The sequence below is a fragment of the Zeus faber genome, assembly GCF_960531495.2.
Source record: "Zeus faber genome assembly, chromosome: 9".
Taxonomy (NCBI): Eukaryota; Metazoa; Chordata; class Actinopteri; order Zeiformes; family Zeidae; genus Zeus; species Zeus faber.
Window position 1 is genome coordinate 9892461 of NC_137197.1, and position 60145 is coordinate 9952605.

General features: G+C 45.7%; 2 protein-coding genes across 18 annotated transcripts; both read right to left on the reverse strand.

Moving 5' to 3' along the window:
• Nucleotides 1-23390: 23390 nt before the first annotated feature.
• Nucleotides 23391-41520, reverse strand: igsf5b (immunoglobulin superfamily, member 5b). 4 transcript variants are annotated; one of them, XM_080007294.1, is made up of 10 exons: nt 41353-41520; nt 40447-40541; nt 38041-38355; nt 34325-34452; nt 33335-33500; nt 29983-30123; nt 27361-27385; nt 26630-26719; nt 25782-25834; nt 23391-24550 (listed from the first exon to the last, which is right to left on the reverse strand). In XM_080007294.1, exons 2-10 carry the CDS (start codon nt 40493-40495, stop codon nt 24543-24545), a joined length of 975 nt encoding a protein of 324 aa, XP_079863420.1. In that variant the 5' UTR covers nt 40496-40541; nt 41353-41520; the 3' UTR covers nt 23391-24542. The 4 variants fall into 4 exon arrangements, with proteins under 4 accessions (XP_079863420.1, XP_079863419.1, XP_079863421.1 ...); XM_080007293.1 differs by having other exon boundaries at nt 26607-26719; XM_080007295.1 differs by lacking the exon at nt 25782-25834 and having other exon boundaries at nt 26607-26719.
• A 662-nt stretch (nt 41521-42182) lies between these two features.
• sh3bgr (SH3 domain binding glutamate-rich protein) lies at nt 42183-57449 on the reverse strand. Of its 14 annotated transcripts, none has more exons than XM_080006845.1 (13): nt 57296-57449; nt 56250-56435; nt 55182-55262; nt 54583-54675; nt 51936-52058; nt 51496-51525; nt 51382-51402; nt 49120-49146; nt 47716-47739; nt 47071-47097; nt 45487-45513; nt 43952-44012; nt 42183-43018 (listed from the first exon to the last, which is right to left on the reverse strand). In XM_080006845.1, exons 1-12 carry the CDS (start codon nt 57338-57340, stop codon nt 43995-43997), a joined length of 702 nt encoding a protein of 233 aa, XP_079862971.1. In that variant the 5' UTR covers nt 57341-57449; the 3' UTR covers nt 42183-43018; nt 43952-43994. The 14 variants fall into 14 exon arrangements, with proteins under 14 accessions (XP_079862971.1, XP_079862965.1, XP_079862978.1 ...); XM_080006839.1 differs by having other exon boundaries at nt 51496-51528; XM_080006852.1 differs by lacking the exon at nt 54583-54675 and having other exon boundaries at nt 51496-51528.
• Nucleotides 57450-60145: the final 2696 nt, after the last annotated feature.

Sequence of the window (60145 nt, forward strand, 5' to 3'; positions counted from 1 at the left end):
TATATTTGATTCCTTTATTAAATTCAGGGTGCAATGACTTCAATATTTAACATTAAAACCACCACTAATATAGTGTAGCTCCCCCTCATTCCGCCAAAACAGCTCTGACTCGTCGAGGCATGACCAGACAAGACCTCTGAATGTGTCCTGTGGTATCTGGCACCAGGACGTCAGCAGCAGATCCTTTAAGTCCTGTAAGTTGCAAGTTGAGCCCTCCATGGGTCTGGCTTGATGTTCCAGCACATCCCACAGATGCTCACAGAAGAAAATGTGATTCATCAGACCAGGCCACCATCTTCCATTGCTGCTTGGTCCAGTTCTGACTTTCATGTGTCCATTGTCGGCACTTTTGGTGGTGGACAGGGGTCAGCGTGGGCACTCTGACCGGCCTGCGGCTACGAGCCTCATAAGTTGTGATGCACTGTGTGTTCTGACACCTTTCTATCATAGCAGCATTAACTTTTCCAGCAATTTGTGCTACAGTAGCTCTCCTGTGGGATCGAACCAGACGGGCTAGACTCTCCACGCGCATCGATGAGCCCATAGGCGCTCATGACAGGGTCCTCCTAACCACTGCACACCGGGAACACCCCACAAGACCTGTTGTTTTGGAGATGCTCTGACCCAGTCGTCTAGCCATCACAATTTGTTCCTTGTCAAAGTCGCTCAGATCCTTACGTTTGCCCATTTTTCCTGCTTCCAACACATCAACTTCAAGAACTAACTGTTAATTTGCTGCCTCATATATCCCACCCCTTGACAGGTGCCATTGAAATGAGATGAGCGATGTTATTCACTTCACCCGTCAGTGATTTTAATGTTGTTGCTGATCGGTGTTTATTCCAGTGGAAACCTCTCATAGTGATCATGGTTACAGTGATCAATTGCTTATATGGATCAAAGAGCTTGGGACAGAACCATTCCTATACAAATGCTGTTTAAATAATTTGCATATAGTAATCAAGTAGCCCGCTTATAGTGTTCATTTTGGTCCTTTCATACTTGACAAAATATAGAGGATTTTTTTTCTCTATTTTAAATCATTTATAATTGAATAAATAATTTACAATTGGTGTTGCCTATTCATAGATCGGAACCTGCATGTCCCAGAGGAAGTCGTGGCCACTCAGAGAGTTCATGTTTTGGCATGGAGCTGATTAGAGACGCCCCCAGTACCTGAATTTAGTTCCAATAAGTAGTTCAATATTAAGTTCAATATTTTAATTTCAATTTCTCACATAGAATTAAGCGAGTTACCGTCAATTTTGTCTGCATCCCTCAATGCACATTGTCAAATCACCAACGTGGCATCTTTATCTATGGATGGGAGTGCTCTGAGTGCCATGTGCAGTGGCCAGCACAAACGTGAGGTTTGGGGGCGACCAGACCTGATGATGTCCCCTAAATCATCCATCCAGCCACAGTTTTACTTGCCGATAGGCGCCTACCTTCTCAGTTACTGTACGGTGTGTTCCATTTACCTCGGAAGTCAGGAAGTCGGAGCAGGGAATGACGTCACACCCGAGTTGACCATGTTTATGAGCGTGGCAGCCATCTTGGATTGTGAGGTCGGGGGTTGGTGAGGGTCTTTTGACTCTGAATCGGAGGTCCGACCTGGCGGGGCGTTCCAGTCCAAATTTCCGACCGGGAACTCGGAAAATTCCGACTTCCCGGTTCAAATGGAACTGTTGTTTTACTAGTTGGTGTTGTGATTTGCACCTCAGGGCCACTGTAACCATCCCTCCCTCCTACTCTCCCTCCCTCACTCTGGCTCTCTCTCCCTCCCTTCCTCTCCCAGGATCTCTCTCTCTCTCTCTCTCTCTCTCTCTCTCTCTCCCTTCCGCTGCATGTCTCCTATGCCTCCCTGCTGCTGTCTCCTCCCCCTCTCTCAATCTCTCCCCCTCTCTGGCTCTGTCTCCCTCTCTCCCATCCCCTCTCCCTGCAACACTCTTCACTCTTCTCCCCTTTCTTCTCTCTCTCTCTCTCTCTCTGCCTGCTGCCGTCTCCTCCCCCCTCCTTCAGCCTCTCCCACCCCCCCCTCTCTCTCCCCTCTCTACTCTCTCTCTCTCTCATCTCTCAGGGTCTCTCTCTCTCATTTCCTCCTCCTGCAACAGTCGTCACTCTTCTCCCCTTTCTTCTCGCTCTCTCTTATTCTCTCTCTCTCTCTCTCTCTCGCTCCCTCTCTCTCTCTCTGCATGTCTCCTCTACCTCCCTGCTGCTGTCTCCCTCCCCTCTCTTAATACACCCCCCCTCTCTCTCTCATCTCCTCTCCCTGCAACAGTCGTCACTCTTCTCCCCTTTCTCTCTCTCTCTCTCTCTCTCCCTCACTCTGCCTCCCTCCTCCTCTTCTCTCCTATCTCCTCCCCTTTCCCTGCTACAGTCTCCACTCCTTGTTCTCTCTCACCCACCTCCCTCCCTCCCTCCCTCCCTCCATCTTCCCACTCAGCCCTCCCTCCCTCCATCTTCCCACTCAGCCCTCCCTCCCTCCCTCCCTCCTTCCCTGCCTCATCGCTGTTTGTTCCTGTGATGTTCCCGTGCCTGGTGAAGCGTCGTCCGTTGCGGCCAGGTTGCTGCACGGCGAGGCGCGCTCGCCCTCGTCACAATGTGCAGAGCCATCACTTTAATAAGCGCTCGCTGCCGGCCCCTCGGAGCCGCCGAGCCGGTCGGCTTCCATTATCTCAAAGCCCGTTGAGGGGAAAGTAGGGTGCCTCTAATGAGATACGTGCTGCGTGTTTGCGTGAGGGAGCCAGTGACAGAAACAGCAGCTCGCCGTTCGGGGAAAAGGGGGAGGAAAGGAAAAAAATAAAATAAACGTGAAATCAAAGGGAGTCCCCCCGTATGAAGGACAAATTAGTGTGGGAGCCGCTGTTTTATCCTCTTTTTCCTTGCAGGGCTAACGACCGTGCCGGGAAACGAGGCGCTGGCTTGTTGTTATCTATCATCTCGGAATGTGTCGAAATGTCGTTTTAAAGGGGGTCTCCAATGAAATGAAAGCAAAAATAAAACAGGATCAATAAATTGAAAGGTATGAAAAAGTCAACTCTGAGGACGTTATCCGTGTTTTTTGTTTTTTGTTTTTTATCGTGATAAAAATGTTGGCAAGCGCACACACACACACACACACACACACACACACACACACACACACACACACACACACACACACAAACAAACCACCTTGTCCTTCCTCTGGGGATGTACTGTATTCTCCGCCGGTCGTCGTACGCACCAACGCGCCTGCAGCTCACGTCATGTTTCAGCTCTCACCCGCCGGCGTTTGCGACACTCTCTCAGTACACCGGGGCCACGGAGACGAGTGGTAGGAGCCGCGCTCCGGCCAGACGTCTGCCCCGGCGGCGGACGAACCGCGGCCTGCCTCGCGCTGCCGTTCCCAGGGCGGATCGAGCGCTCGTTGCCAAAGCGGTGAGGCCGGGATTCAATTTGTCTCGCCTTGTCTTCGGCGCCGATCGATACCAATTGTATTAGGGAAAGAGCCGCGGCGAGTCAACGCTCACTGTCAGCACTCGTGTGAGGAGCTGTCTGGGAGCATCGGCCTCGCCACTGTTTATTCATATCGTGCGGGAACACATTGATGGTAATTGAATCCATCTGGAGCTAATTCCCCCTCTTCCCGCGTGTCGATACCGAATCAGGGATGATTTTATTTTCAATTGACAGCAAAGTTAATTGGAGGTTCACTCACTGCCGTGAAATGTATTATCATGATATTACCCTGGCCGAAAAGACAAGCAGAGAAAAGAGTTCAGGCAGAACTGACTAATGACCGCATGTCAATAAGCAGAACGACGCATTTATTCAATCATTTATCTTGGAAAGAAAAATAAATTCCCAATAATAACTGCAAGTGTTAATTAAGGGTTGAAGCAATACGGTTATTTGGCCTTAGATCACGCACAACGAAATGCAATCTGATCGGACAATCCGATGAGGAGTAGTCCGTAGAGTGGTTTTCAAGATGTGCGCCACCTTGCTGCCAAACCGGGCAAACGGTAAGAACAATCAGCCTGCAGAGCCACACAGCACGCTTTGTGAGAATCGGGTGGAGGAGGAGTAGGGATGATACCACTGTGATATAAGATTGATTATATTGTGAGGAGCACCTCAACCATTAAATCATATTCTGTATTCTGTTTGATTTTAAGCCACGGACCACGGTCATGGTGAGCCCGTATTTTATGCCAAAGAAGTTTGGAGACTTGACATTGACTTTTATTTGTCCATGATCACAATGTTATTTTCTCTTCTGAACGCCACCTCTTGTGTTTACAAGACATTTAGAAGTTTACTCTATTATGATACTGACCGACTGACGCACACGTCCTCCCACCGCCGGTGGAAGTATTTGTTAAGATCTTGTTCGGTGTCTTTTCCATCTTTTTTCTTGATTGTGGAAACATGGTGTTACGACCTCATCAACCCAGTATGTTCAACTGAGGTCTCAACATATTTAAGAGTTGAATCATATCTAAGTCCAGATACGGCAAAAAGAAGAAGAAAAAAAAAAAAAAAAAAATGAAAAGCCTCAGTCTAAACCAAAACAACTCCAGACACTCACAGAGACGGAGATCTGGCAAAAGAATCATAAGCAGGCTCCTTTAAACTAACCAAAAACAAAATAAAGACTCAACATTTTAAAACTTGTCAGCATAGCGCGACTATGACTGTGGTTCAAAACGGCGTCACCATAAAAAAAAACAAGAACCTACAAACAATTCTATGGCTTGTCAGACTCCCATGGCATTATAATACAAATGACAAATCAATAATTATAGGAATACAAAAAAAACATACAACAAGACGAGGTCCCAGCCCTGGTATTCCCCTGACTTCCATTGTGAGTGAATGTGTTTGGACCTCTCTGCCAGATCCTAGAAGCAAACGTAGAATGTTGAATTAGAGTCTGTAGAGAGTACAGAAATCTGTCAATCTATACAAAAACATCAAATTAGTGATGGGTTCAAAGTAACTCCACGATTTCAAATGGGAATGATGTTTAGTAAGATTAGGTCCTAAACGTTACGCTTCAGACTATTGTGCTCAGTGCGCTGGCGTGCAGGTGTGAAATCCACGTCTCAGGATGCAGGGAGGGTTCGGCGGTTTTTCGCAATCTCGTCTCGTCACCCCGCCTTTGGCTCCGCCGGGGAAGGAGGGAAGGGGCCGCAGATTCCCCTCATCTGCTCTGCGGGGAAAACCAAGCGAGGAGCGCGGCCCCACCGAGAGAAGCGGCGAACAGCGTTTCCCCCGCTCAGAAACGGTGGCTTATTGACCTTATTGGTCACGTCTGCAGACGACGACATCCAAAGCTGCTTTCTTACTGCATGAAGGGAAATACCTCCAGAGCAGCCACGGGAAGAAGGCCCCGGCGTACTTTACCGGTGAACTCCCATGATTGGCGAAAGCGAGAAAATTTAGAGAAATAGAATGAAAGTTGCCAAATGAAATCAGAGACAGCAAGGAAATAATAAATCGTTGTAAATCCCCCTGAAAAGATTTGATAGGACTACTGACTGCTTTTTAACAAGTCGGGAAGACCTCATCTAAAAGAATAAACCCTGTTCTTCTACTGGTGGAGAGGTGTTGTAAAATGATCTCGTTCCCTTTCAAATTTTTAATTTCATTTTATTTCTTTTAGCCCTGAGGGTTTTTGTTTTTTTTGCAAGTTGCTTCACTGGTTCCCACCTCCTGTGAGAGGGCTGTTTGAGTTGATGTTGCCTCCAAATAAATATACATTCAAGATTAGGAGTCACAGTCATTAGGAATTTCAGGGAAAAAAACATTTGGGGCACTTTCCATCTTGATAACCCTCTTCAGTACATTATATTTTGGAAGTGTATATATTTTAGGATCTGAACTTCCAGGATTTGATGTCATAAAAGCCCCGTGATAGCCTAGTGAATAAAAAACTAAACGCCGGGTGCTCGTTCCCGCCCGTCCAGTTTGGGCTCACGGACGCTAAGTGACCATGAGCAAATAAGCGAGGTCACTAATAAACCGGAGCCATCTCGGCTGAAGGCGAGGCGCTCCGCAGTGTATCGCTTCCCTCCACGTTATCTACCCTTCCCTCCGAGTCGCCCGCTCTCTCCATCTCACCGGGCGCTGAGTATGTGCTGATGGTGCAATGATGAAGACGCAATGACGCCGGTGGAGGAAGCTCATTTGGCAGAAGCCCAGGGGGATGCGTGACCCCGCATTTAGAGAAAGAAGGGAGCCGCGGGTCTCTGAAAACACTGCGTCAATAATCGCACGCGTGCGAAATTCCATTTGCGCTAAATGATTGGATTCATGCGCTTATTTTTTGGAGAAATTACATCGCAGTTCAGCTCGAATAAAGATTTATTAAAAAGGGCTCCTCGTACCGTATTTGGCAAGATGTTGTGCGTCAAAAGCCGTTACAGGTGAAGAATTTGCTGACTCGAGCAAATCACTATGGCAATGTTCTCCAGCAGCCGTCAATGTATGGAACACATTTTGTCAGGGTACTGTCATTGATCGGTGTGTTTCAGTTAAACAGGCGGTACCGCTCAATTGGTTTCCAATCGCCTGGAGGCCTCGGTGAGTCAATATACCCTGTGACTCAGTTGGATAACTGAGAGCCACAATGGGCCATCAGTAGATTTAGCTATTTGAATAAAACACACTGCTTCACGATCTCTAGCTCGAGTTGTCCTAATGCTCTACGGTCGTCTGCATCTATCTGTCGTTGTTAAACTTGAGCCTTTATCCCCGAGCCCTGAGACTCCGAAAAGGTTATCACCGACTTGTCCTTGGGATAAAAATCGAAATTTGTCCACGGCAGGAAAATGAATGTGGTCATAAGTGATAACAGATGTCATCGTTAGAAATTAAAATGCCTTTTTTAAATTACAGAAATAAGTCTGATGTCTCTTCCGAAATTCGTTTTTTTTAACCGTTGGTGTCTGTTGGGGTCGGTCCTTCCCTCCCATTGGAAACAAAATTCTGGACGTGGTGTGTCCAGGAAGTGGGCACGGGGTGGGGGATGATCCAGCAGTGACAGCCGTGTCATTTGATAAGACTGCAGTGGACTAAGCTGCACAGGCATGGGATGATAAACTGGTAAATCCTATTTTAGGACAAACTACATTCTCTACTTGCACTTTATTCAAACGCCTGACGCTGCAGTTCGTCTGCCAAACAGTGCTGCAAAATGTCCTCGGCAAACTTCCGCCCCCTGCCCGTCAACTCGGCTGCTGATCTCTGTCATTGCTGGTGTGCTGGGGTGTTTAGTGTTTTGATAAATGTTCCTTTTATTTGTCTGACATACAAAAGACATATAACAATAAAAATCCAATCCTTACTCTACCCCCAGCCACTTGTCACACTCATCCTAATCTATTTGCATGTTGTAACACGCTGTGTCATTTGGACGGAAGGATAGATAGATGGATAGATAGATAGATAGATAGATAGATAGATAGATAGATAGATAGATAGATAGATAGATAGATAGATAGATAGATAGATAGATAGATAGATAGATAGATAGATAGATAGATAGATAGATAGATAGATAGATATTAATCGGTGTGAAGTCATAAAAACGTTGATGAAATGCTTATGGGCATGGACACATGAGACATGCTCAACGGGCCTTTATATTGTAACGTGTTGGGGAATAGAGGTGAGGCGGAGATTTCCCAGCAGTTTATTGTGTGTTTTGGGGTTGTCGGGGAAAGGGATTGTTTTATGTGTTCTTAGTTAGAGTAATGATAATTGTTATGCTGTTGTTAGTGTTAGTTAGCCATGTTACATGTGTTATGATAGACTGTTATTACTTTTACGTGTTGTGATTATGTTATGACTGTGGCACCAGGAGTGAGAGTGTGTGTGCCGTTAGTGACCTGCCTGCCGTGATGCATGTATGATGGTTTAATGCTGAGCTCTTTGGTGAGTAAAAAAATGTGCTTGGCTGTGAAATCAAATCTCTTGCTTGCTTGAGGAAGCCCTAGCTCACTGCAATATGTCATTTTAGTGTGTGGACGACAAATGCCCCGTTATTGTGATCTGATGATATGTGCCGGGTCCTCTTCTGATGTGTGATGCCATCATCGGTCAAGTCTGTCCAGTGTTTTTTTTTTTTTTTTTTTTTGTTTTGTTTTTCAGTTTAGGAACTTGCTGACTCTGCTCACAGTAAACTCACATCAACCATCGTCAGTCTGCAACGGGAAACAACATCAGACAGTTAATGACGAGCGCCGTCACGGTGCCAGAGAGGGTTCATTCCATGCACTTAAAAAAAATCAAAGTCTCTGTTTCCTTAGCGCTGCATTTGCACACGGCACACGATCGATTTCCTTCTACCTTTTGAAGCGCAGGGGCTGGCTCCAAGACTCCAGGCAGATGGTAAGTGGGCGGCTTCCCCTGCGCCGTGCCAGAGGTGGATTCTTTCATATGGCCAAACTTCACTTTAAAGCATCCCCAATCTTCCCCCTCCTTGGCCACGACCCCACCACATAACCAGCCCCGAAGTAGAAATGAAAGAAAGTGAAAGAAACTGAGAGAGGGAGAGAGAAAAGGAGAATGGTTTCCGAATGCAACACTCAAGGTGTGTTGCTGTTGACGTAAGAATAGCAGAGAAATTTTAGCTCTCACTCTGACCCGTGCATGTACATTGCCCTTTCTCATCGGGAGGTGTCCATATTCCGGTGCTTAATATTAGTGCGGCTACGTTTAGCACGCAACGACCACGAGAAGAAGCTCCTCTGTCATTCTGGGAACAATGTGATGCCATGCTACCGTGCAGGTTGTCGGGTCAGCCAACGAGGGGAGGGGCGGGGGCGTCTCTCTCCATGGCCAGAGGCTCTGGGTGTACCATAGGTCTTCCGGTGACAGCTGGAGACCGTTTATCGGGACAAGCGGTACCGGGGGACGCGGGTTGCAGAAGCGCTGACGTCCCGAACCACCTCTCCTCTCGCTGCCAAAGCCGCTGCCATCCCAGTTCGGGGGCCGTGACAGATGGGCAGCCCAGGACACACGTTAGAAAAAATAAAAACTATCAAAATAAGGGAGCATGCCGTGATCTCGCGAGAAGACAGAAGTGAGGCAGATCCTACATGGCTCTGCCCAGCTGCACAAACTGAAACAGCGACAATCTGCTCCAACTCTCCCAAAGTGGAGGACCTCAAGGATTATATTGATTATCATTATAAGTATGAGTATGTGATGGAAGAGGACTAGGACCAGAACAATTCGAGCAAAAAGGAAGAAGACAGACGCAGCAACGGGTTAGGGTTAGGGTCTAATATCCAGCACTGTAGAGGTGAGTGTTTTGAATGATTAACAAGAAGCTGGACATGCTTGGTTCTCCAAAACATGTCTGAGATTTAAGCCAGCCTTGATTTCCTGCAGCGCATGGTCGGCGAGATGCAAAAAGACAATGCAGATTTAAAAACCTCACCTCACGAGATGGAGGTTTAAAAATGAATAATAATAATAATTATAATAAAGAAAGAGACTATCTTGGATATCCAATCCAGAAGTATACAGGACAACGTTATCATTTCTGGGATCCCAGAAAACAACAGAGTCCCCAGAAAACATGGTGAAAGACTTCATTCTTTCCAGTGAAAGAAGCAGATCATCTTCCACTGGGTTCACCGACTGGGACACCGCATGCGGCACCCTCCCCCCTCCATCATTGCTACGTTTGAACACTTCAAGCACAAGGAGCTGGTTAAAAGCAAAGGACGAGAACTGAAAGAAACTATGCTTCGTATGAACGACCAATTCCCCCGGGAGATCAGCGACCGACAGAAGGTGCTGTACCCCATGCTGAAGGAGAACCGGCAGAAGGGGTAAAAAGGTATCGCTGGTTGTTGATAAACTATACATAGACGGTCTGTTATCCCAAGACTCCTCCACCACACCCTGATTATTCTGATAATTCTGATATACAAGATGTAGAAATGAGCATCCTATTTATGCCAGGATTGAAAATATTTCTCACTCTTATCATCTCACCTTCCTAATCCCTCCCTCCCTACTTCTATCATCATCTCACCTGCCCAATCCCTTCCTCCCTACTTCTCTCATAACTCTCACCCTCTATCCACTATCCTACGATAGTGGATGGAGGGTATATCTCTATATGTCTAACTCTGCAATGTTCTATGTTTATCTTTTGTCATTTGTTTGTGTAGATATGTATTCCTACAAACTTACTGCAATACTAGGACAGTAAAAAGGAATATAAAAGAGGAAAACTAAGACTTATCTATGGGAAAACACGGGCACAGTAGTATAGCTTTTGCCTTGGATGCAATGTGCTGGTGCATGGGAAAACTATATTTCCTCATCCATCACCCCCTGACTAACCTTAATCACACCATTAAGTTTGTTAGTTGGAATGTGAGAGGTTGGGGCTCACCTGCTAAACATAGAAAAATCCGAAGTCACCTCACCAGGATGAACCCCAGCTGCTGTCTACTGCAAGCAACTCACCTCAGAGGGTTCAAGTTGGGGTGGGAGAGTTGGGTTAATCAGATGTTTTCTGCATCATACAACCCAAAAAAAGAGGTGTTTCTATATTGATCACTAAAAGTATCCCATATCAGATAAAACCACATTATCGGACACAGAAGAGCGTTACGTTATGATTAACAGAATTTTAGGTAACATCAAATTAACGATAGCTAATATTTATGGCCCAGATGAGGACAACCCAAATTTCTTTCACAATATATTTTTAAAACTCTTAGAATTCTCTGACTCAATTTTTATATTGGGAGAGGACTTCAACACAGTACTCGATCCAAGTTTAGATCGTTCACAAACCAGAAATAATCACAAGCCCTGGCGTTTATCGTACACTATAAAACAACATATGAGTGCTCTTGCTCTTGGCAATTGTTGGCGATCAAATAATCCACCAATGCTTCTCTAGAATCTACTTTTTATTGACAAGTCACTCTGTAATGTCCAAAATCACTAATCCTGAAATCCACCCTATTGTAGTCTCTGATCACGGGCCAATTCGTTTCAACCTCATAAATTAAACAAACCCGAACCCTCCTGGTAGGTGGCGGTTTAATATCTCACTTTTGAGAGATAAAGAATTTAACCATTTATTTTACAGAGAATGGAGTTCCTTCATTGAACTGAATGACTCTCCAGAAATATCATCATCCTTTCTCTGGGAAACGGCAGTTCTGAGAGGTAGTATTATTTCATTCTCCACAAGAAAAAGAAAGGACAAAAATGCCAAAATAAACTTGAAAGACTTGCACTCCCAACAAGCCCAACCACCCACTGAGCAAATCCGAAATGAGATCCGGACAATTACACCTCAACTTGATAACATCATCCATCAAAAGACGATTCCTCATGAAACGAAAAAGGGTGAATTATTTGGAATTCAATGACAAATCAGGTAAATTTCTTGCCAATCAATTGAAACACGATAGAGAAAAAATACCTATTACAGCCATCAAAGATCCACAGGGTAGGATAACACACACCCTGACATCCATAAAATATTCAGAGACTTTTAAAATATAATATATAATATATATCACTCAGATAATGAATAAAATATATCAAACATCAACTCATTCCTCGATGATATCGACCTCCCTAAACTATCCACAAAGCAGGCTACCACATAAGATCAACCACTTACTCTAGAATAACTCAGGAAAGCTCTCTTCTCTATGTCCAACAATAAATCACCTGGATCAGACGGCTACCCAGTGGAATTCTATAAACACTACTGGCCACTTATATCCCCATTATTCATCAGAATGGTTACAGAGATTAAGGCAACCTCCACCATGCCACAGCACATGAATAGTGCTCTCATTTTGGTTTTGCCCTGACCCAATAAGGACCCAACCCAGACCTCCAGTTATAGACCCATAAGCCTAATTAATTGCAATTTAAAGATTATTAGTAAAACACTAACCAACACAATTGACAAAGTAATTCCATTTATAATTACCCCAGACCAAACAGGCTTTGTCAAGGGCAGACACTCGTCCAGCAATATGTGTCATATATTCAGTCTGATCTCATCTCAAAGGAACAACTTAAAAACTGTAATTGCTTCTTTAGATGTCGAAAAAGTATTTGACAGAGTTAATTGGACATATCTCTTTTCCACCCTCAACAAATTTGGCTTGGGAGAGTCACTCATTCAATGGATGGTGGCCTGTTGTTGTAGGTGTGGGTTGGGGTGCGGGGGGCGGGTGTCAGCCTCTGCTCCCGCTGCGCGGCTTTTCCGCAGCGAGTGTCCCAGGTGCCGGGGGTGGTGGGGGCTCCATATATCTGCCCGCCTGTCGTTATGGCCGGTGAAATTGCTGTGCTCAAATCAAAACAATATAGGCAATAATAATAAAATAATAATAATTGGGGTGGCTGCACCTGCGGCTACGTCTTGTGCCTGCTCATTGGATGGGTCGTATGTGTGCGCTTCAGGGGTGTGGCGTCTCCTCACGCTCCCTGGGACTGGGTTATGCTACTTATGCGCCAGGCATGGGGGTTGCTCCGCAACTTCTCTGGGGGACGCTCCGCGGCGTCTCTGGGGGCCGGGGGGTCTTCTGTGGTTGTAGGGCGGGGTGCTCGGGGGTTTCCTGCAGCCGTGGGGTGTCTGTACAGCCACGGGACTCAGGGGTGGCTTTGGGGCCTTTTCCGCGGATTGGAGGCGCCACGACATAATACTGACCTTATACACCAAAAATGTTTGGGATAAGTCCTGTTCACTCACTGTTGGACACGTCACACACACACACACACACACACACACGCATGCACGCACACACGCACGCTCGCACGCACACACACACAAACACACACAAACATACAGGTGGTCTCATCACAGGCACACACACACCACCAACACCTGCTTTGAACACAACCCAACACCCTTCTGGTTACATCCCTCACCTTTTCTCCCTCATTTACTGCCGTAACTATGACAGGAAGAGGTCACGTACCCAGTTAATGTCCGAGTTTTCCTGGACTTAATTAACTCTGTTTTTTTCGATACATATTGTCGTCCAATGTTTGTGTTTTTCTGTGTACATGTTGTTTCTATGTTGACGTTTTTCCATGTACATGTTGTTATTTGGTTCTATGTTTATTTGTCTCACTCGTGGTGATTCTCCGACTCTTGGAGTAGTGATCAGTTGTTTATAGACCCAAACTAAAACAATGAATAAAGGGTTGCATTGCAGGTTAAGAACATGAACTCTACTTGCAGACTAACTCTGTCCTAGATGCAATGGCACAAATACTCTGTGTTGTATGACCAGCATGCTGACAACACAGGTTAAAAAAAAAACTGAAAAAAATAAAACTATCAAATTAAAACGCCCTGCAAACTCCCAGTTTGGACAGTGTACTGAGCTACATCCTGCCACACTGGTATCAATGGAATTCCAGTAGAAGAAAATTGCTCAAGGTGGATAATATTTGCCTCCAAAATATAAGATTATTGATTCAATATTTGATAATTGATTGTTTTCTGAATATTTGTTTTTTGTTTTTTTTATTTCTTATTATTAACAGAGCATGGATTTTTGATGCAGATATTTATTTTTTTATTCTTAATTTTTAGGTTTACTGTATACTGCCAATTGTTCTATTTTTAGTTTATTTTTTGTTTTATTGTAAGTTGTAGTTTTTTTTACTTTATTCGATATTGCCATTTTTTCACATTTTTATTTTGAAGACACTTTTTTATTGTATATATTTATATGCATAAATATATTAACAATTAACAACTAACAATTTCCTATGTTCGAAAGAGATTTATTCTTTATTGTTAGTTTTAAGTTTATTTTGTTTTGGCAACTTACATTTTTTTTACAATATTTTTTAGGTTTATTGCATATTGATGCTTTTATACAATGTTTATTAAATTATTATTATTTTATTATTATTGCCGATTGTTTTGATGTGAGCACAGCAATTTCCCTCCTAGGATGAATAAAGGATGAATGTAGGATGAATATCCATCCATCTAATTTACAGTATTACATTTTTCCTGTATTGTGAAGGGTGCCCACCTCTGCTGATTAATTAACAACATCTCATCTAATCTCATCAACTGGAGGTCAGATAATGCTGCTTAAGCCACAGCAGGTAGAAAAGACCATGGACCATTTGGAAAAAGCAGCTTCCAGCAAGTGTCCTCCGCACCTCCAATTTTGTGTGATTGTGTTATCGTGAGGGCAGGAGAACACTCCCATCAATACCAAATAACTGTCTAATCTCCCTCGATATTGTGGAAAGTGTAATGCCCATAAATGAGAAACGGTGATTGTTAAAATCGGCAGCATTTTGCATTAGCACTAACAGGTTTTATTTTCCTCTGCTAGGGTTGTTCCAGACCTAAATTATTGACAGTGAGGATGAAACTTATGAACGCTACGATACAGGAGTGTGAAGCAGCTTTTCAGGTTGTTGCAAAGAAAAATGAAACTGATAAATGGTGCATTAGCCCTGGAGGGAACGAGATGTCAAATTTGACATCGCTGGTGGGGTTGTTGGATCCTGCTGTGATGGGATGGTAATTGGGAGGTGGGAGGGGGGTCTGACTTTTCTCACTGCAGAGGTCACTGTACACCAACAAAGGTTTGTGGAGAAGCTCTACCAGTTAATACCTTGTTCTACAATGGCTTCTGCACCGGGGTGTCTGGATGAGTAGGCTAAATGAAAGAATGCTGTTTTATCATTATTGTCTTATTTGCTTGTCTTGCACATTTGTATTATTTCATTACGTTGTATTTTCTTTTGTGCTTTTTGTCGTTGTGCATGATTTGGGTATTTAAATTTTATTTCTGGAGGTCAACGTGTGCTTACTTGTGTCGTCATTCTCCCCTGAACCTTAACATAACAATTAGGCTTCCCTGATTTATTTTAAACCCAGGGTCAATGTCCCACAAAGTATACGGATGGGTTAGTAGTACCGATGACTAACATGAAGAATGTAAGGGGATCTGACCATAAGACACACACACACACACACACACACACACACACACACACACACAAACTATACCTCAAAACACCTCACTTTCTTTTTCTGCTGGAAATATTCTGCCTCAGACAGCAGCCATCTTTGACCCTCCTGCACAACCAGCAAAAGCCAATTAAATCAATCACAGGTCGCCAGAGCAGCCATCAAAGACTACGTTCTGCAGGGTTCTGAGGAGTGGGAGGAAGTCAATGGCAGAGCGCCCCACCTCCCACACATAAACACACTTTCTCCCGCTGTCTCTCTCTCTCTCTCTCTCTCTCTCTCTCTCTCTCTCTCAAGATTCAAGATTCAAGATTTTTATTTGTCACATACATATACATACTTCCATACATATATGCAGTGAAATGTAATGCAACGCACCCGGTGATAGCACACAATAAGTCCTAGGAAAAAGTACAAAAATAAAATAAAATAAAAAGTAGAAAATTCCTTTCTAATAGACCGACTAACTGACTCCTAAAACGTAATACAGTAAGTGGAATACTTATAGAATAAGATAAAAAATATATAGAATAAAATACAATAAAAAATAAATTGAAATAAAATGGAATAGGTTGAAGGAATATGCCTATGTATATACAGATATGTGCATTTAAAGTGGCATGTGAATTAAAGTGGCATGTGAATGTGAATAGTGTGAGGTAGTGTTTGGGATAATACAGCACAGTATACAACAGTACGGCGCAGCAATACGGCATCACGAACAACCCTGAACAGTGATACAGTATGCGGTACAGTATGCTACATACAGTACAGTAGGTAGTGGAGCCTAGTGCATGGCTCAGTTAGGACCCCTGGTGAGGTCAGCGTTGACAGTTCTGATGGCTTGAGGGAAGAAACTCCGTCTCAGTCTCTCTGTTCTCGCTGCGTGACTGCGGAGGCGCTTGCCTGACCGCAGCAGCTAAAACAGTCCATTGTTGGGGTGATGAGGATCCTTCATGATCCTACAGGCTCTGCTACTACACCTCCGGGTGTATAACTCCTGCAAGGGGGGGAGGGTAGTTCCAGTGGTACGTTCAGCTGAACGCACCACCCTCTGCAGGGCCCGCCTGTCCTGGGCAGTACAGTTCCCAAACCAGGCAGTGATGTTGCCTGTCAGGATGCTCTCCACTGCTCCAGAGTAGAAGGACTTGAGGATCCTCACTGAGACCCGGAATTTCCTCAGCTGCCTGAGGTGGTAGAGACGCTGCCTTGCCTTTCTCACCAGAGTGTCTGTGTGAACAGTCCATGTTAAGTCCTCTGTGATGTGGACTCCCAGATATCTGAAGCTGCTCACCCTATCGACAGAAGTCCCATTAATCCACAAGGGCGCGTGCGTCCTCGATTGTGATCCACGCCTAAAGTCCACAATCAGCTCCTTGGTTTTGCTGACGTTCAGGTGTAGGCTGTTGTCCTGGCACCAGAGTGACAGGTCAGCCACCTCCTCGCGGTAGGCCTTCTCATCGCAGTCGGTGATCAGGCCCACGACCACGGTGTCGTCAGCAAACTTGATGATGGTGTTGGAGCTGGACCTGGCCACACAGTCATGTGTGTACAGGGAGTACAGTAGGGGGCTGAGGACGCAGCCCTGGGGGGATCCTGTATTCAGGGTGAGGGAGCTTGACATGTACTTCCCCACCTTGACCACCTGGGGGCGGCCTGTGAGGAAGTCCAGGATCCAGGTGCACAGCGGAGCATTCAATCCGAGCTCCATCAGCTTGACAGCCAGTCTGGTGGGAACTATGGTGTTGAAAGCTGAACTATAATCAATGAACAGCATTCTCACATAGGCCCCCTTCTGGCCATCCAGGTGCGTGAGCGTGGTGTGCAGTACCTGGGAGACCGCGTCATCCGTGGATCTGTTCTGCCGGTACGCGAACTGCAACGGGTCCAAGGTGCGGGGGAGGGAGGCGCAGATGTAATCCTTAATCAGCCTCTCGAAACACTTCATGACCACCGAGGTGAGGGCCACCGGACGGTAGTCATTCAGGCAGGTTGGAGAGGCGATCTTCGGGACAGGAACGACGGTGGACCTCTTGAAACAGGATGGGACCACTGATTCAGCCAGGGAGATGTTGAATATTGTGGTGAACACCGGAGCTAGCTGGTTAGCACAGGTCTTCAGTACTCGCCCAGATATGCCGTCTGGGCCCGCAGCTTTCCTGGTGTTCACCCGCATCAAAGCCCTCCTGACCTCGTGCACGGACACTGAGAGTGCGCGCTCGTCCCCAGCGGTGTAACTCCAATTAGCCGGGGAGCTAGCGGTGCTGCTGCCAGACTCGAACCGCGCATAAAAGGAGTTCAGTTGGGTGGCCAGGGAGGCGTCCACACTCGTGGCTGGGGAGGAGCTGCTCTTGTAGTTAGTTATTGTTCGCAGCCCCTCCCACAAGCGTCTTGTGTCCCCCCGCTCCATCTGCAGCTCCACGGTGTCTCTGTACGTCCGTTTGGCGTCCCTCACCGCCCTCCGCAGATTGTACGACGCCGCTTTGTAGTTGTCCATGTTGCCAGATACAAGTCCGTCGTTGTAAGCGGCCGTGCGCGCATTCAGAGCGCAGCGGATGGATTTATCAACCCATGGTTTCTGGTTTGGAAATATCCGAACTTTCACCGTGGGAACGATTTCATCCGCGAGCGTAGCCACAAAACTCACTACAACCTCCGTAAACTCGCTGACGTCACTTGAACTCGCTTGGAACATGTCCCAGTCTACGTCAGTCAGAGCGTCCTGAAGCGCAGCCTCTGATTGGTCCGTCCACCGCTTCACTTCCCTCGTCATCACCAGATCCCGCGCGATCAGAGGCCTGTAAACAGGAAGCAGCGAGATCGCGGCGTGATCTGATTTCCCGAAAGCAGGAAGCGACACGGGCTTGTATCCGTTCTTGTAAGGAGTGTAACAATGGTCCAGAGTTCTGTCTCCCCTGGTGGCACACGTGATGTGTTGGTGGAAATTCGGCAGAACTTTTTTAAGGTTGGCCCTGTTAAAGTCCCCAGTCACCACCACAGCCGCGTCGGGATGTCTGTTCTGAAATCCGCACAACACATCGTACAGAACCGACAGAGCTGCGTCGGTGTCCGCTTGCGGTGGGATATAAACGGCTGTAATGATGACCGTGCTGAATTCCCGGGAGAGATAAAATGGTCGGCATAGTATGGTCAGCTGTTCCAGGTTCGGCGAGCAGGAGTGGGAGAGGAATTTGGTGTTGTTGGCGTTACACCAGCGGTTGTTTACCATTAGGCAGACGCCTCCACCTTTGGATTTCCCCGACTCTCCCGTTCTGTCGCCACGGAACACGGAGAAGGCCTCGGCTGGACGTATGGCTTCATCCGGCACCAGTGGGGTCAGCCATGTTTCCGTCAGGCAGAGGACGCAACAGTTCCTCGTGTCACGCTGGAATTGAATCCTCGCTCAAAGTTCATCCATCTTGTTCTCCAGGGACTGGACGTTAGCAAGAAGGATGCTTGGCAGAGGTGGACGGTAAGGTTGCGTCCTCATTCTGACCCGAATGCCGCCTCGTTTACCACGGTGCTTCCTCCGTGGGCCGGCTCGTGGAACAGCGACTCCATTTTTGTTGTTGTAGTTGTTGTTGCGAGTGTTCCCGCGTAGGATTTCCGCCGGCCACTCTGCTCCCACGGATAAAAAGTCCCAAAGTTGTTCGTTTAGGGAAATTTTTATATCCATGAGTGCATCGCGGCCGTATGAGTTAATTGTTGATGTTTTTCTGGCGAACATTGTGATAAAAAAAGGAAAAAAATACTAAAGAGTAAGAAAGTAACCGGAGCGCCGGCGCAGGCGACCGCTAGGGGCGGCGCCACTATCGCCAAAAATCTCTCTCTCTCTATCTATCTATCTATCTATCTATAACTATATATATATATATATATATATATATATATATATATATATATATATATATATATATATATATATAAAAATTCTAAATGTATTATTTCTTATTTTTTTCTATATACATACACTCACTGAGCACTTTATTAGGAACACCTCTACACCGACTTATTCATAAAATCATGCTAAAACGGCTCAGCAGCTTCAGTTAATGTTCACATCAACCATCAGAATTGGGAAAAAATGTGATCTCAGTGTTTTCGACCGTGCCATGGTGGTTGTTGCCAGACAAGCTGGTTTGAGTATTTCTCTAACTGCTGATCTCCTGGGATTTTCACGCACAGCAGTCTCTAGAGTTTACTCAGAATGGTGCGAAAAACAAAAAGCATCCAGCGAGCGGCAGTTCTGTGGACGGAAACGCCTTGTTGATGAGAGAGATCAATGGGAGAATGGCCAGACTGGTTCTTGCTGACAGAAAGGCTACGGTAACTCAGATAACCACTCTGTACAGTTGTGGTGAACAGAAAAAACATCTCAGAATGCACATGTCAAAACTTGAGGCGGACGGGCTACAACAGCAGAAGACCACGTCAGGTTCCACTTCTGTCATCAGAGAACAGAAAGCTGAGGCTGCAGCAGGCACAAAACTGAACGGTTGAAAACTGGAAAAACGTAGCCTGGTCTGATGAATCTTGATTTCTGCTGAGGCACACAGATGGTAGGGTCAGAATTTGGTGCCAACAGCATGAAACCATGGACCCAACCCGCCTTGTGTCAACAGTCCAGGCTGGTGTGATAGTGTGGGGAATTTTTTCTTGGCACACTGTGGGCCCTTTAATACCAATCAATCATCACTTGAATTCCACAGCCTATTTGATTATTGTTGCTGCCCATGTGCATCCCTTCATGGCCACAATTTACCAATCTTCTAATGGCTACTTCCAGCATGATAATGCACCAAGTCACCAAGCAAATGTCGTCTCAAACTGATTTCATGAACATGACAATGAGTTCAATGTGATGAAGAATCTTTATTTGTCACACGACACACCACTACAACACACGCACACACACACACATGCCGATGAAATGAGTTCTCTGCATTTGAGCCATCCTGGCTTGTCCTTCCTCCGGGGGGGGGCAGCCAGGAGCAGTGGGCAGCATTCAATGACGCGTCCAGGGACCTGGTTGCATATGTCCATCGCTGGTCAGACGATGATTGTGTGCATGTTTTGGGTGGGGGTCCTTACTGATGATAGATGGAGGAAACATCATGTGAGCATCATGAAAGGCCCCTTATTGGGCGATAACCCGCCGGAGCATGGTGCCAACAGCGCCCCAGGTGGGAAGGACCTTCTTGCTGTAAGGCAGCAGTGCAATGCACTGTGCCACTGTGACACAATGTTGTTCAGAAGCTTTCCCAGTCACCGCATCTGAATCCAATAGAACACTTTTGGGATGTGATAGAACAGGACACTTGCAGCATGAATGTGCAGCTGACAAATCCGCAGGAATTTCTCTCAAGCTCTCGAGCCCTGAATCTGTCTGCTAGTGGAAAATCAAATGGTTCTCGCTGCTCTGCACTCGCATCTCTTGCATTAATCAGCTAATTAGGAGCGCCTTCATTATAGTAACAGGGTTTATGTCGAGGATTTTAGTGTCAATTGCGACTAATGGCCCTGGACGCACACAGTAATACAGTGGCAGACAGTTGTGCTTAAGGGAGGTCTTTAATTTGGTGGGAGACCAGTGCTTGGATGCCCTTAAGAGCATTGGCTTCCAATGATAACAGGACAGGAAAAGTTATTCTTCAGCGCCCCTAAATGGGTCCTGGCCCCTGGGAGCCCAAATGAGGCATAAACTGTTTAATTTGACCTGACCACACCAAGGGGACCCATTCGATCAAGTCAATCAAATCACTGCGGTGGCATTCCGAAGGGGCAAGGCTTTCACGTGTCACTGGGGTCAATCACACCGGACTAAATATTCATTCTCTATCTCGCACGTCTATTATGAAGTGCACTTGTGGTTTATATTCAATCAGCATATTTGTGTTGGAGGAGCAGGAGTGGAGGAATTGATGAGCGATATCCCAGCTGGCACATTCTTGAATCTTACGTCATTCTATGTTGATGTTTTATGGGGCAAACCTCATTTTCAGTCACCCAACAAACACGAAAGTCATATAAAATATCCAGATAGGTCATTTGCACAAATGTGAAGGCGCTACTCTGGCACTGATCCGAGTTGATCTGTTTGTGTGTTATTTCAGTGTCCTCATCGTCTACCTCGTCCCTCGCCGCCGCGGTGAGCTGCACAGGCTGGACTGCAACCAAGAGAAACAGGAAGCGGAAAGTAGCTAACAAGCCACGAGAGACGTCGTCCTGAAATCTAGGGAACAATTAGCGAAAGCTTTCCATTTATTTAGCCACACGCTGACAATAGAGTCCGGCAGCGCACTCGCCAAATGAACGCGACCGGGGAGCGTGAACCTTAGAAGTCCTGAGCGCCGGTCCCCCGTCGGGCTCCGGGAGATCAACAGCGTTCAATTAAATATAAGTGTTCTTTGCAGGAAGAGAGGGAGACGCGCACCAACCCCGACAGGAAGATCCCCGGAGGATGAAGATGGCTGGGGTTCGTCGGCGGGGGTGCCCGGCTCCTAAAGGGTGCCGGGCCAAAGTGGGACAGGCAGCAACGAAAATGAAAAAGACAACGAAAAAGAAGGAGAAAAAGAGGGGGCTTCACAACATGAAGCAGAATGAATACGTGAAATGAGCGACCGGTTTTGGCCAAAGGGCGCTTGTTAAGACCTCGGGGGCCGGAAAGGAGAACTTGTCCCGTCCTCCCTCCCCGGGTTTTAGATGGCCCCCGACGACACAAATGCGGCGTTTGCGCGGCGTAACCGGACCCCGCGGAGCGCCCTAAGTAAGCCCCGGGGGAGGGTTAAGGTTTGGGTGGAAAACAAAACACTCGAGCAGCTCATGTAATGGGCCTCTCGTATCACGCGTGTCCCTGTCAGCCCCGCCGGAGAACGCCTAATTTATTTAATAGCCTGCCGCTTCCATGCCAGACGTTTGGTGCGTGAAAACAGAAGGCAGCAATGATGAAAACGGAGAGAGTGTGTGTGTGTGTGTGCGAGAGCGAGAGAGAGAACGAGAGAGAGAGAGAGAGAGAGAGGGAGGGAGCTTTCATCACAGTTAGTGGCACAATGTGATTTTGAAGATATGTGTCAGCCATCTGGTGACAGAGAAGTGCAGGGAACTATTTCTGACTGGCTCCCCGTTTTTATTTCATGCGAGCACACATGTTATGACAGGAGAATGGATCACGTAATCTCCCTTCCACCGACAATGTCTGCAGTTTACTTCCCCGGACTGAAATGGCTCCCGTGTCTTTCAAACTCCTTTGTCTCTCGCTTTTTTGTCCTCCATACGGGCTCCATTTTAGAGCCCGTATGGAGTGCCCGTCTATAAATCTGCCGAACGTCATATTGAAAAAGCAACTGCGTGTGAAGGGACCCAGCCCCCTTAGGTTGAGGTCCTGGTCGGTGGTCCATCAATTCACACAATTGGCATTCACCTATCAGCATGTGTTCTAATCCTACCATCAGTCAAATGCGGGCCCCAACCACCGCGTTCCCGATAAGCCGCTTGTTATATTCTCTTTTGACATTCAGAATCTGAGACGTATGGAAGTTTTATGCAAAAGAAAAAAGGTCACTTTGAAATGCGCGCGGGCCTTCTGTGAAAATGGCATTTGTTAAAAATTGTCGAAGACAGTGACACGCCGTGTAAAATACACTTCCAGGGACCTTATCACAACCTAAAAAATCCTCATGGAGATGCATTCCTAGGGGAGGGCATTTTGAACTTCTGGAGACAATTCTGAAGGTGGAACGTTTTGACGGGACGGCAGGAATAGGCGAGTCATCTCTTCTGTTGTTGGGCAGACAGGCCCTGACAGGTTCACACACACGCACACAGGCACGCACACACACACACACTCTCTCTTCTATAATTATGAAATGCAAATGTTATAAACCCCACTTCACACAGAGATGGATCCATTATACCGTGCACCATTTTCACAGTCAGATGGCGTTGATTTATATTGTGGCCTTTGCCGCTCCTACTGTACTTTATATCCATTTCCCTTCCATGATAGTGAAATTAATTGAGTTTGAGATGCCCCTTCCCGGGGACGAGGAAGAGAGAGACACCGTCGGGATTGGATTACAGCGCTACCTGTATGAAAGATTAGAGCGGAATGATGGAATTCGCAACTCGGGGTGCAGAGTGAACAATAATCTTAGGTCAGGATTTTGTCGGAGCAGAGAATTGTCTCTCCTGGATTATGTTATCATGACCCGATTTGCTTCTCACTTAATTCGTGAAGTAGCGCGGCGAAATAATACATTGCCGCAAGGTTGGAGAAAAACAGAACCGTTTTCAATTGAGTTTATCCGTCCCACAAAATATTGCAATCGCCAAAAGAATGGAGCAGATCGGAAGATACATTCACTTTTTGAGACACAGTGTTTCGGGTCAGAACTCATTTTATTCAGATCATTCACAGCAGAAGCAGAGTTTTTACTTTGTAGTGTCCTCTAAAACTTAGAGCCAGGAAATGTGGACAAAGTCAGGAGAAGTCTGGACTGTGAGCTGAGCAAGGGACCAGGGGCTAAGTGGCTAATTGGGCTGCGGTCATTTTTTAACATATTAATACCACATATTAATAACGCCTTTGTGACACGGGTAAGTCAGCACTGCCAAGAATGCCTTTGTGACACGGGTAAGTCAGCACCCATAAGTCAGCACCCGGTCCTCCAGGTTGGGGGTTGGGCGTGGGGTTAACAACCTCACCCCGTAAAAAAAAAGCATGTTACGGAAACGACGAGAAGAAGCCATTCGGGTAAGGAGCAAATGGTGGGGGCTCGTCGCCCCATGTTCCAGAAGGAACGGGAGGAACTAACTAACTAACTAACTATTCATAATCTAAAGTATATTAGATTGTGTGCTGAGCTAAGCAATAAAAACCTAAAACACCTTCATTTCGATCTCAATTGAATACAGTGATACAGCAATATCTAAATAGATATAGATAGATAGCTAGATAGATACACTGTATATACACACAACTATCCAGAAGCACTTACTTGCACCCAGCTGTGGTTTTTTGATTTAGCACTATGTATGCTTAATTATATGACCTGAAAATTGTATATAATGTGAAAAGCTTATATATGGACATAAATATTCATCACACGTGTGTATATATGTATATATATATACATAAATATTACTCCTAATCTCTTAATTTGATCCATCATGATATATGTCATAATTGTGCACCATGAACTTAGTACGAAGGAAAATATTTGTGTATCAAAACAATGAAAAGCAGTAGTGGACAGTTCCAGGTGCCGGAGGGTAAAGCCTACGGTCTGAGCTCCAACCTCTGGGTTGCTGCTAATGAGCAAATACACATGATGGGTCACCACACCGCGGGGGAGGTTAAACTCTCTGAAGGTCCTCCCGTGTTGAAAACATTGTCTAAATAACATCTATGTGACATCAAATAGCATAGGGAAGCAGTAGACAGGAGCTTCTTCCATCTCACACCGTGGTCACTCTCCTGACGCTCTTGGAGCCGTCCTCCTCCAGGTCCACCCAGGGCTGGTTCTGGCCCCTGGACAGCACCACGTCAGGGACCTGGGGCACACAGCGGGGACTGGGTTATGTTTGTAATACACTCAAATAACTTAATGGGGTAGCAGTAGCTCCGGAGATAGAGTGGTCATCTGGCAACTGGAGGGTTTATGGGTTGTTGATTGGTGGCTAGTGGTTTGATTCTCGGCTCCGCCTGGCTTATATGCCAGGGTGTCCTTGAACAAGACACTTGACCCCTAAGTGCCAGTCGTATTCTTGCATGGCTGTCTGCCATCGCATTTTTGTAAAAATATGATAATGATTTTAGGGTTTGTGCATTTGAACTTTTCTCTCTTGGTAACTAATGGAAGTTATAATTGGCCCATTTTCTCTGTTTTGCTAAATACACCATCATTGCTGCCAAAATGTTTCTATGCAACGAGCGGAACCTGATGCAACTCATTGGCACAGGCTCCAAAACGCTGTCGAAGACACTGCAGCTCAGAGACAAGTGAAACACGGCAGAAGTCTTACTAACATCCAGAGACGTCCTCCACTTTTCCTCAGGCACCTCTTTAGGCGCTGAGTGGAAGCCAAATTTATTTTTTTATTTTACTTTATTTTTTATGAAAAAAATCACTGCCACTGCAGCAAATCTTGCTAAGGACATAAACTAGTCCGAGAGATTTCCGTTGTTGGATCCGACCCCCACCCCCACCGCCCCACCCAGCGCCCGCCGTTCGTTACCTGCCACAAGGACACAGTGGGAGATATCGACCCGTCACAATCAATACGTCAATCAACAGCAAAGCCGTCCCACGGGGGCACAATTAGCTCTTCAACATCGGCAACACGCGTGCATCGATGGGGTTTTCATAATTTCCGTCGCAATTCCAGTTCGGAGGACGTCGGCGCTCGTGTGCATAGAAAGTAAAAACGGTTTAATTGCCAGTTTAATGATCCCTCATCATCATCTATCAACACGGCGTACGCTGATAGATATGTTGTTGTGCTGAGTATTTTGATTTATGGAGCGTGTGCATTGTGGCAGGTCGCTGTATTCTGTATTCTCGAGGTCACAGCGGGACCTCAGCGCCCTGTGTCTGAACGCCCGGACATGTTGCTATTCATTTGTGTCATTTAGGCTGTAATGAAGACGTTGGGGTGCGTGACAGGGGAGGTGGAGGTGGTGGAGGTGGTGTGGTATGCTCTCATCAATATGGGAGCAAAGAGGAGGAGGAACTCCATGAGTGAGCGACTGCATTATTCAGCTCCAGCTCACTTTCTGTCTCACCTCGTGGACGCTGACAGAGTCTGTCTGGCTGCGGGTTTCGCTGCAGCCGGCACCTGCAAAGCGAGATGCAACAGCAACGGCTTAGCGCGACCTGAACTGACCCCGCGCCGACGCCCCCTCCCATTCAGGGCCAAAACACGGAAAAAAGCTATTAGGTTGGAGTCGTTAGTTCGACTTCAGATATTGTAATACTTTAATTTGTTAAACCTACATGTGTAGGGTTTCCTCAAATTAAAATGTGTTCTTAATTACTCCATTTTAAATTGGAGGAGCCAAAATAAATGTGTTTAATTAAAGCAATTTATTAAGGTTTTGTTCATATAAAATTATTTAAGTTCATGTTTATTTATTTATTTATTATTTATTTACTGTATTATATACAAATATACTATATATATATACTGTATATGTGTATATATATGTATATATATATATATATATATGTGTGTGTGTGTGTGTGTGTGAGCGTTTTTTGTTTTTGTTTTTTTTAAGGTGAATAGTTTTTGTTTAGTTTGCACAAAATGTGTTGGGTGTTTTTCCATACTTTTTTCATTATTGAGGGATTTTCCCAATGCACTAGTGATTTAACTTTTTTACAGATGATGTTGCATGTGACCCAGAATCCTATAATTCACCCCCTTTTTTTCATAGAATGTGGTTAATGGCCACTAAGAAGCTACATACTAATATCTTTGAACTAAGAACATAGCGCTGGTTATTTGAGCAGCAAATAGCAGATCAAAAACATCTACGGAATTGTCATCCAAACGTGTGTGTCCTGATAATTCTGTCATTTTGCTTTTCCTCAAAATGTCACTTTCCTACCCGGGAGGCTCTCCACAGCGTACCCCTGGTTCACCTTCCCCCCCGCCGCTTCCTGCCCTGAGCTGCACCCGCTCACTGCGTGGTCCAACCTGTGCAGTCCAGGAGGAATAGCCCTGCGGAGAAGATAAACAGAATGTAACGCACAGACTTTCCTTTCTCCTTTTTTCACCAACGCAGTTCTGCTGGGACTGGCGCATTTGCGCTATTCTTATCACAAGCGCTCGCAAGAGTTGACGGAAATTTTACACCGTCACCTTTATTCACGACATTTTATTGGCCCCAGCAGTGGCCGCTAAGCTGTCGCTCCACTCTATTGAATGAAACATTTCCATAAAACGTATTCAAACCGCATCAAAAACGTTGTCACATGCACTCTAAACAGCCTATATCTACTCCCCAAACTAGTCATCTACAATCACAAACTTAATCAAGCTGCTGCGAAATGAAACAACAGTGGAATTGAAGTCACCTGGAAATGAAGCCCGGTCCTCAATTTTTCTTTTTACGATGAGAGGCAAATCCCGCTCGATCTACGAAATACGTCCTATGTGTTAATGGAGACTCCCGCTGCGCTTTGGTCTGAGCTCGTCTTTTTCTAACACCGCACAGGGACAAGCCAGAAGAATGGAGCTCCTGAAGCCTCCACAGCGGAGCACATCGTACCAAGGAGGAACAGTAAATAATGTGGGGGTTTTGGCAATATAAATATAAACAGATATTTTCAAGCAAGAGGAACGTAGAAGTCAGAGCTCACCACAGAGAGTCCCCTCGGCTCGATTCTGAAAAGCAAAGATGGAGGCATGGATGACAATCGAGTATTTTTTTTATGACCCTCGTTACCCTGCAGTCGCTGCGTTGATAGCAGCGTGGACACGGTAAACATCTCCGCTTCACATACTAAATAGCGTGGCCTGGAGTCGCCTTCAAAACATTTCTGCGGAGGAAATCCGGAGCGTTTTTTTTCTTTTCAAACGCGTTTTAAACGCCGGGTGTAATGGCTGCCGTCGCTCCAGGTTCTCCTGTGACGGACGACACAATAACAACAGCGTGGATGATCATCGCCCCGGGAGACGGATAAACCCTTCCCTTTACGGTGAGGGGAAGCGCCCGACTCTCGAAAGCCCCGCCGACAGCGCTGTCCAAAGTCATTAAGGTGACTGTATTTAATCCCCATTATTTATTTATTTTCGTTAATTGCAGCGCGCGCATAACCGGAGAATCCAAAGTGGGGTTGCAGTGACGGGGGAGTGAGCACCTTCCTCCCCATCACCCCCGTCCTCTAGCGTTACAACACCACGGACGTGACTGGCGGGCGGTGCCCGACCTGACTTTTTTTTTTTTTTTTTGTTATCGCACGCGAACAGGCGTCTGGCGCCGTGTTCCGTGAGAACAATGATCCGTGGAGACTGCATTTCCGGAGACGCTTCTTCAAAACCCGGCCCCGATTCACCGGACCGCCATGACGCGGCGTCGATCCTGCGGCTCGGGAAAGCGAAAAAGTCCTCACGCAAAGTACGCCGTGTGTTCATGTTAATACTCTTCGAACGCTACGCTCCGGGTCCGGATGAAGACGATGGTAAACATCGAGGAGAAGCTGTGTCAATCAATGCAACGCAACGGCTGGCTTTCATCTGTGGCGTTCGTAGTCAGGGCACAGGTGACGCAAAGTGTGAGGGGGTCTTCTATGGCTCCAAAGAGGGTTCTTTTGTGTGTCAGAACAGCGATTTCAAATGTCTTCGTAACTAGTAAGCCTGGTTTAAGATCTTCCGCTGAGAAAAATTCTCCACGGCAAAGAAGCTAACACTGCAATAATGTAGCGATCGATTTATCTTCCAAAAAAACCCAGAGAAGTATGAAATATCCATTACATTCATCCAATTGCAGTTTCTATGTAGCATCACAAGACGTCTGCACTAGCTAGTGTTAGCATTAGAATTAGCGTGTAGGCGGCGCGAAACAAGGGACGTGAATCCAGGAAGAGAAGTGGTTGCCCACGACAACGGTCATTATTAACAGACAAGCGGACGTTACTCAGAAAGTTGAACACTGAACACACAAAATTGAACAACTGAACACTGATTGCAGCTGTTGACCCGTCGGAATCAAGAACAAAGCCGTGTAAAAATACTATCAGTGTATTCATCGGCTTACAGACATCAACACTTTCCAGTGTGACCAGATTTGTCCCATCTAGTGTTGAAGTGTTGTGGCGTTGTGGCGTTGTAGTGTTGTAGTGTTGTAGTGTTGTGGTGTTGCCGTGTTGCGGTGTTGTAGTGTTGTGTTGTTGTAGTGTTGTGGTGTGGGGGTGTTGTGGTATGGTGGTGTTGTAGTGTTGTGTTGTTGTGGTTTTGTGGTGTTGTAGTGTTGGGTTGTTGTAGTGTTGTGTTGTTGTAGTGTTGTGGTGTGGTGGTGTTGTAGTGTTGTGTTGTTGTGGTTTTGTGGTGTTGTAGTGTTGTGGTGTTGTAGTGTTGGGTTTTTGTAGTGTTGTAGTGTTGTGGTGTTGTGGTGTTGTGGTGTTGCAGTGTTGGGTTTTTGTAGTGTTGTAGTGTTGTGTTGTTGTGGTTTTGTGGTGTTGTAGTGTTGTGGTGTTGTAGTGTTGGGTTTTTGTAGTGTTGTGGTGTTGTAGTGTTGTGGTGTTGTAGTGTTGGGTTTTTGTAGTGTTGTAGTGTTGTAGTGTTGTGGTGTTGTGGTGTTGTAGTGTTGTGGTGTTGTAGTGTTGGGTTTTTGTAGTGTTGTAGTGTTGTGGTGTTGTGGTGTTGTAGTGTTGTGGTGTTGTAGTGTTGGGTTTTTGTAGTGTTGTGGTGTTGTGGTGTTGTTGCGTTGTGGCATTGTTGTGTTGGGTTTTTGTAGTGTTGTAGTGTTGTGGTGTTGTAGTGTTGTGGTGTTGTAGTGTTGTGGCATTGTAGCGCTTTGGTGTTGTGGTGTTGTGGTTGGATGCCTTTGCCTCAGACGGCATTTCCAGCAGGTGCAGAGGGCTGTTACTCCTCACAAGAGGGATTCAAGCGACCCAGTCACAGTCACACGAGTGCACCAGCCGCACACTAACTGCCGCCCAAATGAAGCTTTGCAGAACTCAAGCTTTCTGCTGACTGCCGATGTTCCGGCTTTGTCAGAAAAAAAGAAAGAGACCCTTCCCTGTGCCCTTGCTCAAGGCCGGCGTTGGGGCAGTGCCGAGTCAGTGCGTGGGACCGGCGAGCTCCTTCATTATACTTTAATCATTGTTCCTGTGCAGGGGAGGAGTTCTGGGGGGGGGGGGGGGGTGGCGGGGGGGGGCGGAGATTTTTTTTTCTCACTTAATGGTAAAAACGAAACGAAAGAAAAAAAAAAAAAAAAAAAGGCAAGAAAAAGAGAAAGAAAGGACAGGAAAGGTGCCTACCGGTGCGCCTGCTGCCCCTGGACCAGAGGACACTGCAGACGACGCAGAGCGAGAGCAGCAGGAGGACGAGCAGCGAGGAGAGCACGGCTGTCGCCAGCAGCAGCGCGGAGCAGGGGTCTCCCTCCGGGACCACCTCGGCAACTGGAGGGGAAATACGTGGCGTCGGTTGTAAAAAACGAAAAAAATAAAAAATAAATTAAAAAAAGGCACTGCAGTCATTTTCCGGACGGATCGACGGAGCACGCCGGTGTTTCATTTTCAAGAAGTGTTTTAAAGATGTGATCCTCAGGGGGAAAATGCAGGTATTACAGCAGCGGAACGTGACAGAACAGTGTAATTAAATACAATTAAATAAAATAAATGTGCTTAATATAAAGATTAACAGGGAATAGCAGGTGTAATGGTGACCACGTTAACTAGTAGGCCCCATAGGGGGCAGGTGGCAGTTACGCTGAAATAAAGTACAAATTGTATTACAGCAGTGCGTAGCGATAATATGCAATGATGGTACTAATAGCAGTATGCTTAAATATGCCATAATATGTAATAATATGCTGGTATAGTTATAGCGTGTTCATTGTACAACATATCTATCTATAGTTTGTGGAGATGCCACTGCAGCAGTGATGGAAGTAGGCAGCATCTGAAACCAAGTTGGGAGGTATGTAGTATAATGCTATGGATGCATATTTTTTTAAGTACTATCATAAAAACAGGGAAAACCTGGTCTTCCCTACGCCCTTTCCCTCTTTAATGATAAAGGTCGCGGGTAAATCTGCCTCTTTTTTTTTTTTTTTTGGATCTCGGCCGGTGACGCAGCAGAGCGGCCGTCTCTCTGTGCCAGCGCAGTGGCCGGGTGGTAGCGAGTTAGTTTCACAGCTGTTTGGGAGGGTGAACTACCGTGTTCGGGATTTATTATTTAGTATTTACACAGATGTTGCTCCGTAGCAGCGGGCGGCGGCAACGTTCACGTTTTTCGTTTCGTGCAGGTAGGAAGCTGGCGGTACAACTTTTGACCAGTCGTCACATAACTTGGTGCAGTTCAGGACCAAACCTGCTGCACCTCCCTGTGCAGTTTGCGCCAGAACATCGAAATGGGCTTCACAGGCTTGAATCCGGTTGTATCGTTTTTCTTTCTCAGATTTATTAACCTATAATGATTCCCACTCTGCGAAAGTTTCAGGAACCATGCGGGGAATTCAACTGTCCGACTAGATGGGGTGGGGTTTTTATAAAATTTTTTAAGTATCTCCAAGTCTGCCAGATATTCACTTCTTTGATTAGTAAGGAAGAATTTAGTAGAGCTATCTGAGCTTAAGGTGTTACTTAGTGACCCTCCCTCCATTAAGGGCAAAATCTATTATATATAAAAAAAATTCCATCTAATAACCGGCCCTGAGCGCGCTCTCTCTCTCCCCCTCTCTCTCCCCCTCTCTCTCTCTCTCCCTCCCTCCCTCTCCCCTTTGGGAGAGAAGATCTTCGTACAACTCCCAGTGAAGAGTGCTGGGTCTATATTTGGAAGTATATTCCTCCCCTGCTATGAGACCAAAAACATCAAAGAAACAAAACTTTAAACGGGTCTATAAATACCACCTCAAGCCTGCCAAAATGAATATGTTTAAGTGAATTTCACGCCTCCGCTGAAAAAACAAAAGGCAACGGTGAAAATTGGAACATATAGGCGTATACGTTTCTGGAAATTGTAAAGAAATCGGTTCATTTGGGGGAAGGAATAGACTGTTAAAATATCCAATGCAATCATCATCATCAGTGATCGCTCTCCTTATCGCTCTGTCATATCCATGCATCCAGCGAACTTCTTACCTTTGGAAACGCATACCTATGATCACCTCCATATACGAAGCATTTCGGTCGATTTGGTCTCTCCTCATAAAGTACCACCGCCTCAGGGGGAGATAGACTGTAATATATTTTAAGCAGCCACTCAGAAGCTATTGTTATCATCAGTATTATGGCCAATTCTCTCTCTCTCTCTCTCTCTTTCTCTCTCTCACATCGGTGGTTCAATGTGGGGACACGTTGCAGTCCATAAAGGTACACCACATTTACTATGGGGCGATAACAGTTCAAATACATTTTGCCAGATATAAGGAATAGTTCAAGGAGCAGGTTTATAATTGAGCGCAAAATAAATGTGTTGTGGGAACTATATGTGCAGCGATATGTACCTTGGGGCTATATTTGTGGAGCGGATACATCAATGGGATATTGCTCTTTCTCAAAACATGAACGAAAAAATACACTTAGAAACTTGACCAAATGTAATGTGAGTTTTCCAAAAAGGAGATTTAAAGGTTGTTGGTTTTTTTAATGCTTCAACGTTTGCCCCATCAGGCTGCATCAAGCACAGTCAGAAGCTGCAGCAGAGTGGTAAGTTTCTTGATTGAACAGATTATGGGAACCAATATTTTATTGTTTTTATTATTATTATTGTATGTTTATTTGTATGTATGCATGTATGTACTGTATACTGCATTTTTATGTGTCTGTTTGTTTGTTTGTTTGTTTGTTTGTTTGTTTTAGTGATGGAAACAACACTTTAAAAAGGCCTGGGTTGAAAGATAGACAACCTATCCTAATGAGCTTTTCCCTGTTAGTATCAATTTAATATTTGTTTCAGTCTTTGTCTGCAACTGCTTCACACGTCAACTCTAATGCGGAAGAAAACAGGGAAACATAAAAAATAAATAAAATAAAAAATCGCCGAGATGTTGAATTTAACATTTCAAACCCTTGAGGATAACGCTTTAGCTCTACTTCAGGGAGATGATGCGGAGCGACGTGTTGAGCGACGCCTTTCACTTCACTGCCAGGACGCACAGGAGTACAAACCAAAACACATAAAGAGACATAAACAGCCCAAAGTCACACGTTACGCAACGGTGAAACTTGACACCGCTGCACATTTGTGTTCTGCCCCGGTCCCGTGTGTGTGTGTGTGTGTGTGTGTGTGTGTGTGTGTGTGTGTGTGTGTGTGTGTGTGTGTGTGTGTGTGTGTGTGTGTGTGTGTGTGTGTGTGTGTGTGTGTGTGTGTGTGTGTGTGTGTGTGTGTGTGTGTGTGTGTGTGTGTGTGTGTGTGTGTGTGGTGGGTGTGCTTGTGTGTGTGTGTGCTTGTGTGTGTGTGCGGGCCTGCGTTTGTGTGGGGGTGTGTGTGTGTGTGTGTGTGTGTGTGTGTGTGTGTGTGTGTGCGTGCGTGTGCGTGTGCATGTGCGTGTGTGTGTGTGTGTGTGTGTGTCCGCGTGCGTGCGCGTGCACGTGCGTGTGCGTGCGTGCTCCACGGCTGTCTGAACGCGTTGCGTGTCCTGTTGTGTTTGTTTGTGTGCGCTCTCACCCACTGTGAGGCGAACGCCGCTGCTCAGGGGCTCGGGCAGGGCGGACACCGACGCCCGACACTCCACGCGCGAGCTCCGCGCCGCCCGCAGGCCGAGGTCGCTGGTCAGGGAGAAGAGGCCCTCCAGAGACACTCCACCGCTGACGTTGTATCTGCCCCGGGACACCTCCGCGCCGTTCACCGAAAACACAGTGTTGTAGTGTTATTGTTATTATTAGATCTGCTGTTGTTCAGACGCCGGGCAGAAAAATGTTTTCCATTTCGGGGATTGTTTCTTGCGGGATCCTGCTCTCGGGGCCCAAGCATTGTTTGTACCGATTTCCAAGTTGTCTCAACATGGTAGCAGCATGGTAGTAACAGATGCCTTTCGCAGAACATGTTAAGATGATGGAATATGGCACTCCTGGAGCGCCACAGACATTAGAATCATGATGCTTACGACGAGGATTTAAAGAGAATTTGAGCGTTTATTGCCTCCCTACTGTTAACATAATAACTTCCCCCTAACGCAATAAATCACCAATGTAATAATAGTTTGCAGCTTATAATGTGACAATTAAACCTCTTGAATCTTGAAAATAATAATCCTGTCAATGTAATAAATTCTCGAGTAAAAGTCAATTAAATTGAATTTAAGAACTGCTCTCCTGTTAATATAATGATAATCACATTCACATAATCTTAATCACATAATAACTCCATAATAATAATAATAATAATAAAACTTCAACTTTTATTACATTGCTGAGAAATGTTATTGGTTTAATGGGCTAGTTAATGGTTTATTACAAAAACAAAATTAACAATGTACATTTAAAGAATTGTTGGAAATCTGTCTATTGTCTGGATGCTGCGACTTTAATTGTCACATTAACCATAGGGGATTACACCGTCTGTCACATTAAACATAGGGGATTACACCGTCAGACATGTGTAAGTGTAAAAAATATACATGTATTGGTGGTTGTGATTGTGAAATTGTATCTATACCTCTATGCCATCAACCAGCCAGTCCACTGCGGGTTTGGGATACCATCCCACTGCGTGGCATTCAAATCGGACCCACTGCCCCCTCAAAACCGTCCAGTTGCCCGCCAGGACTTCCACGGTGCCCCTCTCTGGAATCACAACAAAATAATGTGCATTCGGAGGTTTTCCAATGGCTCCGGGTTCTTCCACATAATGTCTCCATCTGCGTCCGTACGCTGCAAACTGCACGGCGGGCCGCCGCATATGCATAAGTGCTTATGTATGAGTTTATGAATGCAGACAGGAGCGGGTATGAACCACAAATTCCATCAAGAGCCCTGCGCTGCTTTGAAATGCATGCGTGTGTGTGTGTCTCCAGCGTAAAATGAATCTCTTGAATGAGTCTCTTCCGTCTGGCCCGGTTTGCCTCCAGCACGCCATTTTCATTCCTCGGGGGTGATTGATCGCGTGTCTGAAAGTCTCAACCGCCTGACGAATGCCTCCCTTTTCCCCCGCGTCTCCCGCCCCCGCCAACCAAATAAGCCACTTAGGGCCCGGGTAGCGATGCCTCACATGTGAAGTTTATTGTCAGGCACAATGGAAGGCTCTGAATGCCACCGCCAATTGGTATAGACAGGGAGATAATTACGCCGTTTTTTGGCGGATCGTCTGAACGAAAGACATCTGTGTTGATTTAGCTTCAGAGGCTCGGATGCTGCGCGCGCATTACTGGCCGTCTCTTTCCCCACGGTGCTTTGTTTCCTGATTCCACCTCGCATGCATTGGTGACAGATAGATGCCTCATCCCTCTCTTGAAAACCCTCCGCCTCTTGTGCGAGCCGGCCCCCGGCCACTCGCGGGGAGTGGGAATGAACAATAGCTGGCTGCGAACCCAGCGGCCTCATTCACACCGGCCGACGCGGAGTTCCCACGCGTCGTGGCCGATTGATAAGTCCCGGTAGAGATAGGCACGACGTCGGCGCTCCTCCCGCCTGCCGGCCCGAGTGATCTTTAAAAGAAATTCCAGCCTCGTCCATCACAGGGAAAAAGAAAAAAGGAAAGAAATGAGCCTGGAAGTCTTTGCGCGCGGGCTTTGCGCGTCTGAATATACAGTATATGGGTGTGTACATGGGTGTGTGTGCGTGTTCGTGGCCGGGTGCGAGCAGGCGTGGGCAGGTGTGAATATGTGTCTGGATTTATTCAGATGAGCAGTGTGCCTCTCCAGTCCAGTCACCAAAGGCATGCTCACTCCCCTCAGATTTGTGTTAGCGTGCCCTCCTTTTTACTTCCGCTCTCCCACTCTTCCACGGCCTCAGTGCCGACCGTCTTCCCAACCGCGGTCCACTGAAAGATTTGTATATTTTAATGTGTGTGTGTGTGTGTGTGTGTGTGTGTGTGTGTGTGTGTGTGTGTGTGTGTGTGTGTGTATGTTTTAGTGTGTGTGTGTGTGTGTGTGTGTGTGTGTGTGTGTGTGTGCGCGCGCGTGTGTGCTCTCTGAATAATCGAAGGGAGAAGGGAAGAGATTTATGAGAGACATGTATGTCTATAGAGAGAGAGAGAGAGAGAGAGAGAGCTGCATTTACATCACATTTCCGCTGGACAATTATGGTTGGAGAAAGGAGTGAGGATGGCAGCGCGGGGGGAATCAACCGCTGGAACTTTTAGATTTGTGGCGCTCCTCCAACTGTGTATTCGCTGCTGCAGTACACAAATCACCGGCGGAGTTGCTGACTGTTGACCGGGCATGCCAAGACGCGCGATTAATTCAAAAGGGCTGCGTCAGGTCATGGCAGAGCTCTGCATCCAGACCTGGCGGGGCGGCGGGGCGGAGGGGGTTGGGGGGTCCACCATACACCTCTGTTAATGGCTGCATATGTCAGCAGGGATTTGTGGCTCTCGCAGCCGGGGAGGCCTGCTCTTTATTTTATTGGAGGCGACGGGTCATTGCTTTTGTTTCCGTCGATTTTAAATGTTTTATTTTTTCACCGCAGAGAAGACTTTTCCCATGCAGATTTTCAGCTGAGTTCTCAGTTCGAGTGTGTGCGACGAGGCAAATTGGCTGAATAATAAGGTCAAAGGAGGCGCTGATCGAGGCCTCTCGTATTCGAGCAGAAATGATTAGGCGTTTAATGATTTGTCATTCGGTTTGAAGTCTGCCAGTCCCACGCGAGGGCGGCGCTCTGCCGCGTCAGTGCCATTCGATATAGTCCCAGTCCTTCCCCCTCGGCTGATGAATGTTTCATTCATTCCTCATCAGGTTTCGGCTGAAATAAATGGCCTCATTTATTATGACGCAATATGCCAACCGATATATTTGCACCGAACAAAAATGTGGTTAAATGACAGCACCTGCTTGATCACAATCAGCAGGTGCTGCTGCGCTTCAGTTTCCTCTGCGTGACGTTGAGGTCTCAACCGGTTGGTCATGAGACTTTCTCCGCAGATAGAAGAACGACTTCAGTCAGATGACTCAGGTGCGAGCACACTGATTGCTGACACTTCCCTATGCCTATGCGTCTGTTTGCTAATATAATTGGGTGGATGTTTTTGTGCGGGGAAACCCTATAAGGGCATTTCCAGTCAGGCAGCATAAATAATTGCCTACACTCCCGGCGTTTTCGTGCGGCAGATAACAACTCAATCAGAACCTGGAGAAAACCACGGATTCTTATCGCGCCCCTACTCTTAACTCCTCAGCACATGGAGTGCCCCAATCTTCCCCCCTCGCCATCTCCCTCTTGGCACGCCATCTGCATGAAACACAATCAGTTCACAGTAATAAAAGCCCGGCCCGGGTGGCAGAAGCCTGTAAATCCTGCACTGCCTTTTTTTTTTTTTTTTGCTGACTGGCCGAAAATCCTGCATCTTCCACCTGGTATTTATATAACTCCAACCGGATCGATCCCTCCCACCCCTCTGCCCCTACCGCCCCGCGTCTCCCGCTCCGCCATCAACAACGCCATGACGCCCATCAAACACACCCGGGCAACAGTGTTCTGACCTGACAGGCCCAAATGAGTTTCACTGCTCTGATAAACACCCAGATCGATCCGCACCACTCCGGATCAGCCGCCCTTGCAGAAAGGGGGGGGGGGAAGTCAAGAAAAAGAAGCTGCCCAGCCCACTTTGGGAAGTTGGAACCGATTTTAGGAAGTGCATTGGGAAGTCTTTAACCTGCTCATATGTGTAAGCGTCGATGAGAGCGGTGAGCCAACATGCGTGGGTGGCGCTGTATCGTCAAGGAAGCTGCTGTTTGTTATTCTCCAAATGTTGTACATGTTGCTTCCTTTTTTAGGGCAAGGTTAAATTCAGTGGGCCCGGGCGTTTTAATGTTGCAAGTGTTTTAAAACGACTTTCCATCTGTTTAGCAGAAGGTATAGATTTGTGTGTGAGTGTGTGTGTGTGTGTGTGTGTGTGTGTACAGTATATGCATGTGCTTTGGGGGTAGGGGGCTGTTTCTTTACATGCTCTTGTTTGTCAAAGAGACATCCTTCACAAAGAGGCCTTTGAAATCGTCTACAGCAAAAGAAAATCTGCGGCTCCACTCGGATTTTCCTGCCACTGTGAATCAGCCGCTCGGCGAGACCTTGGGCATAGGACATCCAGCTGGAAATGCCCAAACCGCTGTTCCACTGGTGTGTGAGCACATGCATGCTCAACGCAGCAACAGAACCCACCCCATTCTCTCTCTATCGCCTCCAATTATTCCGAAGCCACAGACGCTGAGGCGTACAGACCTTGCACAAACAGGCTGGCTGTTTTCGTCTGGACGTTCTGCAGATCACAGGTCACCTGTCCCTGGTGGTGCCTCTCCACCCTCCTCAGGACGAGCGTCCAGCTGGCACGCCGCGGGCCGGAGCGGTCCTCAGCCATCACGTTGGGGTTGCCGGAGGACAGCACGCCGTGCTCCGAGGAGATGGTCAGCAAGGAGGCCCTGTTCAACAGCCACACCATCACTGTCCACGGGGCGGACGTGGAGCAGGTCAACCGCGCCTCCTCCCCCCGCAGCACCGTCAGGGACTCAGGCTCCAGTTGAATCTCTCCGACAAGCACTGAGTGTCAACAGAGAGGATGGAATAAAACTCCATGTGAGTTGTGCAGGGGTAGAAGAAGTTGAGAAAATGCTGAGAGCACCAGGTTTTTTCATATGGACAAGGGTTCTAGGGCTGGGAATAATATTGTTATATACTGTATGTTGTTATATATACGTGTATATATATTGTTATATTATATTGAAATATCATGTAATATTGTGATTTGGATTACATGATATTACAAAAAATTATATATATATACATATATATATACATATATATATATATATACAGTATATATATATATATATACTGTATATATATATATATATATATATACTGTATATATATATATATATATATATATATATATATATATATACACATTTTACTATATCACGATATATATATATATATATATCGTGATATGGTAAAATGCTGCATTTCAATACAGTTTTCTGGTCTTCATCGGCCGTTCTAGATGTTTTTACACATCAACAAAATATCCTAATGATGGTTTCTCTTGTGTGGAAATATCAAAAGTCATCCCCAAAATATTGCCACATTATCCACATCGAGGTATTCGGTCAAAAAATATTGTATTATTGGATATTAATTAATATCGCCCAGCCGCCCTATGTTTTTTACATATTTTGGGATGAGGAAAGAATGTGTACAGGTGACCTTTAGATGTAATGTGATAATAGTTGTTGTTTTGCACCACATCTCAAAATATCCAAAAATATGAGAATAAATATACAACAACCATTATGCTAAATAGTTAGATTAATGCCGCTGATGGAAAGTATGACAGCATAAGAAACAGAAACAAACCAACAAAGACAGAGTGAGAAAATGACAGGGCAGGGGGTGAGTGAGCCAAAAGGAGGAGAGTGAGTGACTCATAAGCAGCACTGCCATTAAGAGTGTGTGTGTGTGTGTGCGTGTGTGCGTGCGTGCGTGCGTGCGTGCGTGCGTGCGTGCGTGCGTGCGTGCGTGCGTGCGTGCGTGCGTGCGTGCGTGCGTGCGTGCGTGCGTGCGTGTGTGCCTGTGTGTGTTTTGTCGCAAGGTGTGTGTGTGTGAAGCTAGATAGGAGCAGGTAGCTGAGCGGGCCAGTGTGTGGGCAAAATAATTGATGTGACAGAGAAAAGGGAACGACAGAAAGACAGGTAGAGGCAGGGACAAAGACACATGGACAGAGAGAGAGAGAGCGAGGGGGATCAGAGAACATGTAGAAGGAGACCAGGTGAAGTGAGGATGAACGGAGGCCTGGTTACGGAAAGGAGGTCGGGTAGGATTTAGGGAGAAAGTAGTGAAATAAAGCAGAGTGTAAATTAACCTCTAGCCGGCAGCCGCGGCGGGTCACAGCAGTATCCCGCCAGGGTAAACATTTTAAAAGGGTAAGTGGCCCGGCAAATTTGATAAACTCACGGGGCTGTGTGGCTGATTAGGACTAAGAGAGACTGCGACGTTCATCGCCGGGTTTCACTGAATCACTCCTCACTTGCCCTATAAATACTACAAAGACCGGCATAAAAGGAAACACATGCGCGCGCACGCACACACACACACACACACACAAACACACACTTCCTAAATGTAATTTCAGCGATGCTCCGTAGCTCTTCTCCTTCATAGCAACCCCTCTGACAAATGGAGTAAAATAAGGGCAAATCTTAACCAACCATTGAAATAATAACCAACACAACTCAGAACGACGCACCATTTGTTTATGGCAAGCCGAATGTGTTACGCTACAGCCGGTACGTGAAGTCATAAATGATGCATCCGCTTAGGAAATTAGGCCTGAAGAAATAAATATCCAGGCCAGGCCGTACAGCTCGTTCCTTTCATTGCAATCAGACAATAGCGGAGTGATGGAAACTCCTATTGGGAGCGTGACCCAGCGACTCCGCCCTCAAGTCCCATGACCACTGCCTATGTCCTACCGCTGAGAAGAAAGGCAGCTATTTTGAAATTAATTATAGAGTGCGGTCAGATCATTATGCATTCTAATTAGACTGGCTGTGGGTTTAATACTAGGGGTGCTGCTATTATGGTAGAAATGGGCACGTACTGCATCACAGCCTGTTTGTGGGCGACACTCACCTTGAGCCATGCTCGACAGGAGCAGCACCAACAACACGCCGTCGCCCATGGTGGTCCAGAAACACTCAAGCCATGGTTCAGAGCCAAAAAAAGACCTCAAACGAAGAGGAAAAGGGGAGAAATTATTGGTCCGTTCCTGCACCTGAATGGTTGATAGCAGAACTATGTGTTGGAAAGCTCTATTTTGCTTTTCACCGTAGTGTCACACGTTCATGGTGTTGATCTCCAAGACAAATATTTCAGACATTTCCGTATAAGCAGGACATTTATATGTTTTATTTAACATGTCAAATACTGGAAAAACCTTCAAAAATAAACTAGATGAGAATCTAGATAAGAAATGTAAATAGATCATTATTTCTTTAAAATCAGAATTGAGATATAGCTGAGACTGTTTCAAACTACATTTATCAATATTTATATATGTATGTATATACATACTGTATATGCTATATACACTTAGAAATTTATTTGGGATCCTTGTTTCCACTTGAAAAATGTTGCCTCCATTTGTTAAACCTGTATTTTTTTTCAATTTAAAATGTGTTCTTAATTTCTCAATTATAAGTTGGAAAAAAAACCTGATGGTTTTACAAAATAAAAAAAATGTTTTTCCACCAGTGTACAGGTACACAAAGCAACACAATAAACAGAACCCCATTTGGACGTGAGATGAATGACTCTAAAACCAAACTAAGCAGGGATTTGATCTTGTTCAACGTTGCTATTGAGCAAAGATCACACATATCTCTGTATTGGAGTTCAGCCAAACTATCAGCAGCGAGTTCTTTATGCTTTCTTTGGCTCTCAATATTCTCTTATGCATCAAAGACTCTCCGGCAGACACTGAAATTAAAAAATACCGTCCCATACAAATAGGATGTATTCCAGTGGTTTACGACTCACCTCGTGGACCTGCAGCAGCTGTCGAAGTTAGTTGGACAGCGGAACCGCGTGGATGCTGCTGCAGCTGCGACCTGCCAACACTTGAGTTTGAACCGTATCTCCCAAAACCTTCCTGTTAAATATTACCAAACCCGGTGGGAACTTTGGTCTGGTGGCAACCAAACAGTAGTACAGTATATTCACAGCATGACTCATACTGGGAGCAATGTCCCTTGAAATCCCCTCCACTGGGAGGGATGTGTAGCCTCCCTCCCTCCCTCCCTCCCTCCCCCTGTAGATCAATGATGAGGGCAGATGCTTTAATGCACGTGAAGCTCGAGAAAGACGCCAACATATTAATATACACAATCACAGTTTTTGGAGAATGTACTGCTAAATCGTGTGCTCAGTATGAGAGAATGAGATTGGGGATTCCATCAAGGCCAAGGAAGCCTCCCAGGCATTTTGAGGCTCACGTTGTACTCAGATGAAACATTTCACCCTTCAGCCTCAAAACGAACATATGGTAATTCATTTATTTGCTATTGATATTGATTTTGAACAGCATTGTGACGCTGTGTTGCCCAGAGGGTAAAGTGTGGCGCCCATACTCAACACTATCAATCTTCTATGCGGGGCCCTTCAAGTGAAAGCATCAAGACAATGGGCGTTCAAAGGCCAGAACTCTCTATTACGCTACAGGATGCGGGCCCCCCTTCGCTAAGAGTATCTCCAGGGGCCTCGCCTTTTGTCCCCCGATGTCCTGTTGACTCCTACTTGCACCGAGCGAAGATATATAAATAGGCGGACAATAACGGTTTAAAATGGAACACAATACGGGGCTGCATAGCTGTTTTTGTAGCACTACTTTTTATTGGCATTTTCCTTTGTGTCATGGGTTGATTCATAGGTTTTCCTCCATGTTTCGAACACGTGCACTGATTCAACAGCAGTCTTTTCTATTGTAGAAGTAGTAGTAGTAATAACAGCAGCACTAGTAGTGCAGCAGATAGTCACACAGTGGTTATGTAGGTCCATCTCATCGGCTGTAAAGGGTCACTTGCAATCATACCGACCGAGTATAGTAAAATAACATTTTCTTTGCAGTCATCAAGGCACAGCATTTGAAAGGATATTTCTGTACGAGACCAAAGCTCATCAGTGGTAAAAGTTCATTAGTTCATCATTTTCCAAAACGGATCCAAACGATGGTGTTTTGACATTTGCGTTACTGTTTGTGGTATAAAACTACCATTATCAACAAAAAGAAATAAATGTGCCAAATGTTCTTAATTGTTCTAAACAGTGACTGTATGTACAATTTACAAAAGCAGCTTTTGAAAAAAAGAAAAAAAAAAAAAAAAAGGACTCCACGAGGCTACATTGTTAAATTCTCTAGTTCTATCTGCCTACACTCAAAAAATATAAAAATGAGGACAGGGTAGCAGCAGCAAAGAGGGGACGGCGGCGTACGCGGTAAAGTTGTTGTTTCTTTTGGTTTGAGCCGTCGCACGGCTGGAAGTTTCCAGCAGGGTCCAGCAGACGGGAACGAGCGGGCGTATGTGAGAAGTTCCGGGGAGTGGCGTGGCTGGGCGTGGCGGGGCGGGCAGAACGGTCCAAGGGATCCGGGGTTCCGAAGGCGGGGGGAGGGGGAAGGTGGAGGGGGAGGAGTTGGGGGCTCTCAAGGCTGGAACACAAAGCAAACAGATGAGGAAAAAAACTAGGTCACCCAGCGCTTGGCCTGCCAGTGGGACAGAAGGGGGCCTCAATGTCTTAAATCAGGGCCAATGTGTCCCCACTCGTCCAGAGGCGCATGTGTAGTTCACTTAGCAGCTCCCTCCTAACAAGCCATGACAGGACTTGGGGGGGGGGGGGGGGGACAAAAACACTCGCCATTCCGTCAAATCCTGCTCGGTTGGCTCTTCCAGAGACTTCTCAACTAAAGCCCGAATATCTCCTGCAGCGTGCTGCATGGGCTTGGCATGCAGAGGAGGAAGCAGAGCCAGGCTTTGAAGATTATGATTATTATGATTATTATCATCATCATCATCATCATCATCATCGCCACTGCCTCAAGAGGAGGAAAAAAAAAAAAAAGATATTTTTGTTGTGGCTCCAGCTGAGCCCGTGGGCCTTTCCTGTGCTCATTGAAGCTGTTTGCAGATGGAGACTGCAGTGACGGATTCTGGTAAATAGCCCAAAATGCTTTTTCTTTCTCTCAGACCGAGCACATGGAAAATGCAGGGCCGTGTGTAACGGGAGGGACAGCCTTGTGTGCACACCAAGGTGAGCCAAGGGGAACATCCTTGTCTGTGTTTGTCTCCCCTATGGGGTTTATGGATTACAACTACATCACACGTAGACGATCTTGTGTGGAGGACGATGCTATGGAGGTATACGATTAAATCCGAAGAGGAAATTTCAAAATATTATAAAAGTTGGGCTCTGGATTGGATAAAATCTCAAATTAATGAGTACGGGTTGTCTTCTCGCTAAATCTCAATACAGTACGATACACATAAGACTTTTTATTCAATGTTTTTTTAACTGACGCTTATAATCTTTTAGCAGCACCAAGTGGTGAAGCAGGGGAACTGCAGCAAGGTAGGACAAGTTGTACCTGGATAGTCTCGGGTCACATCCTCCAACATTTAGGGCTGCAACTACTCATCCTCTTCCTCCTGTTGAAAAGATATAACTTAGTATATAATGCTGTATTGGCAAAATTCAGTTTAGATTAGTTTAGTTTGTTCTGTCAACATCAACAGATAAATTACTTTTGGCCATATACTGTATACTGGAGGGGAGACAAAGCAATGACAAAGCTTTTATTTCGATATAACAAAAAAAAAACAATTAAGTCTTATCGCAGCACTTCCCCTGATTGCTGTGCAACAAGAAGAGAGGTGTGTTGGAGGAACAGATTCTATTCCGATAAGAAAGCAACTCTACCTCCTCGGTTACATTTCCAGCAAAGACGGAGAGAGATTGGGTGCAGTGAGTTCAGGGCATGACGGGGTGTTAAGTTAGTGGTTGTGGTTAAAGGTCAGCCACAACATTAAAACCACTGACAGGTGGAGTGAGTAACATTGCTCATCTCGCTCCAATGGCACCTGTCAAGCGGGGGGATATATGAGGCGGCAAGTCAACAGTCAGTCCTTGAAGTTGATGTGTTGGAAGCAGGAAAAATGGGCAAGCGTAAGGATCTGAGTGACCTTGACAAGGAAAAAATTGTGATGGCTAGACGACTGGGTCAGAGCATCTCCAAAATGATAGGTCTTGTGCGGTGTTCCTGGTATGCAGTGGTTAGTACCTACCAAAAGTGGTCCAAGGAAGGACAACCTCTTAACCTGCGACAGGGTATGGACTCTTTGATGCACCAGGGAAGCAAAATTGAGCCTGTCTGGTCCGATCCCACAGAAGAGCTACTGTAGCACAAATGTCTGAAAAAGTTGATGCTGCTACGATAGAAAGGTGTCAGAACACACAGTGCGTCACAGCTTGCTGCGTATGCAGCTGTGTAGCTGCAGACCGGTCAGAGTGTCCATGCTGACACCTGTCCACCGCCAAAAGCGCCAGCAATGGGCATGTGAGCGTCAGAACTGGACCATGGAGCAATGGAAGAAGGTGGCCTGCTCTGATGAATCACATTTTTTTTCTACATCATGTGGATGGGCAGGTTCGGGGTCTGATCCAATCGAGCATCTGTGGGATGTGCGGGAACAACAAACTCGATCCACCTCACAACTTCCAGGACTTAAAGGATCTGCTGCTAACGTCTTGGTGCCAGATACCGCAGGACACCGTCAGAGGTCTTGTGGAGTCCATGCTACGACGGGGCAGAGCTGTTTTGGCGGCACGAGGGGGAGCTACACAATATTATTGGTAATTAGTGGTGGTTTTAATGTTGTGGCTGATCGGTGTCGATCGAAGGGGAAAAAATGGAATGCAGAGGCATTAAGAAGGGATCTTAGTAAAACATAAACGAGGAAATAAATGAAATACATTTGAAAAAAATTTAATCAAAAGTGGATCTCCGCAATCCAAGTGACAAACAGAAAAAAAACACATCCCCCCCCTCCTCTGGCCACCCGCAGAATGTTCCACACCATGCAAACAATAACACAGAGAATCCACAGTCTGAAAAAAAAATACCTCGGGAGCTTCAGCCTCGTCCTCGTCCTATGGATAACGGAGGAATAATAATTAGGGAGACAAAGCATTTGAGATTGAGCATTTGAAATGGAAAAAAAGGAAGAAATATATGCAACAGAGCTAACACATTGGTCCTTGTATATGGTTCCGCCAATGACTAAAAGCAAAAGGGGACGGGGGACGGGGGGACAAGGGGGACAGGGGGCGGGGGGGGGACAGGGCGGACAGGGGGTGAAGAAAGCACACTAAACTACCAATTGTATTTAAGTGACATGTTTTGGTCTTCGTCATGCATCACACAATCAGGCATCTCCAGATGGAAAGAGAGTTTAAAACCCATGCAGCAATTAGAGGAACTTCCATTTAGAAGGTCTATTGTTCCCTTTGTAAAATAAACAAAACATTTTTAAATAAACAAAACACACACACACACACACACACACACACACACACACACACACACACACACACACACACACACACACACACACACACACACACACACACACACACACACACACACACACACACACGATGCTAAAATAACCACAGGGAAACCACGGCACCGGTTCTCTCATCTCGCACCTGCAAAACAAAAGGTGTGGCCAGCTGGAAAATAGAAGATGTGGAGAGAAGAGGAGAGCGGTGCAAGGCAGAGTAGCGGTAAATGCGTGGCGTGGGAGAACCAATCTTTTCACACTGCAGCTTGTGTTTAATACTTTTATCTCGGGTGTAAGTGTAAGAGTAAGTGTAGGTTAGGTAAGGAAGGTTTCACAAGAATCGCCCCCCAAAAAAAACGTTTCATTCAAAGGAGAGTTGGCTTCCACGCATGTTTGGTCAAGTAACTTTCCAAAGAGTACCAATTCTGGGGTTAAGAGTGAGCAGTGTGAAAAGTGTGGTCTGGATGGGTTTTTTTGCGCGTGCGCCTGCATGTGCATTTTTGCACGCATGTGGAGCAGAATTGTGAGCGAAAGGGACTGTTTTTAAGGAGTAAGGAGTGTTGCTCTCTATCTTGGAATGCCTGGCTGGACCGGCTGCTCATCCAGCTGCGTGATTGACATTGCTCTCGGCATGACTGTTGGGCTTGACAATGAAAAAAAAATAAAAATAAAATACATAATGCAGCAGCATATCGCGTGTCAAACGGCTAACAATGAAAATGGATCAGGAATAGGATATTTTATGAATACAAATTGGACAACTTCCCGTAGTGTCATTTCCGTTCAATATTATGACACACTGCCATAAGATGTGAAAAAGAATATATAAGAAAAAAATAAAATAAAGAAATATAATGCATAAGAAAAATACCTGTATGTATGTATGTATGTATGTGTATATACTGTATATAACATTTATTTATTTAGTTTTTGATTTTATAGATTAAACTTGCAATTCCTCACAACTGCACTGGAAGGAACATCCCACCGTGTGGAATGGAATAAGGAATGACACGGTGAGCGAAGAAGGAATGTCTGAAAAGCAGGGGAGCAAGAGCGAGAGAAGCAGCACAACAGCAGGACAGACAAGGAGGGAGGCTGGGAGCGGTTTAAGAGCCGGGGGGGGGGGATCACGTGAATCTACCTCAAGCTGCCGTAGCTCTTCTTCTTCCTGGAAAGAACGACACAGAGCGCGTGAGAGGGGCGGAGGTGGGGACGGGACTATGCAGATGTGCAAGGGCGGGGTTGAATCTTCCGACGGACAACGGAAACTAGAGGGATGGATGAGGCTTGCAGGACACGGCAACCGGACTGGGAAAGAAACGGCGAGCGCGATGTTAACTTTGAGGGGGAGAGAGAAAGAGAGAGAGCGCGAGCGAGGGAGAGAGCGAGAGAGAGGAGGGGGACAATGGAGTGGAAAGGTGGTTGCTCGGGCGAAGGAGAAAACATTGAGGGTGAGAGAGAGAGAGAGAGAGAGAGAGGAGGGGGACAATGGAGTGATAAGGTGGTTGCTCGGGCGAAGGAGAAAACATTGAGGGCGAGAGAGAGAGAGAGAGAGAGAGAGAGAGAGCGAGAGAGAAGGAGGTTGTGAACGGTGGAGGCCTCGGGAGGGTGAACAATCATGATCTAAGGATGAGAGGGGACAGAGGATCATAGGCGGGGGGACGCTCCACACTCCTCCTCTCAATATGAAAAAGGAAAAAGGGGCAGAAAGGCTTTCCTGCTCTCCGCTGCAACAAACCCCACCCTCTCTGCGCGGAAAGGCCGTCGGCCGCCGACGCACAGTTACCTCTGACTGCAAATCCTCTTCCTCCTGAGGGGGAGCAAACCGAGAGATGGACAGAAGGGCACGAAGAGGTCAGAGGCCATGAGGTGTATGTGTGTGTGTGTGTGTGTGTGTGTGTGTGTGTGTGTGTGTGTGTGTGTGTGTGTGTGTGTGTGTGTGTGGTGTTGGGGGGGTCCATGAGTAGTTTTAAACACCAAGAAAGACGTCCGCTCTCAAACTCATGCAGCTACGAGGTGTGGATGATCAGTGTTTAATACATGCTGGTGTTTATATAAACATGGTGGAGTTTATACTAAAGCACATTGTTAAAATGCATCTATTGGTGCAAGGCCGCCCCAAAAAATACACTGTTAAAAATCAACTGTGAACTATGTGCCGTGGTCCAGAAGAGAAGGATTTTAGACTCATATCAAAGTGGATAGGTACCATGTGACCATTATTGTGAATAGGTACACTATTGACTGATGCGTATTGACTATTAATTCAAAACCTTTTTTGCCAACTTTTAACAACTGGAGGTATTTGAAAAATTTGTTCACAATCTTTTTTTGGTTTGCTCAATAATATCATATTTTTTTTAAAAATCGGAATTAAAAAATTTTTTTTTTAAAAGGTCTGCTTGTGGACTTGACAACAGTTTAATCTGCGTCTATAGCACATGTTTTATAGGACTGTATATTTCATTTTTGCGTGTGAAATTTTATTTTTCAGGTCTTTTTCATTTTTATCTTTTATTGTTTTTACTGTTATTTCTCGGTTATATCTGTATATGTACAGGTTATATCTGTATGTGTATATTGCCACATTTCCTTTGAAATATGAAATATGAAATATGCTGAGCTGCTGAGACAATTTCAATTTCCCTATGGAGATAAAGTATCTATCTTTCTATTGCATCTTGCAATCTACGCCATACATTCAAAAATACAATTTTTATTTCATTAAAAACCTCTGCTATGATCGAACACCAGGTATGGTTTCATTGGGGGACTTGGTGACATCAAATGTCATCAAGTCTAAAATGCACACAACAGGGAAAGGTCGACGTCTGATTAATTTACACAAAGCGCATTCTATTCCTGAGACCTGTGGAAAAAGGAAAACGGGGGGAAACAGGGGGGTGGGACCTGAAGATGCTTTTAGGTCTTTAGAGCCAAAGAGAGATCACACGGCAGCTACAAGCAACTTCAACAGAGAAGGATGAAGGTGGTTAGTTGTTAAGGAAAATAAAAGATGATTAAATGAATACCGCAGTCAATGGATGCAAAACAAACCACGACTATTAACAGCAGTCCCTCTGTTAGGGCACGGAACGGGAGCGACTACACTGCGCGGAAATACGTTTTAGGAAAGTCAAATGCCACGGCTAGAGGAGGTGGAACACGGCGGCTCAAAGAAGGTCTGTACCTCGGACATAGGCTGAGAGTCTTCGTCCTAAAACAGCAAAAGGAAGAAAAGTTAAAGGAAGATAAGCAGCCGACGGTTTCCTCACCCAATGCCTTACTGCTCTCCTGGAACATTGAGGGAAAGAGGAGCATTTAGTGGAATAAATACATTAAGTAAGGACTATGAAAAGTCAGTTTGGAATGTGAAGCAAAAAAATAAATCCATGTTTTACAATGCAGCAGTCGAAAACAAGCAACAGCACCCCATGTGGTGAAAAGACAAAGAAACCAAAAGGTTTGAGACATCTAAGTATGAGAAGCTATAAACTCTTTTTCCCAAAAGTTAATTTCAAACACTCAACCTTACGACCGACTATTTGTTTTGTCATCTGCTTGGGTTCATCATCCCGAACATTAATATTAATACCAATGAAATTGATGACAGCTTTGGTAAGCCATAGCTGGATATTTTTTCCGCGACGGTGGCGCAGGAGGTAGAGCGGGTCGTCCTGTAATCAGAGGGTTCCTGGTTCGATCGCCTGTTCCTCCTGGCAGCACGTCGAAGTGTCCTTGAGCAAGACACTGAGTGCACCTTGCATGGTTGTCGCTGCCATTGACGTATGTGTGAATGGGTTATTGTAAAGCGCTTTGAGTGGTCGCAAGACTGGAAAAGCGCTATGTAAGATGCAGTCCATTTACCATTTACCAATATAGCTGCCGGCAGCAATTCACGGGGTCCAGTTTAGTCGTGTTGGGTGAGTTTCACTGGTTCCCTGAAATACAGCACGATTTTCCGAGTTCACATTGAACGTCGCATGGGCTCCTCCCCAGTCTGTCGCCTCCTGGTTGCTCTTCTTGCGGCGCAACCACTATGCAGCCTACGCGGCGCAACCCTCCTGACTTTAGAACAACATTCCAGGTTTGCCTGTAAACCAGAACTTCTCATTGTTATAACTCACCGTGTTAAATGTGTGGAAATACGTGTGGAAATAGAGCTGCACTCTTAGTGACAGGTGGCCGTTTGGTGCCGTGTCGGGCACGTAATATATATGTCGAGTTTTTTCCTTGGAATAAATTTTCAGTAAGTTAAGTTTCCATGAAATACGAAAAACATTGTGGTATTTCGGTGAGTAATTACCATTGCATGGCTTCTATTTTTCAGATACCTCGCTGGATCTTGAACGCATCACTCAGTCACACGTTTCAGTGGTTTCCAGTGGACGCGATGACTAATTTTTTATTCTATTTTTCATTTATCCAGCAGAGAAATGTGGACCACGGATTGAAAATATCAATCGAACAGATCTACTCACATCTACCAGGTAAGAAGCTATATAAATATACACAAAAATCGATAGTTTGGTAACGTCGAAAGACTACAGAATGACCGAGTCCATGATGCACACTGGACACGGTCCAACTGGACATTCTCAATCTGCGTCTGTACATTTATAGTAAATAATATGATGATGTCATTAAGCGTCTGACTGTAAATCCCATCTCGTTCATTTAAGAACGAGACGCGTAGCATGTCAGTTAACCAAGACCAACTGAATATTTTGGGTCAATGTTTTTTGGTTTTTCACTAATATCTGCTCCATATGGGGATCAATTTGGATGAAAGTTAAACCACGAGATCCTTGTGACATTGCGGTTTAAACGACACCTCAACCGTAGGTTATGCCAATGTATGTCTTCTAGATAGTTATCCCCACGTTGGACACCCGGGAGACAAAGCCAATGCATTTCATGCTCAAAAAATTTTGGCATGGAATGCATTGGCTTGTCTCTGATCGATCTAAATTTGGTCGGTTTTCAACTAATATCTAATCAGTATGTGTATTGATTTGGATTAAATATCACGAGATGTTTCTGAAAGCACAGTTCAAACGAGATGTCAACCGTGTTCGTGTGTTATGCTGAAGTTGGTGTTCAAGATAGTTTTAGGCTTCAAATTTAGAGAATTTTTGCCCGAACAAGGGGGCCCTATGGGCTAGATCCCTAATAATAATAATAATAATAATAATAATAATAATAATAATAATAAACTACAGATATAGAAATATTCTTCCTCAAACGACAATGCATTTATATGCATTCCCTGTCACATTTTGGATCGACTTGGGAAACATACATGAGGTCATCTGGACTCAATGCAGAGACTATCGGCAATAGCGGCTTCTGTGGATTTGTCTTAATAACATAACATAACATTTGCCTCAGAAAGAAAATCGAAGGACAGGTTGTTTCCGTGTTTTTTTTTTTTTTTTTGCTTTTTTGTTACCTTGTCTTCGTCTGCTTCTTCCTGTTGAAGACAAAGAGAAGTAAGGGGCAACGTTCAAATGCAGTCTGGCAAGATAAAGACGTGCCATCGACACTGAATATTGAGAAAACCTACCTCGGCTTCTTCGTCCTCCTCTATGCGGGCCTTCTGGCGGGAGAGTGGAAAGAGTGCGTTAGACTCCAGTTTGAGGGTGCAGAATAAATGACACTGAAATGCTTTGACAACCACAGATCAGATGCATGGAACCAAGGAAAGATTTCCAGGTTAATGTTGGTGGGATGGTCAAGAACACGGCCATGGGACAAAAGGTAGAAGAGACTGCAAACGGAAGGTGAATCGTAAACAACACACATCCACAGTTAATGGTGAGTACGGAAAGGTCCGATGGGAGCGATGGGACGAATGGAAACGGGAACGTTAATGGTGCGTGTGGAGCGGAGGAAGGGACGGCGTCAAAAAGGAAAAGGACAACGTTGCAGGACCAAAGGAGGGATGGAGGGTGGAGGATGAAGAGTGAGTGCACAGCAGGGGATCCTGGGTAAGGGGGTGATTACAGAGTCCTCCGTCTCTTCCGCCGCCTCCTCTGCCGCCGTCTCTCCTTCTTCTGCCGTCTCTCCTTCTTCCCCTTCCTTCGCGTGCGTGTCGCCGTTACGCTCCCCCACGGGAACCTCCTCCCTCTGAAGTGAAAAAAAATGCACTCAACAACTTTCCATTCCGGAAGACGTCGAGGAGAATGGTTTGGTTGAAGTAGTTATGGTACGTCTGCTGGGGAAGGCATATACTGTATGCGTCCTCCGCTGAAAAGACACGTTTTAAGGCTCGAGGATCTGGAAACCCTGGCAAGGCAATGGGGACCGAATCTAGAAGAGGAATGTCCGGGATGAAGGAATTTCATTGGTTTTTCATTTTTGGAATGGTTCATAGTGAATAAAGCAAGTAAAGGAAGCTCGTATGTAAGGGCAAAAAATGACTCGAAAGTCTGAATCAAGAGTGTCCATGAAATAACTGGCCGACCGTTCTAAAGGTAATTATGATCACAAAACACATGCTTTATGTGCATAAATAATGTTTGTTTGTTTGGGGTTTTTTATAGGTAAGACTTTTTAAGTGTTTTTATGCCTATTTTGCTCCATATATTGATTAATGATGTGCACCGATCCGCCCCAAAATTAAAACCACTGATAGGTGAAGTGAATAACATCAAGGGGTGGGATAGACGACTGGGTCAGAGCATCTCCAAAACAACAGGCCTTGTGGGGTGTTCCTGAGATGCAGTGGTTAGTACCTACCAAAAGCGGTCCAAGGAAGGACAACCAGTGAACCGGCGACAGGGTCATGGCGCCCAAGGCTCATTGACGCACGTGAGGAGTGAAGTGTAGCCCGTCTGGTCAGATCCCACAGAAGAGCTGCTAACTAACCAGCACAAATAGCTGAAAAGGTTAACGCTGCTATGATAGAAAGGTGTCAGAACACACATCACAGCTCGCTGTGTATGAGGCCGCGTAGCCGCAGACCAGTGAGAGTGCCCATTCTGACCCCTGTCCACCGCCAAAAGCGCCGAGGATCGGCACATGAGCGTCAGAACTGGACCATGGAGCAAAGGGAAGAAGGTGGCCTGATGAATCATGTTTTCTTCTACATCATGTGGATGGGCAGGATTAGGGTCCGATCTGATGGAGCATCTGTGGGATGTGCTGGAACAACAAACCCGATCCACCTCACAACTTCAAGTTCGAGTTCAAAGTCAAGGTCAGGAGATTATTTGTCACACACATATACATACGGTCATACATACAGTATATGCAGTGGAATGTCATCACATCAGGTGATCACGCACAATAAGCTCTATAAGCTCTAAAAAAACTAAAATGTGCGTATTCGATACAAGGCACTCGTGCAGGCGGCATCAAGGGCCGGCGCCAAAATCGCACTTCTGGGTTCGATAATAGATAGAGAGAGAGAGGGAGGGAGAGAGAGAGATGGATATCAAGATATATTGCTTCTGCCCCTGGAGTCACCTCTTCTGTACTCTCTTGACTTTCATCACCATTACAAGTCTGAACAACAAATGTTCATTTCTGACCTCATACACCCAAAATAATTGGAGAATTACCCTGTAAACACGTAGGTGGACACACACACACACACACACACACACACCGCCAGCATCTGCCTCACACACTCCCATTACATCTTTATATTTTTCATGTTCATTTTTAGATAGCTCATCAGAGTTGGTAATCTCGGTAAAAATCAACAGCAGTCAGAGGGTTCTGCTGCTGTACCTCTCCTTCCCCTACTGCCTCCTCCTCTCCTTTTCTATCTCCACCCTCTCCGTCCCCTTGCTCTATCTCCTCCCTCTTCCGTCTGTTCCCTCCTCCATCTCCTCCCCCTTTTTCCTTCTCTTTCTCAGTGGAATTCCAGACGTGGTCTGCTGAGTCAGCTCCAGCATTTTCCCAAACTCCTACAGTGCGATGGTGGTATAGTGGTGAGCATAGCTGCCTTCCAAGCAGTTGACCCGGGTTCGATTCCCGGCCATCGCAAAGCCTGTCTTTTTTTTTTGTTTGTCTATTAACTTTATCTTTTCCCTCTGATGATTCAGGACACTTAACTTCCAGGACTTAAAGGATCTGCTGCTCACGTCTTGGTGCCAGACACCACAGGACACCTTCAGAGGTCTTGTGGAGTCCATGCCTCACGGGTCAGAGCTGTTTTGGCGGCACGAGGGGGAGCTACACTATATTAGTGGTGGTTTAAATGTTGCGGCTGATCGATGCACTGGATATATGTGTATATGTAGTAATAATGTAGTAATAATTCATATTTAAACCCTATATACCCATAATAATAATTAATCCTGTGCATAGTATTGCATTTTGCATATTAAAATAGGAAACCCAACAAAACCGTACTGTATGACATGAAAGAATATGACGCTTGCTCCATTTGGGTGCATAAATGGAATGTCATTTGTCCTAACGATGAATAAACACTGAGAGAAGTGAAAGTCACTCAGGCATGCAACACAATGATTATCTACGTTCCAGGGCAGGTCTTTCTTTGTTGCCTTACGGGATATTAAGACTTCATTAATAGTCAACGGGGGAAGGGGTTGTTAGAGGATACCGGGGTGATGGAAGGAATGATAAACAGAGAAATAGTATGATTATGAAAGAGAAATGTAAATCCGGAAGGAATTACTAGTGACTCATCCGAGTTTCCCTCTGCATGCGTTTCTTCCTTGGTGTGCGTCCCGTTCTCCACGACGCAAGACTTTTCAGCCTGCATCGCTTCCTGTGGAGAAAATGCACGGTCAAACGCAAACATGTGGACACAGAAACGAGCGGGATCTCAAAGCTGGGTCTCAGAAATTGGTCCCAAATTGCCTAATTGACCAGAAGAACCCCCATCACAAAGGATTTGTCTATTTGATCCGGACTCGCTGGATGCTTCTCTTATAGCGCCACAAAGGCTTATGCATTTTTACAGTTTTTTATTACAGTGATTATGTCATTAGAAATCAATAATTGTTTAACTGAGATGTCTTATTTCCAGGTAATCGATTGCTGCACGTCCCAAAAACACATTCTGCACAACCAGCCTTTGCTTAACTATCAACGATGCCAGACACAAAACATGAACTTAACTATTTCGTTCAAAATCGACAATACCGTCCTGACATTTAAACAGGGAAACATTTCATCCAGGTTAATTCAAATTTGAAGATACCCTTGCATGAAATATTTGGCAACACATGAATACTGGCTTCAGTGAATTGTAAAAGGGGCAAGAGTTCCGACCTTGGACCCTGGAGGTGGGGGCAGTCCGAGGAAGGCGTACACTGAATTGTCCTCCTTGGCATTGAAGAACGTTTCATAGTCCTGCATTAAAAAAATAAAAAAAATTTAAAAAAACACTATGTGGTGTGGGGATGGTCTGGTTTGAGCAGCCACACCTGACCTGGATCTAGGTGATTGGGATCAGAGTGGCTGCATACCTGTTGCTCGTCGGTTGGTCTGACGAGCAGCAGGTAAAACCCCCATCCACACACACACTCAAGATAGGAGCCCGTGTCATGACATGTGTCTATCTGCTCCTGGGCTAATTTCAGCAGGCCCGCTCTCTACAATAAACTGGTGTTTACAACCCACCGGTCTTCTGTGCCTCTGTGCCGGAGGGCCCTGAAAACGCCAATTAGGTGGCGTGTGGTCGGCCAAACTGCCGCACTGGCATCTGTTACAGAGACTCTCCAGCACGGGGAAGGGACACAGAGGGGCCGTCCGAAGAGAGCCGTGGAGCCACCAGCTGGTCAACGGGTGGCCCCAGCACCAACCCTCTCCCGATTGGCAACAGCAGCACCTAGGGTGTCCGGCAGAGGACCGGGGGAGAGGCAGGTGCAGCAACCACCACAGGTAACCGCTGGCAGCTAGCTTCTCCGCCCAGCAGCCACCACCCGGGACCATCCAGCAGCCCAGCAGCCAGGCCACCCCTCCAAGCAGCCGACGCGACAGCCAAGACCGGCCACGCCTTTACCAGCAAACATAGCCACTCGAGGTCCCACGCTCCAGATGACAGGAGGGGAGTCTGCGTCGTCGCCCTGAGAGAAGGAAGCCAGTCGACCGTGGTGTTCCGGGGAACACCATTCTCGCTGGCCTCAGTTTGCTGTCGGGGGGGGTATGTGGTGTGGGGATGGACTGGTTTGAGCAGCCACACCTGACCTGGATCTAGGTGATTGGGATCAGTGTGGCCGCATCCCCGTTGCGCGTTGGTTGGTCTAACGAGCAACAGGTAAAACCCCCATAGGAGCCCGTGTCATGACATGTGTCTATCTGCTCCTGGCCAATACCAGCTGACTCAAAAAGCCTCACCCCACAGTAGCTCTCCTCATTGAAGATCTGAGGGGGCAGAGGGATGCCGTTGGACGGCTTCATGTCCTCTGGAACGTTCTGCCTCATCCACATGCGGTTGTCCTCATTGCAGGCGATGTCCAGCGGAGTGTACTCCACTTTGAGAGTCTCCAGGAAGCCGACCACGTCCTGCTGCTTCTTCTTGATCTGGGAGGCGGGGGGAGGTAAACGAGAGGTCATGCGCTGCAAAGGTATATTGTAAAATACTGTCTACGACTTGACAGTATTGTTTGCAACGTGTAGGTCAGGATCAGTTGGACAACTGCTGAATTGGGCAGTAAAACATGGAGTGGGGGTATGATTCACATTAATAGAACATTGGTTCTGGAAGAGACTTCGTCAGACCACTTCAATGGAGCAGATAACGGGAACTTGAACTCGGCCGCTATTCAGACTAAACAAAGACGAGTGTGTAAGCGGAGGGTGAATCTTTTTTAAGAGGTTGCTGTTGCGGGTTTGGTATGTGATCTCAGGCGCTGAAGACATTTTGAGGAAGGTGTGAAAAGCATTTCACGGAATCACAAATAATCCCACACGATTATACTGTAGACGGCAATCATGAAATCATCAGCAAACATGGGGACATGGTAAATCTGTGTATCTACTGACAACTTGTGGGGACAAGCTTAAGAACCAGTAGGCACTAATATTAGTGATGTAAGAGTCGCGAACGATTCGGTCGCAGCGAACGAGTCTTTTAAATGAATCGGGAGTCGGCAGCCACTCCGGCAACAGTCGTTCTGTTTGTGTGGTTCGTGGATCTGTAACAGCAGCAAGGCACAGAGGCGTTCACCGAGTCTGCACCTTGATTCGAACGGACGAAAATGACATAGAGAACCCCGTGCACAACTGAGTTGTACCAACCGAATCAAATGGAAGAAGAGCTGGAAAAATGGAACAAATCTTTCTACTGAGTGACTCGTCTGGAAACGAATAAAAAACAAAACTGAAAACAGCGGAACCTTTCATCGCTCACTGTTATTAGAAAGTTCATGGTGAATCCTTACCGCAGTGGATCCAGATGCGGTGGCAAGAAACACTTTGATGACCATTTTGTTGCGGTGCGTTTGGTAATTAGTGGGGAAGCAACAGGCTCTGCGAGCTCCGGGGTGAAGGACTGTCCGCACCGCTCAGGCTATTTCTGTCTGCCAGACTCCATCCCTGCAGGATTGGAGGGTTCGTTCCTCTCAGGGTGCGACACCGCCCGGGTGATTGGCAACCTCAGCTGTCCGTCGCCCCGAAGTCACTTTGCGGTTGCGTGCAAAGTGCATATATGGACAGAAATAGACACCGACTGGATCCGTGCTCAACGTCCAACTGCCCACGGAGACAGTAATAGCACGGTCTGACGGTGTTTACAGGCGACATAACGATAGATCGGCAATATGCAATAAATCGAAATATTAACAACAACAACAACAAAATATATCGGAAATATAGAGCATATACAGTTAACCTGAAAAATAACTTTTTTATAAAATGGCAATACACAATAAACCTACAAATGAACAAAAAAAAAAAATTGAAACTACGGCAATATACAATAAACCTATAAATTAACTGACGTTTTGAAAAGTGTACCACATACAATATATCCATTATTGCAAAGATTCCATTATTACTGTAGCTGTTTGGATCATTTTTGCCCTCCCCACACTGATGCTCGCAGTGGTTTGATAGGGAACTACTTTCACGCTTTTTTTTTTTTTGCCACTTCCTGAACTCCCTCCTTTCTCCTTTTACAACGTTTCCCATCGCCCCTTTCTCCCAGAGAGTGCCATACGTTACCAAGGCAACCAAAATGCCTTTTCGGGAAAGGAAACCTTGGGTATATTAAAAAAAAAAACCAAAAAAAAAAAACCCACTACACGCACCTAAGTGAACCCATAATACACACAGAGAGTAGTAAAGACGGAGCTGAATACCAAGGCCTCTAAATGCCTAAATTCCTTAGGCTTCTTATTACATGTTGGACACTCTTAAAGATGTCATCCGCAAGATTATTTTGTTAAAGGAAATCCATGGTAGATATTTGTCTCGTATTTATTTAGCTGATACTTTATAAGAAACAACCGTTCCATGTTTTTTTCTGATTCATGCTATTGTAGTTATTTATCTATGATCTGCTCTATGTGCTCTTTACATTGTTGGTGGCGGGGTCTGCGCATGTGCCAGAAGTGAAAAAGCAGCTAAATCCATGGTAGATATTTATCTTGTATTTATTTAGCTGATACTTTATAAGAAACAGCCATTCCATGTTTTTACGTATTCATGCTATTGTAGTTATTTATGTATGTGCTGCTCTGCGTGCTGTTTACATTGTTGGTGGCGGGGTCCGCCTTTCCCGCCGAAAATGCACTGATGGCACCCGTGCCAGAAGTGAAAGGCAGCTGCGGTGTATTTGAATCCAGCATAGCTAGTTGTGGTCACTAAACCATGGATATAGATGAACGGCATCCATCCTTATACACCAGGAGGTGTAGCAGCAGAGCCCGTAGGATCATGAAGGATCCTCATCACCCCAACAATGGACTGTTTCAGCTGCTGCGGTCAGGCAAGCGCTTCCGCAGTCACGCAGCGAGAACAGAGAGACTGAGACGGAGTTTTTTCCCGCAAGCCATAAGAACTGTCAACGCTGACCTCACCAGGGATCCTAACTGAGCCATACACTAGGCTCCACTACCTACTGTACTGTATGTAGCATACTGTACCGCATACTGTATCACTGTTCAGGGTTGTTCGTGATGCCGTATTGCTGCGCCGTACTGTTGTATACTGTGCTGTATCATCCCAAACACTACCTCACTCTATTCACATTCACATGCCACTTTAATTCACATGCCACTTTAAATGCACATATCTGTATATACATAGGCATATTCCTTCAACCTATTCCATCTTATTTCAATTCATTTTTATTGTATTTTATTCTATATATTTTTATCTTATTCTATACGTATTCCACTTACTGTATTACGTTTTAGGAGTCAGTTAGTCGGTCTATTAGAAAGGAATTTTCTACTTTTTATTTTATTTTCTATTTTCTCCTAGGACATATTGTGTGCTATCACCGGGTGCGTTGCATTACATTTCACTGCATATATGTATGGAAGTATGTATATGTATGTGACAAATAAAAAATCTTGAATCTTGAATCTTGAATCTTGAATCCTCGGATGACAGAATATCGCCAATCCCTCAAGTGAGCAAGAAAAACAAAATCAATCGATCAGCAGAAGGCCAACAGCAGAAAGAACTAAAATCACCGTCGTAGAGGGAAGACGAGGAAAATAAAGGGTTTCAGTGAAGTCACCGTGGACATGTGGACTGTACCATAGGTGTGTGTGTGGGTCAACTTAAAATTGATTGTCCAGAGTTGTTCTATTTAAGAAGCAGCTTTTGGGCGTGGCAGAGCTAGGTTAGGCTTGGGTCGCCGTGAGGATACGTTCCCACAGCTGCTTCCCCTGGTCATCGTAGGCCCAACCTGCACTGCACAGAAAAACAAATGAACGAAAGTTTATGTCTATTATTATAGCAAAGGTTTGCTGCACTACACCTCCTCGTTTTTAAGCCACACAGACGCAAAATACAGTATACCAAAATATCAGCTTGATGGTTGAATCCCAGGCTGTTTCTTCGTGGAACGTATTGGTCGTCAGTTTATAAAATATTCCACTTCTGTGCCAAAACTTTGCCCGGCGGGTTTCCTACGGAAAAGTAGATTGCAGCAGAGGAATCCAGTCGTCATGGAAACACATATTTTAGAGGAATTCCCCTTAGTAGCCCCGCCCCTGGTTACCGCGGCTAGCGGCATCACTGTGGGATGTCTTTGTGACATCTCAACGCTCCCCCTATAG

What these genes read in the sequence shown, in the direction of transcription:
- igsf5b (XM_080007293.1), bottom strand. Translation starts at nt 40,495, where the DNA reads ATGGGCGACGGCGTGTTGTTGGTGCTGCTCCTGTCGAGCATGGCTCAA. An exon ending in CCTGTCGAGCATGGCTCAAG is followed by an intron (nt 38,356 to 40,446) that starts GTGAGTGTCGCC and finishes GTTGACACTCAG; the next exon opens with TGCTTGTCGGAGAGATTCAA. An exon ending in AGCCGAGGGGACTCTCTGTG is followed by an intron (nt 26,720 to 27,360) that starts GTGAGCTCTGAC and finishes TCTTCTCCGCAG; the next exon opens with GGCTATTCCTCCTGGACTGC.
- sh3bgr (XM_080006839.1), bottom strand. Translation starts at nt 57,340, where the DNA reads ATGGTCATCAAAGTGTTTCTTGCCACCGCATCTGGATCCACTGCG. An exon ending in CCGCATCTGGATCCACTGCG is followed by an intron (nt 56,436 to 57,295) that starts GTAAGGATTCAC and finishes CCCGCCTCCCAG; the next exon opens with ATCAAGAAGAAGCAGCAGGA. An exon ending in ACTCTCAGCCTATGTCCGAG is followed by an intron (nt 47,740 to 49,119) that starts GTACAGACCTTC and finishes GCTCCCCCTCAG; the next exon opens with GAGGAAGAGGATTTGCAGTC.